Raw genomic sequence first — 60,948 nt, 5'->3', positions numbered from 1 at the left:
ATCGATTTAATGGACAAATAAGGTGAGGGAATCACGCCTCATCTGTCATAGTCTTTACAATGCGTAACGCCACCTTTGAAAAACTGTTAAAACACTACAAGTCCAATACTTCGATCAAGCTAAGCTAGGGCTAAATTACACTCCGTTAGTCAGTATGTAAACAGTGAGTCTCGCTCACAGAAATACTTCAACCGTAACCTTATGTGTATTACACCCATACTGATTTTTTTATAGCTCTGCCTAAATGATGTCGCTTCTGTTAGCGCGTAAGCTTTGCATTAGGAATGTTCTGGGCCCTGTTGTTAAATTGATTGCAAACATCACAAGACTAATCTTCAATACGTTTCCAACGTCCATAACATAATTGAGCTGATTTGTGTATATATTTGCCTCATAGAAACTCGCGTTTCTATTTTGCTGCATTGTCACATTTCAACATTTCACTCTCCAAAGCAACCAGTTACCCCACATTAGTACAAGTTGTATTATAACTTAACTAACGTTACGCTAAATAGGTCTTAAAAAGAACTCAACGTGTTTTCATTTGTAAATGAACATGCGTCACATTCTAATAGTCAGTGAATTAATTTGTGATGTTTACTATGGGGGTGTGTGTGTGTACATATTTGCCAGTCATGCTGCTTTCAAGCTTGTTTGCATAGAGTTCAGACTGCTTTATGTATAGATAATATATACATATGTATATATTTTAAGACAACTCTACATTTGGCACATAGTTCAGATTGCACTTGCATGCCCAAAGCAGGTGTTTGAAATCATGTTGGCATGTTTTGAATTTGTTTTTAATCTTTTATATAGTTTCCATTTAGCAGATACTTCCATCCAAATTGACTTCTCACAGTCAAGTCATCTTTATTTATATAGCATTTAGTACAATGACAAAAACTGCTTCACAGTTATAAACAGGTAAATAACAGAATTAGTGTTGCAAACTTCAGTTATGAAACAAGTAAATTCCATCAAAGTCCATCAATAATGAAACAAGTTCAATTCAACTATAAGCACCACATAAACTATGACTTTTTTCCCCCTTAGGGGTACCAGTGCCCGCACAGATACCACAGGAATGGATATCACAAGTCGTTGCACCCTTGGCGACCCCAACAAGCTCCCAGAGGGAGTTCCTCAGCCTGCCAGGATGCCCTACATCTCAGACAAGCACCCTCGGCAGACCCTGGAGGTCATCAACCTGCTCCGCAAGCACCGAGAGCTGTGTGACGTGGTTTTGGTGGTGGGAGCCAAGAAGATCTATGCACACCGTGTGATCCTGTCTGCCTGCAGCCCCTACTTCAGAGCCATGTTCACAGGGGAACTGGCCGAGAGCCGACAGACAGAAGTTGTGATCCGGGATATCGATGAACGAGCCATGGAGCTGCTCATCGACTTTGCTTATACCTCGCAGGTATGCATTTTTATGCTTCGTATTGAAGCTCAACATTAAACTTTTTAAACCAGCTGACGTAAGTTGTGTGGTGGCCTTCAGGTGACTGTGGAGGAGGGAAATGTGCAGACTTTGCTGCCCGCTGCCTGCTTGTTGCAACTGGCAGAGATTCAGGAAGCCTGCTGTGAATTCCTGAAGCGGCAATTGGACCCCTCAAACTGCTTAGGCATCAGGGCCTTCGCCGACACTCACTCCTGCAGAGAGCTGCTGCGTATTGCTGATAAGTTCACCCAGCATAACTTTCAGGAGGTGATGGCTGACTTCCATACGCCCTCTATTGTGTATTGTGTCCCATGACTTTGAACTTGAACCTTTTTGTTTTCATTTCTTTTTTATGCTGTCTTTGTGTAGCACAGGTCTAAATTTATTCTCTTTACTAATCATAAGAGATATTCAGGGCTCGTCATTAATACTTTTCCGCTTGTCTGGGACAAGTGGATTTTGTGAAGGGGCAAGTGAAAGAGAATTGTACTTGCCCGACCGGACAAGTAACTTGATCAAAATTTTAGTAACAAACAATAGCTAGGGCAGCACCGAAACTTTGGCTAGAATGATTCTGATTTTATTATTTTCAGTGTAAACGGTGACTAATAACATATAATGTATTGACAGTATCAAGGTCGCGTCAGTTGGGGCTCTTGCAGCCGGTCTGACTCGCAGAGAAATCAACACTATAAGCATAACGGCACACACAAAGAAACAAACCTGAACAAACGGTAGAAAAAATATAAATATTCTATATGTATGCAACATCACATGACCAGAAGTTATGTTTTCCAGACTTTCAGCTCGATTGCAAATGTTGAAATGATATTGATTTTATAAATGTTAGTTAAATAAACTAGTATTAATTGACTTACATTTAGACATATTATGGATTGTTTTTGCTCGATTTCAAACAAAAATAGTTGTAAGCAAAGCCACAGCAGAACAGTCCTGCATCTGCGAGCAACACACAACAGTCTTTCGTTACTAAATGATTCATTTTTGAACAAGTCAATGATTCAGGGAGCCATTTATAAAAACACTTACTTGTGCCCTGTCCCAAATGGCGCACTTCATGTGGATTTTCTGTCTTGTGGACTTAAATTCCACATGCTCGCAGAGTCTACGAGTCTGTAGGCCGTCCCATTCAGCATTTTATCGCTCTGAAGTGTGCTCAGCAGCGCCCCCTTTGTACCCTTGAAGCGGTCTTCCGCAAGGCCTGCATAGATGCAGGCTCCGCACACTTTAAATACCCAAGAATCCTTGAGAAATGCCAATCAGACATTGGATGGGAGGAGATTTCGCTCGAGGAATTGATGACATGGCTGAGAAGAAAATATTTATCATTATGGTATCATTATGGTTTTTATGACCTAGGTGTACATTTTACCACTTGTAACCTACAGTTTATACAAACATTATGGTCATCGACCAGTGGTTGATATCTCAAACATAATAATAGCGCGTTGAATAATACGATCGCATTGTGATTCATTAAATAAATAGAACCGAATGTCAGGGCTTTACTGAGTCATATGTTAACCTAGTATTTATATTTAAACCTGTAAATTCATCTGAAACTCACGCACATGTTTTTTGTGTGTTAAAATTGTAATCTAGGTTCAAATTGAACTTTATGTATTATTACAACTGTATACATTATTTAAATAAGCATGTATATATTGTCTAATGCCCAGGTGGCATACGCAAAAGCAACCAGACCAGACCAGACCAGACCGTCATTTCCGACGTGACGATCGAGTCTGTCCCAAAAATACCTCTCAATGCGCCCTCATGGACTCTTGCCAAGGCCCTATAGTTCTGCACTACATGACGTCACCAAAATGTGGACTCTGAGGAAGTCCACAAGTCTGGAGTGTGCCATTTGGGACAGGGTATTGCTTCATTTATTGAATGAATCAGCTGTTTGAATGAATTGGTTGATTCAATGATTCACTCATTAAGACAGTGACTTGCCACCACCTACTGGTGGTTTAATTTCATATTTAAGAGTATCATCGCATTTTTCCAACATTTCATGTTTGTATGTCAAAAAAGTTAAACATTAATCTAATAACATTTATTTATGCATTTGGACAGATGAAGTATGTTGATACTGATTTCATTTGAATAGTAAAAATTATATAGTGTTCTTAATATTCTAACTTAATGTATTGATCACATGTAAGAATTTGACGTAAATGGAGACATGTACATTTAATCAGTTTAGGAAAATAGTATAATATAAATAAAAGTGTAACAGCAATCAATTTAAGGCAAATATACAAAATATGCTGATAAAAGTAATACTTGATAGAGCACCAATGAGACTGCTTCAGAATAAATTGCAATTGTGCATTTGTGAAACCCCCCTCACCACCCCCAAAAAAGGACAAGTAAATATTTTACTTGGACAAGTGAATGATTGATTTGCTTGTCCGAAGCTCATGTCAAAGCGTAATGTCGAGCCCTGGATATTACAAATTAGGTAACACTTTACAGTAGGTAGTTTGTTAATAGATTAGGCAACATGAACAACAGCATTTGAAAATTGCATTAACAAGCATTCAGTTTATCTAAAATGACAGTTAAGACATTTATAATTGTTAGTAAATATTTTATTTCAAAGAAATGCTTTTCTTTTAAACTTTCTAGTAAAACAAATCCTGAAAAAAAAAAAATTAAGCAACACAACGGTTTTCAGCTGTGATTTATATTCTGTAAATTATGCACAATTTATATATAGTCAATATAAATGTTTCTAGTTGTGTTAAATTAAATATTACTTGGGCTATAATTGACACTGGTCAGAAAGTGTTGGAAGTTGTGACTTCCCTGTATCTAATTTTAGCCGTGCACTCAACTTTTCCATCAGCTAGTTTTGGGTTTCCCTGATGACCGTGCAACCCTGTTATTTTTGACTCATGGGAGGAACCCCCACTGCTGGTATCATATTAACACCCCTGTATTTCTTTATTTAGTTTAAAAGGGTCATTTACACTACCATGGTTTTGACTCTGTTTTTACAAACAACTGTAATCTGTTTGGTGAAGTGAAAAATTTATACATGTCACATTAATGTTTTTTGATAATTTCTACTTTTAAGGTGATGGAGAGTGAAGAGTTCATGCTGCTGCCAGCCAATCAGCTGATAGACATCATCTCCAGTGATGAGCTCAATGTTCGGAGTGAGGAACAGGTGTTTAATGCTGTAATGGCTTGGGTTAAATACAGCATCCAGGAGCGCAGGCCTCAGCTGCCACAGGTCAGATATAAGCATATAAAACAATACAGACATACTGCTTATGGTAGATGCTCATAATGTGTAATAAAACAAAATGCAATAAATGCATGATTAAAACAGGTGTTCTGTTAAATATTATTCTGGAAATGGTGATGCATCATTTAATGAATAGCAAGTTCAAAAGAATAGCATTTATTTGAAATTGAAATCTTTTATAACATTATACATGTCTTTATTGCAACTTTTGATCAGTATATAGCATTCCTGCTGAATAAATGTAACAATTTCTAAATTAGATTTTTATAATATGTCTCTTTAATAATGACTAGCTCAAAAGCTTTTGAACTTGAGATGAATAATTCATAAGACTGCTCATCTGTTTTATAATGGCAACAGGTTCTGCAACATGTGCGTCTTCCCCTTTTGAGCCCGAAGTTTCTGGTTGGGACGGTGGGTTCAGATCCTCTAATCAAGAGTGATGAGGAGTGTAGGTGTGTTGTTTACAGTCACTTTTATTTTTTATTTTATAAAAACTTTTTAAAGTTTTTGTTAATGGGTGAATATCCTCTATGGCCTCTTTGCCAGAGTCCAATATTTCTGTAGCATATTTTCATAGACTCTAAAGAGTTTAACTAATGTAGATCTCTATACCTTTCAGATAATTCTTAGAATTTTTTTTTTTTTTTAAAGGTGCTGTATGTAAGATTTGGTCTCTATCAAGGCATAAAAATAGCATAATATGTTTGCAGATATTTAAGAAACATGCTAAGTTAACATACTTGTTTATCTGAAAAACAATGCTACAGTCAGTTATTCTCCGGAATTTTGGTCTCTGTTTTGGTTTGTGAATCCCGCCCACTGCCAGTTTACCCAATTGTATTTCAGCACCCAGGGTTGCCAATTGGTGGAAAACAGCATATTTCATTTCATTCACCTTTTTGGAGACCCTTGCAAAATTCATATGTAATAGGCCACCTTGATCTTTCATCTTGCCTTGCTTAGCTTACAGTAATAAATCATTCTGTATCATTAAAATATAAGTTTTAATTTCTCTATTAACATTTAAAAAAAAAAATGTTCCATTCCATCTCTAAACTGTTACACATGAATCAACATGTAGAGACTTGGTTGATGAAGCCAAGAACTACCTCCTGCTACCCCAAGAGCGCCCCCTAATGCAGGGACCTCGAACCCGGCCCAGAAAGCCTATCCGTTGTGGAGAAGTACTGTTTGCTGGTGGGTGTTTAAGCAGCTGTATCTTCGTTCTATTGGCTGATTTTTTGTTTGCTTTCCAAGATTTCCCCTATGTGCATCTGATTTCTGTTTGTGTGACTCAGTGGGAGGTTGGTGCAGCGGTGATGCTATCTCAAGCGTTGAGCGCTACGACCCTCAGACCAATGAGTGGAGGATGGTGGCGTCCATGAGCAAGCGGCGCTGTGGAGTTGGTGTCAGTGTTCTGGATGATCTGTTGTATGCAGTTGGCGGACACGACGGCTCATCTTATCTCAATAGTGTGGAGAGGTGCTGCTTGATTAACACCAATGAATCCGCTGTGTTTATCCCGCTTCTAGAATCTAATGAATGAATCCTCAGAGCGTGAAATTAAATGCAAGAAATGAATTATGGATAAAAAAAAAAAATGAAACTCAACATGTCTTTCCTCTGCTGGTTTTGTCAGGTATGATCCTAAGACGAACCAGTGGAGCAGTGACGTGGCCCCTACCAGCACCTGCAGGACCAGTGTGGGTGTTGCTGTATTAGGAGGGTATCTGTATGCCGTGGGAGGTCAGGATGGTGTTTCCTGTCTCAACATTGTAGAAAGGTTAGTATTAAGTTAATTACGCAATTATCATCTAAATATCTAAATGGATATGGCTTGAAGTTTCCTTTAGGAGGGGATTTAATGATATATTTGCTATTCTTTAGGTATGATCCGAAAGAGAATAAGTGGACTCGTGTTGCCTCGATGAGTACCAGGCGGTTGGGTGTAGCTGTAGCTGTATTAGGAGGTTTTCTTTACGCGGTAGGCGGTTCAGATGGCACATCCCCATTAAACACAGGTAAAGAAGAGGCAGAGCTCCGTAATATTGGAGACAGTTCAAAGTGATTCGATATTGCTATGTTTGTAGTTAATATTTTATGTGTCTTCTCTATTTCTAAGAATAAATGCAGTTGAGGAGTGTTTTGAAAGTTTTATGATTTAAGTATTTGATTATTATTCAATAAAAGAAGAACATTACTGTATTTGCGTTAAAGGCTTGAAATTGTCAGTTCGGTGAAATTTGTCATTGTTTAATGTTTCAGTAGTTGTAGACAATTAAACCACCAAATTTAATAAACGTTGGAACTTTTTGTGAAATTTCTCAGTACTACAGCAAAAAAAGGCTATTGATTTCACTTTCTTTTTAAGATAAATATGATTAGAAGTAATAAATCGAAACAGATTCATACTGTAACTGACTGTATTTACATTTAATATCTTGCCAAAACACCATATTTGACCACAAAGTGCATATGAACACTCAAGTGGAGCTCTATTGTTAATTCACTTCCTTTTGTCAAATAGATTTCAAAGTACTGGTATTTTTAACATCCCTAATGCTTTATTCAAAACTGTTCAAAAGTTTGTAATCAGTATTATTATATTTTAATAAATTCTTTTATTAAGCAAGTATGCATCAAATTGATCAAAAGTGACAGTAAAATCAGTTACAATGTTATAAATCTATTTCAGTTACAAATAAATGTATTTCTTTTGAACTTTCTTTTCATTAAAGAATCTTGTCAAATTGATTTTAGTTTCAACATAAGAATGATAATAAGAAATGTTTCTAGAGAGTCGGATCAGCATATTCGGATTTCTAATGGATCAAAATTCAGCTTTGCCACCACAAAAAATAAATTACAAAAATTTAATTTGATTAGAATAGTAATGGTGTTTCATTACTATTTATGTTAAGATTTTTATTATATTAAAATAGTAATGATATTTCACAATTTTATCATTTTTATTGTATCTTAAATCAAATGCAGCATTGTGAGCATACAAAACTTTTGTCAAAAGCATTTACAAAATCTTGCTGACTGCAAATGTTTGAGTGTAGTGCTGATTGCTGTCTTTCAGATATTATGCAGCCAATGCAGAATGTTTATTAACAGTGATTTTGTTGGCAGTGGAGCGGTATAACCCTCAAGAGAACCGCTGGCATACAGTGGCACCCATGGGCACCCGTCGGAAACACCTGGGCTGTGCTGTATACCAGGACATGATCTACTCTGTGGGCGGCAGAGATGATACCACAGAACTGAGCAGCGCAGAGCGATACAATCCCAGAACCAATCAGTGGTCACCTGTGGTCGCAATGACGTCCAGAAGAAGCGGGGTATGTGAATCTTTGAACTTGTTTCAGCCATTTTAAAAAAAGGAATTGCCCAGCAAATCAATTATCTCTGTTGTTCAAGGTCGGTTTAGCAGTAGTAAATGGCCAGTTGATGGCAGTTGGAGGATTTGACGGTACCACATACCTAAAAACTATAGAAGTCTATGATCCTGATGCCAACACATGGAGGTATGTACACTACTGTTTTTATTTATTTATTTTTGTCACTGTTTCCATAAAAACATTAAGGAGCACAATTGATTTCAATACTGATAATAAGAAATGTTTGAAAAAGACTGTAAAAATGGCTGTTGAAAATTTAGCTTTGCATTTGACATTTTAAAATGCATGACGATAGAAAACCGTTATTATAAGTTGTAATCATATTTCAAAATATTGCTGTTTTTACTGAATTGTTCATCAAATGAACATTAAAGAAATCATAATACCCCGAGCTTTTGACTTGAGTCGTATTCAAATCATTGGTGATTTTGCGGTCACCGACTGTTTTGTTGTTGTTTTGTCTTTCTCCAAGGCTCTATGGAGGAATGAACTACAGGAGGTTGGGAGGTGGCGTTGGTGTAATAAAAATGACTCACTGTGAATCACATATATGGTAACACATACAGTATCCATCTCTCAGATGCCTCACCATAGCTCGTGCCTCATAGAGACATTATACATCATGCAAGAGGAAACTGAGTATTGTCTCCAGTTACTGAGATGGCAAAGGTACCATCTCCTGAAGCTGCTCTGAGGAGACTCACCTGGCCATAGAGCATCACTCCATTTTTGTTTTTACATTTGGTTTCTCTTTCATACCTGAGAATAGCCAAAGGCAATGTTTTGAAAAGAGAAACGGCAGCCGGAAAAACATCAGCCAGAGCGTTTGTTTTTTTTTGGAAGGAATCGGGCTTCTACCGGTCTGTTTGACTGCATTGAAGAATAACTACAGTAACCAGAAACACACATCACTGGGGACTGGTGTGAATGATGCTCGTTCTTCCAAATGAGCAAATGTTTCCCCTGATAGATGCTCTAGTCGAATTGGATGCACTGTGATATCTTTACCATTTCTTTAAGTTTAGGTTTTTATAATGAGTTGTACACTGAGCATTAACTGTTCCTCTGCATTTTACCAGATGTAAGCAGATAAGTTGATTTTTTTCTCTCTCTCTCATTCTTTGGTGTACTGAAAATGCAGTCCCTCCTGAAACATTGCAATCTCATGAAGGCTGTAAAAGAAGAAAATGATTATCAATTTGTTTTCTTTTATACATCTGAATGCATCATTGAACCAGTCCATGCACTTTAATCCTCTAAGAGTTTTTCTATTAAAGTTTGTATTATTATAATTCTTTTAAATATTGTTGGATGTATTGTTTTATGCAAGTATGAGGACCCAAGGTAAAAATAGATTTTTCATAATCTGAAATTTTCGAACAAACAGGTTTGCAGTAGTAGCCTGCTCGTGTGCTCAGAAACTTAATGTAGAGCTTGTTACTGAATGTGATCTGAATCTCTTAGAATTGTTACAACTGCCCTTACTTTTTTTATTTTTTTAAAGAACACTTGTTTTCCCACAGGACAGTTATGTGTTCTAATATTGGTGTTGAAATACGGTTACATAAAGTCCATCATTCATGATCTTATTTAAATTTTAAAATGTACAACTATCTAAATATTTCAAAACTCTGAAAGTGGAAATAAAATATCCAAAAAATTAAAAAAATAATCCAAATGTTTGCGGTCATTGAAATTTTGTTCATTGGTGATCAACCTTTTCCATGAGGTTTAGATCAGTGGTTTTCAACCGTCTCTACTCTGAGACTCCTCTCTGTTAAATACAATATTTCCTCTGATACTTCTGCTGTAATGATGACGAAGCAGCTGGTTTTCAACCATTTTCTTTACCAGAACTAGGAGCATCAATAGATACAATAAAAATACAGTGATTTGTGTAATTACCTCAATTTCAAGCACTCTGGTCTTAACATTTAACACGTTTGTTTAGTAATTTTTTAGCATTTAATTTAAAAACCCAGTTTTGAGAACCACTGATTTAAGACTCCTTTGATTTAAATGTCTTTTTTTCTCTCTCATATAAATTCGAAAATTCAACTTAGATGTGTGCTTTATTGAGAGACAAAAGGTAACTCAATTCAAATACATTTTGTTATGCACATCTTAGGTCCTTTTCTGATGTAAATGCTTAAATGAAGGGTGTTTTTAATGCACACCACCAACAACAGTAATCTGCAATACAGTCAATTTAAATTGATTACAAATAAGAAACCAATCAAATCCAAACTAATTTCTGAACTACCATTAGAACACAAACTTCTGCTCACCTGTTCTACCTACATGCTTTGTAAAATGTTCTACATTTAGACTGTTAGATTCTGACATTGTTGGGACTGCTAGCAAAACGTAATCAAATAATTTCAGAGGCCCCGAGTCAAAACACACCTAAACAACCAAAATTAAGCCACTATTCGTTTAGTAAAGATGACAAATATACCCAAGTGATTTGCACACTTTAAAAGGTTCACAATTTTTGTATAAAACATAAACATGTTACAATATACTAATAGACATATCAATGCCTATTTGTGTGAACTATTTAGAAGAACCAATGTAATAGTGATACATTTACACATCATTGATAATCAGGTTTATTTGTGATAAAGGAGTTGTATCACATTAACATAAGCCTAAGACTGATATGTTATTTGTCTTGATAAAACTCTAGCAAGTTAAAGAAAAGAAAACAGGCATCCGAAAACAGAATAAAAAGTCAAATTTTAAAAGCTGGAAAACGAACATAGACAGCACACACACACAAAAAACAAATATGAAACAATAAGCTTTAAAATATATAAAAGTTTAGATGTCATAGCAAAAAAACAAAAAAAAAAAACAAAAAAAAAACCAACAACAACCAAAAAGTGTATTTACAAATCTATAAAAAACAGAGCAGATTTTAGGTTGGCATTTTCAAAAGAGCAGATTCTGTCAGCAGGGTAAGTAAGGTGGTGATGTAGTCACTGTTCCCAATCTGAAAGAGAGAAGAATCAAGTTGTAACAAATACTAATGTAACTTGCGCTGAATATACAATTAATAGGTATGACACATAACAGTTACCTTGATTTTCCCATCAAGATGTGCTGATCCCAGAGCGGTAGATACTTTTACGAGTGTACCAGCAGACAGGTAGATCTTGAAGTGTCTAAAAAAATGCGTTTCCAGCCCGCTGATGAAAGACTGGACCTCTTTAATATCAATCTTGTTGTCTGTACTCTCCTCTGGGTGAATGCTGTTCCAGAGTTCCCACGCATCCTGAGGGTTAACGGTATACGAGACATCCATTGGTGGCTGTGTTGGAAGGCTCCAGGCCAGTTTCAAATGCCTGATATTACAGGTGGGATGACAACCAGTCCACAGAGCAGCCAGCCAGTTGAGAGTGGTGGAGTTTAAAGCCAAAGAACCAAAGTTGCAATCAAACGCCCTCTCGAACCAGGTTTTTACCAGTGTTGTAAGAGACTCCGCTCCACTTGTGCAAAACAGAGGTAAGCTGACAAAATCGGGAGGCAGCGACCTCAGGTACTCCGGATCACCATTGACGCATGTGAGCCAACCGCGCCAGACCACTTTCGGTGCATCTGCAGCTGCAGCAAATGCCGGTTTGGACTGGATCTGAGGGAATAAGAGAGAAATGAACATGAATTATTTTAATATTTTTTCAAATGTCATTTTATCCTGCGATGGCAAAGCTGAATTCTCAGCAGCCATTACTCCAGTTTTTCTTTCAGAAATCATAGTAATATGCTGATTTCGTGCAAAAGAAACAGTTCTTATCATTATAAAAATTAAAAACTGTTGTGCTGCCTTACAGTATTGTAGAAACTGCTATTTTTTCAGGATTCTTTGATGAAAGACATTTTGTAGCAATGTCAATGTATATATTGAGACATCAATTTAATGCATTATACTGATTAAAAAACTTTTTTGAACCCAAACTTTTCACATAACCCTTTAGAAAAGAATTCTAAAATGCTGATTTGGTCCTAAAGAATTATTAAGGTTGAAAACCGGTTTGCTGCTTAATATTTTTATTTTTGTGAAAACCATGATGCATCAGGATTCATTGATGAATAGGAAGAAAAGCATTTGTTACATCATACATGTATTACTTTTGATAAATTTAACGCATCCTTGCTGAATAAAAGCATTTATTTCTTAAAACAAAAATTAACTAATTACCAGCCTGTTCAGGCTTACCTGAATGAAAACAGTCTCAGCATCCTCATCAGTTTCAGCCAGTCCAAGAACTGCAGTAAATGTGACCTTAAATCCCGCTTCTAACCCAACTTCAACTGCAACTCCTTGCTGTTTCTCTGCTGCGATGAAGGCTGCGAGGTGTCTGGAGTATGATTTCAGCTGTGTATGTCTGAAGTGATGCAAAGGGGTGACATATGACAGCTTCCACTCATTTTTCACCAGAAGAGCGATATGCTCGGGGTCAACCTTATCCTGTAGAAAAAAATAAAGATATCTGACACTTTATTCACTCCATATCATATTGAGATGCTGTAGTAGTCTTTTGAGTCTCTTACGGTGATGAGTTGTGATTTGGCAGCCCCTCTACTGGTTGGGATCTTCAGGACTGTTAAATGCCCTGGTGTTTGCCAGAAATATGAGGGTGCTTCCACACAGCTCCGACCATAACTTTTGCTTCTCCGAGTAACAGGTCTGCTGGCGGGAGTGTTGACGGCACTGTATGAGTAATACAAGCAACAGTTATTAATGACGACTCTACTACTAATGGAACCAACAATGAACAACTTCTGTTTTAATGACAAAATATGTTACATAGCGTAGGTGTAAGCTTACAATACACTAAATTTAGGGGGTTTAAAACATTTAACTAAACAACATGATCAGAAAACATAAGACAACAGTTCAGACAACCGCTAACTTATATTAGCATTTCGCTAAATCAGTACATGATCCATATTCGTTGTATTAAGTGAGACCCGCATACGTGTTATGATTCAAATAAAAATTCTGCGCGATAAAACATTTTAAAATAAGTCCACAATCTTAAATCTGCCATACCTGCCTCTCGCCTCCATGATGAACAAAACAAACCGAGCCAAAAAAAAAGCAGGAAGAAGATTTGAACATCCCGCTTTCCCATCGTGCAATGGGGCGGAGCAGGAATACTAATCGATTGCTGCTAGTGAGAGTAATATGTATCTTTTTTTTTTACATTAAGTCGACTCTATATCATATTCACCAGGATGAGTAAATGATGTGGATAGACTTAAAAAGACTGTACATAAATATAATAAAAGTTATTTATTGTCACGTTACAAAAGCATAAATCGATTAGTTCTAATTTGATTAGTTAAGTCACAGCATTCAGTGCGCCGGATACAGTTCACAACTGTCGTGATTCAGAATGTCAGTGAAAAGACACATGGATTAAGATTGTTAATTTAGTTTAGTTATTTTTATACGCCATGTGAGGCAATTTGTATATCTGTTTGTATTTTGTAGACCGACTTAGGTATACGATTAAGGAAAGGAGAGAAAAACAAAAGTGACCGTCATTGTTACATTCATTGCAATGAAGTAGGTTAACGTTAACTGCATTTATAGGAGGACATAAACAAAACATACACAATTATGTTAAGGGACAGCTCTGGGAAGGATCTTTTCATTTGTTAAAGACAAAACAGAATACATTTAGCCAGAGACACCACGACTTCGCATACAGGACGATGGCAAACAAATACAGATTGTTTTTTCTTAGATCAACCCAGCAGGTATTGAGATGTCTGTATAGCAGAAGATCAGCACCTTCCATCAATCATATTTATTTAGCAAAACCATCTCTACCTCCAAATTCATTTGCATGGGCTCATAACTTCTCCAGAAACTGCTCCACTTACTCATCAGGTACTGTAACCTTCATTAAACTAGACGATGTATTTGTAATAGCCTTTGCCCCCATATATTTAGTGTGATATTTCTAATCTGTTTTGTGTCTTGTAGGTCAAAGCAGCTTTTCATTGAGAAGCCACACATGTGGAGAATTGTGTTCCAGTAATATAGATGAAGAGGTCACTTTATGTGGCTGGGTTCAGTACTTGAGGTATGAGACACAATGCTTATTCTTTTAAAAATTCACTGAGCCATATCACTATATCAGACAGATATATCTGTACTTGACTCTTTAGGCAAGATCTTTTTGTGATCTTGAGAGACTTCAGTGGATTGGTGCAAATTCTTATCCCACAGGATGAGGTAGCAATACACTTTTATTGCTTATTTTTTGTCTGATCATTTAATTCTGGTGCTGCTACCAACATATGTTGGTTCATTTGTTGCAGGAACATGTTTTTACTATCACAGTATATTTTTCTTTGACACTTTATTTCTTTAGTCCAAATCTGAATTGAAGAATGCTTTTCTTGGTCTCACTGTGGAGTCTGTTATCATGGTTAAAGGAAGGGTCAGGCGTAGACCAGAGGGACAGGAGAATAAGGTCTGTTCATGTGGACAATAAAGAGAAAACTTTGACACTGTGTTCAGTGTGGCATGTGTAAAATTTAAATTTTCATTCAATATTAGAAAATGTCCACAGGAGAAATTGAGGTCTGTGCTGAGAGCATGGAAGTGTTGAATACCTGCCGAAAGCTGCCGTTTGAAATTAAAGAATTTGTCAAAGTAAGTAAAAAATAGTTTTTAGTATATAAAAAAAAGTTTTGCATGTATGAAATTTCAAAATGCATTATTAAGTAGTTCTAGTTTTGCCTACAGTAGTTCTAGAGTGAATCTCACAAAGAACATAACAAGGTCATATTTCCTTACAAAATCAAAAGGGGAAAAAAATGAATACCATTCAAATGTTTGGGCTCTTTCAAAATCATTTTTAATTTATTTTAAAATCTCACCGAATGCTATGTTTTTTTTTTTTTTTTTTTACCAATAATAGTAATACTGTTACATATTATTATATGTCTTCTATTTTAATATATTTTAAAATGTGATTTATTCTTGTGATGAAAGCTGGTAAATAGATAAAAAGTAACAGCAAATCGTTAAACAGTTTTACATAAAAAAATAAAATATATATATATATATATAATATATATATATACACTATTTGCTGTTATTTTTTAACAGGGACAAGGACAAGACCTTCAGTGTCATGGAAATTGTCACAATGAAAAAAATTGTCCTAAAAATGTGAAATTTGACCTGTGTTAAAATGTGAAATATGAAGTGTTTCTTGCCAGTGTTTGTGAAGTTCAACCGTTGTCATTTACCGTGGAATAGCCAATGAATTTCATTCCAGATGGATGTTCTTTTCATAATTTATTTGAGATTATGAATTTCATAGAGTAACACTTGTTGTCCAAGTAGGATAAAACATCCCTGATATGTTTATTCTTATGTTCACTTTGAAGAAATCCGAAGTCCTCCGGATGCAGTATCGTTATCTTGATCTCCGGTCGCCCAGGATGCAGTACAATTTAAGACTGAGATCACAAATGGTGATGAAAATGAGGGAGTACCTTTGCAATTTGCATGGTGAGGATTTACAGTGGCATATTCGTACTTGTACATACATCTGTTAATGTACTGGAATACTCACTGAACATTACCTGTCTTTTCCCAAGGATTTGTGGATGTGGAAACACCAACATTGTTTAAGAGAACTCCAGGGGTAAATATTTTTTTTCTGTATAAGCCATTCTTTTAACCAAAATATAAGGCAAGGTGCTAATTCAGATACACACTATTTTTGTTTCATAGAAATCTTTGCATATTTAATCAATATGGAATCGTTCAGATTACATACATAATATGTGCTTGCAATTCAAATGCACTCCAGATGACTTCAGGAATTCAGAAATGTGACCATGAGTGTTTATTTTTTTGTTAGCTTTATTAAACTACCAAAATTGTAAATTGCACTCATAAAAATGCAATACAAAGATAATACCTACTGAGCCAAATCCAAAGAATGAGAGAAAGTATGAATGCAGAATTGTTTCGTAATTATAGAAACGTTGCATTTATGAGAGATTGTTATGAGAGAGAAACATGCTTCTGTTTCTTGTCTCCTGCAAGACACCCCGTAAGGCTTGCCCAAACATCAACAAAATAGAGCTGGTGCAGAATATTGCCAGATCATTAACCACAAATTTGTGATCAATCACATCACTCTGGTTTCTTCCCTCTGGCTTTGTTGTTCTAAGAACTTTTACATCTGTTTTCAGCGAATGGACTTTTAAAGCTTTGATACATATGTATGAGCATCTGAATGCTACTCCTGGTTACCTCGCTCTTTCTGGACACTCCAGTTTGCAGAATAAACTAGCAAACTGAAGCTGGTCATGCTTTTCATGTGACACAGCAGCCACAATAGCACTGTATAACTGATATAGGCTTATGTTTTATTTATTTTTTCCATTTTATTTCGAAATGTTTAAACATTTTACTATATCAGGAAATATCCCAATTCTCTTATATGTGAGTAAATGCATTTTGCAATAGATTGTTATTTGATCTATAATGGGTGATGGGCAAAGTAGAGTAATAGTGTAATCTGTTAACTTCACATAAAAACCAGTACTTTTACTTAAGTGCCAGATATGTGTGTCATGCCATACAATATTTTTAATATGACTGACTTTGTATTTAATGTGAATTTAATAACAATATTGTAAGTTACTATATTATAACATTTTCATTTTACAGAGAGCAAAAAAACATTTACATCATCAAAGAACATTTTAACTTCAGTCTAGGAGGGATGTGTGGATAGCTAGCTAGCTAGATAGATAGCTAGCTAGATAAATAGATAGATAGATAGCTAGCTAGCTAGATAGCTAGATAGATATATAGATAGATATGAAGTATCACTGATATATAGATAGATCATTAGAATTCAGTGAGGGGTTTTTAATGTTTTTTTTATATTTTGCATGTTACTTTCATTTATCAGATTGGCTTGAGCTATGCTGGTTGATTCGGTTCTCAGTGAGAGGCAGGAATACACAGAGTTTATTCAAGTGTAACTGTGTTTTTCAGGGTGCCAAAGAGTTTGTGGTGCCATCTGGAGACCCTGGGAAGTTCTACTCTCTTCCACAGAGCCCACAGCAGTTCAAACAGCTTCTTATGGTGGCTGGCATAGACCGGTAAAAGTCATATTTTCTTGCCTTTTTCTGTTTCCTTCATATTCACAGATTGCTGTCAGATGCTTGGCACTTTCACTAAACTCTGCCTTCACTGACTGACAGCACCTTAAAAATAAAAAAAACTACATCCTGCTGGCCAATATACTCTTGGAATCAGATGTATTCTTAGCTGCTAGCAGCTCTGAATTATGCAGAACTGCAATATTCAAATGCTGTGTGAAATGCCAGAACAGTGACATGCATGTTGAGTGTACTGCCTGATACGGAATAGAATGCTTCTTTGAATTCTAACCGCGTGTTGAAGATTTTTTTTTTTTATAATTTGGATTTGAAAGCAACTCATTTTGAGGTGGTATTAGCACATCAGTGTCTGTGTGGGGGTGCTGCTGACATGTTTAGCTTCGTGTCCAATGTTTGTGTATTAAAGGGGCCTTGGACCCATGTGAGTAGTTAACATTAATAGATATAATAGTAATAGCAGTGCACATTAAATAAATGTCAGATTTCACAGGACCTAATATATGTTCATTAAAATTTCAAATGATCAAAGACACTGTGGTTGCAGAAGATTGACACTATAAAAAAAATATTGGAGCTTAAAAAAACAATTAAGGATGAAGGATTGAGCATCTACAGCATATTTTGCATATGCAGTGATTCTGTCCAATACGATAAGCAGTATTTTTCGTTTAAGATAAAATGCAAAAAACAAAAAAATCATTCATTTTAAATTTGACAGTACATCTGATATGTTAAAGAGTATATAATAAGAGTAAATAATAACTTTTTAAGTGAGTTTGAGATTATGGCATATTTAATACGATGGGAGCTGTAATATGAATGTACAAGTAAACAGATTAAATGAACATGCACAATTAAATATCAATTGATAAACAACAAAAAACATCTGATATTGACTAATAAACATTATGGGTCCCCCTGTTATGATTTCCCCTTTTATTTATAATGCAAGTATTTTTTAATGATTATACATATTCACTACTGTTCAGAGGTTTGCTTAAGTAAGTTTTTTTTTTTTTGAAAGAAATGTAATACTTTTATCAAGCACCGAATCAGCATATTAGAATGCAATAAATTACCTTTTAAAATGCTGAAATAGAAAGTTATTTTCAGTTGTAATAACATCTACATTCACAATATTTTTCTTTTAAAGGTTTTTTTTTAATAATATATGTAGCCGAGGTGAGCTTGAGGAATCTTACTGACCCCAAATATTTAAATGGTATAGTGTATATTATTTATTTATTATAAATATTATAGTATTTTCCTGAGTGCACCTTTAAATACTTAAAATTAGATTTGTTTAGTTGAAGCAAAACCAGCTGAACAGAAGTGTGGGCAGCCACCCAGAACACACTAGTATTGTGTTGACGTTTTTGCACAGGCAGCACCTCTCTCATTTTGTTCAAAAAGCGCGAAAGTCTAGTTTCTATTAGATTTTGAAAAATGATAATGACCACAATAGTCTCATTTTCATTTCAATTTTGGCAGCAAGTCTCTTTGAATTAGTAGTTGCGCTAAGCCAGGACTGCAGGCTTGTTTCATGAAAAGTCTGTCAAAGGAAAATGATATGCTATGCATGATTTAAAAATGTCAGTCAGTATTGGCCCGCAGTCACTTACGTTCTGGTTATCTCCCACAATCTCAGGTACTTTCAGCTCGCTCGCTGCTACAGAGACGAGGGCTCCAAGCCTGACAGACAGCCTGAATTCACACAGGTAATGATGTGCTAATGGTTGAGGGGAAACATGCCGCAACACGTCTGACAATATCTGCAAAACTGGGGCTTGGTTCTGATGCAGATGAATATTGAGTGTTTCAATGAAGTAGCTCGCTCTAACTTCCACTCAAAAGGGTGAGAGTTGCTAATAGGCGTTGCAGGATTCTCACTCAGACTAAAAATCATGAACCCCAAAAGACCATTATGCTTTTGTTCAGACAGGCAGCAAAAAACTGATTTTTTGTGTGCATTTGAGTCAAATCCAATTAGTCGGTAATGTTCTGAATTGCAAAAAAACACTTGATATCTGAAACCTGATCCGAACCGCATTCAGGTGATTTGAAATCTGACTAAAATGACATTTTATACACTGTCTGAGCAAAAGGATCAGATTGTAAAAACAAATCGGATTCATGTGCAATGTGAACAAAGCATTTTCCCTGATTTCTTTCTTTTTTTTTCTCTCCTAGGTGGATATTGAAATATCCTTTGTAGACCAGGCGGGAGTCATGAGTTTGATTGAAGGCTTGGTGCATTACTCCTGGCCAGAGGACAAAGGACAGATTAATGTTCCTTTTCCCTCCATGACTTATGAAGAAGCCATGAGAGACTACGGAGTTGACAAACCAGACACTAGATTTGGAATGAAGGTGACCCCACGTTCTTTCTTTGTACACATCATCCTAGATTGGACGTAAGACATCAGTGAGGTTGTTTGCATGCTGGCCGTCCTTGGCGTTACGCTGTGCTGGCATCCTGTTTCCCCACACATCATAGATTTTCATGCGGTGCTCAACAATTAAAAAGGAATCTCTTGTCATACGTCTTCTCAATGCATTCAATTCTGCTCATAGAATTACAGTCTTTTGCTGAATCTGGGATGTTTTGGCATTTAGATGAGTAATAGAATAAATGTTAAATACACAACTTTTCAAAAGTTTGGGATCAGTAAGGTTTTGTTTTTAAAGAAATTTATAATTTATTAAAATATGTCTATTAATTAAATTATTATAAAATGGACAGTATATTTGCATATATCATAAATTTGTATATTTCAAATAAATGCTGTTCTTTTGAATTTTCTATTCATCAAAAAAATCCTGAAAAAGTATTACAAGTTTAAAAAAAAAGTAGCACAACTGATTTTAGCATTGCTAATAATAAAAAGTGTCTTGAGCACCAAATCAGCTTATTAGAATGATTTCTTAAGTATCATGTGACACTGGAGACTGGAGCAATGACCGCTGAAAATTCAAATTTGATATCATAGGAATAATTTACATTTTAAAAATATATGGAAATAGAAATAGTTATTTAAAATTGTTATAATATTTTATAATATTGCTGTTTTTACCGTAGTATTTTAATAAGCATTTATAAGTAAATGCAGCCTTGTGAGCATTAGAGCTTTTTTCTTCCTCAAACCTTTGAATGGTAGTGTATGTATTTATTTTAATTACTTTTTATTTTCGTCTTAATTTAAAAAAAGAAATATATTCATGTATATTCCATAAGACACATTAATAACTAAATATACACAAATTGTCTTGTTAATAAGTTTATATTCCCTTCATTTATTGATGTGTTTTCTGAAGGTTTTTTTTTTTTCCTTTTCAGCTTGTGGATATCACCACAGCCTTCCAGGGAACACAAATTGAGTTCATCAAAGATGCACTTCTTAATCCAGGTGGCTGCATTCAGGCCATCTGCGTCCCAGAAGGAACGGTAAGGACAGAATCTGTAGGTTCGGATTCTAATGTCCCAACACCGCAGCTGAATCTACAGTGCAAACAGTGTAGTCAGATTTCCAAATTTAGTCAGTTCTTTTTAGTGATTTAAAACTGACAACACACTCAATGTAGCCTGGTTTTCAAACAAGTAATTATTATGTTCTGAATGAATGTATCAATCAACGAAATAATTTGCCACAAAAGTTAATTCAGTATTAAATTAATTTCATTTGCACCTCAAAATAACGAAATGAATGAATAGCTGAATGTGTTGAGCATTACAATTCCTCCCATTCATATATCTCATCCCCCTTATGCTAACTCTGAAGCAGTTGAAGATAACTGTATGTGGCATTTCTTCCACAGAAACACCTGAAGGGCAAAGACTTCGAGTTCCTGAAACAAACAGCCAAGACACAGTATGGTCAGGTGAGTTGTGTTCCTTTCTCCTGTGTTTGCTGATGGAACGCCACCCGCATTCAGTGTGTGCACATCACTGGAAGACTTCTGAAATATTTATCTGAAAAGTAATCAATAAGTCAAGATGATTTGGTGGTAAAACAGTCATCAGTAATACACAGAACACTGTACTTACCCTGAGGCAAGATGGACCTCACTAAAGGGGAACAGCTTCCAATTTGCATTGTAGGCCATCCATAGAATCTTATAAAGGAAATGTTATATGGGTTTTTTCTCCACACCATATGTGACCCTGGACCACAAAACCAGTCATAAGGGTCAATATTTCGAAATCATCTGAAAGCTGAATAAATCATCTTTCCACTAGGATAGGACAATATTTGTTCGAGATACAACCTTTTGTAAATCTGGAATCTGAGGTTGCAAAAAAGTTTTGATATATTTACGGAAGGAATATATAAAATATCTTCATGGTACATGATCTTTACTTAATATCCTAATGATATTTGGCATAAAATATATATATATTTTTTAATTTTGACTAGGGCTGTGCAAAAAATCGAATGTGATTTTCATGCACATCTCATCAGTAAAGACGCTCCTGTAGTTAGTAGTATATCTTCAGCATGTGCGTTCGGATCAGGGTTGCCAGGTTTTCACAACAAATCCTGCCCAGTTGCTTCTCAAAACTAGTCCAAATATAGCCCAATCGTGTTTCCAGGAGGTTCCCCGATAAAAATTACCTCCCCGGGTTAAAATATTAAGTTTTTTAGCAGGGTTGCCTTTTTAAAATTAGCATTGTAGGTGCTAAATATCACGTTATTTGCATTGGGGTCGCTTCGACCCGCAGACATGAAAAACAACCACAGACTTGGCAACACTGGTTGGCATTTACTACACCGAGCCGTAATTCACTGACAATCTACACAAAATCGATGTTAAAATCGCAGGCAATTCTTTGTCGATTTTGAAAACGATTTTGTGTTAGTTGTCGGTAGACTACGGCTCTGTGTAGTAACTGCCACTCCACCTGAACCAGTGTTGCCAAGTCTGCGATTGTTTTTCATGTCCGTGGTTTGAAGCAACCCCAATACAAATAACGTGATATTTAGCCCCTAAAATGCAAATTTTACTAAGGCAACCCTTCCAAAAAATGTATATTTTAACCCCGGGAAGCAATTTTTATCGGGGAACCTCCTGGAAGCGCGATTGGACTAGTTTTAAGAAGCAACTGGGCAGGATTTGTTGTGAAGACCTGGCAACCCTGATCTGAACGCACGTGCTGGAGATATACTTCTAATTACTGGAGCATCTTTACTGATGAGATGCGCATGAAAATCGCATTCGATTTTTTGCACAGCCCTAATTTTGACCCATCCAATGAATTTCTAATTTATAGCTTGTAATGATTTATGTCATATAAAATTTTTCATGTTAATTCCTGTCAGATGCTTGGTCCTGAGATAAAAACGAATACTAATTTGCATCTTGTCTAATTCTGCTCTTGTAAGTGGTGTTGCTAAGGCAAAGATCTCTGTATTACTATTGCTCATTATGAGGGAACTATCACTAAAAATGAAAATTGTTGTAAAATTTTTCACCCTCGTGTCATTCAAAACTTGTATGACTTGCTTTCTGTTATGAAACATCAAGGAAGATATTTTGAAAAAGTCCCAACTTTCATTGTTCAAACACTGGAAGTCAAAGGGTCTGTTTATTAGATTTATTATATAGACTTTCCTTGTATGGACAAAAAACAGAAAATCAAAATACCTTTCTTTGTGTTTTACTGAATACAGTAAGTCATAAAGGTTTGGAACAACGTGAAGGTGAGGAAATGATGACACAGTTTTCATTTTTGAAACTTAGAGCAAGATCAGTGGTAGTTCAATTCCCAAAATGAATGGCTCTTTTAAGTCATTTGTTAACCATCCACCATAACCAGTTTGGCCCAACCGATTCCTGAAAAAATTATTTTTAAGTCTTTATTTTTGGTCAGTTGGTACCATAAAGCACAACCAGTATAGTCCATCTGATTTCCAAACAAATAATTCTTATGAGTCATTTCTTTGTCGTGAATAAAAACATGTAACACAATCAGCGTGATCTGACTCCTGTACAACTGATTCTTATGAGTTGTTTATTTTTGGTAAAAAAAACCCGGCATGACCAGTGTAGTCGAACCTCATAATGAATGACCCTAATGAGCTGGGTCTTTTTAGTGAATCAAACACAGCTTACTGTGTTATTTTGTACTTGAGGCTTGTGAAATGGAAATCCGAGAGTTTTGCCAGTAGTACTTAACAGAAAAATCAATCAATGAAATATTACCAAATTTTTTTAAGCATTATTTATCCTAACTTAACACTAACCATAAAGTGTTTATTTCACTTAACATTTTAAAAGATACATTTTGTTCACTTTTATTTTTTTTACTGCAAAAATAAAATAAAATCTCATTCCTGTCAAAAAGAGAATGTTTTTTTAATAATGGTCTCTTATAAATGTCAAGAACATAATTGTTTAATGTTTTTCAATACTTCTGTCGGTGCCAGTAGCCTTGTGGTTGTGTTTTGGGCGATCCAAATTCATGTTCTGGCATCCCCCTCTTACATTCCATTCCGTCAAGTCTTTACCATCCAATAAAATAAAAAATGCCTAAAAATAATACAGATGTTCTTCAACACCTCTGAGAGCTGACTGTTCAGCTTAGTTTTCTCACTCTAAACACTTCTTCACAATTGTCTTCTGTCTGCATTTATAAATAGAAAGTGAACTTTGAGCTAGTGTTTTTGGCTTGAACTAAATGGCACCGTCAAAGGTGATTCTCCATTGCTATCCGTTTTAGTTCAGGTCTTGGCTTGGTTTGTGTCTGGGAAACCAGCCCGCTGTGTTCTCGAGACTGATGATTGCTCAAGAGTTTGTGCCCTATGCTGTCAATGGAAATTGAATATGGGCCGGTGGAGGAAACGGATGATCATTGCTGTGTTTGCACCGTGTGTCGTACAGGAGGTGAGTGTGGCTTCAGTAAGGGCAGATGGTTCACTGAAATCCCCTCTCAGCCGGCTGCTTTCGGACACAGCCAAACAGCAGCTGCTCCAGATGGCCCAGGCAAGTGCTGGAGACCTGATCTTCATCACAGCCGGACCCCGGGAGAACGTGGTGCGTATCTGCCTGAATTTTGTTCCGCATCCTCACAGATTCATATATTTATGCTGATTCAGTCTCACGATCAATCACGAAAGCTCAGTAAACAAACGTCTACATAAAACTGCAGTTAGAACCCACGGGTACATGAAGATATTTTGGGTTGGAGTAAATAATTTTACTCCAACATCCCTATTTAATGTCCTCAAGTACCTTCCCATCAGTTTTTATGCCCTACAGTGATTGATAACTAAGGGGTTTTGGAAAATATGGCTTCAGAAGAATACTGACATGATCTAATCACTTTTAAAAGAATATTCATCTTTTTTTCCGTGCCTCGGCTCTCGCTTTGGGCTGGTGCAGATGGTGAGCTTGGCACAAAGGGAGACGGTTGTTTAGTAACAGAGCAGAGATGTGGGAGATGGCTTGGGATAACTGGCGAGCTTTGTGAGCTGAGGTTGTGGGATGAATGGTGATGTCGCTAGTGCAGAAAGCGGGAGAAATGAGAGCTGGGGGAGATCTTTCCCCTCAAATATAGTTTTAGAGAGTTAGGAATTCATTTGCATGTTCCTGCCCTCAAATACATGGATTGTAAAAGTCTCTTGTGGTGTCATTTTCAGATGTTTCATGAATTAACAAAAATTTGAGTTGTAGTTCAGCTTTTTCTCATTTTTAAAATGAGTTAGAAGTTATTCTCCAGTGATCTAGATTCTCAGAATGTGTAATCATGAATGTCCTGAAACATTCAGAATCTTTTATGTTATGTTAAAGGGATAGTTCAAACAAAAATGAAAATTCTTTCATCATTTCCTCATGTTGTTCCAAACCTATTTGACTTTCTTATGTGGAACAAAAAAAGACAGTATTTGAAAAAAAAAAGTGTCTACTGTTTTTGAACTTAAAATGAAATATAGTCCAAAATGTGTAGGTGTTTTGAGTCTGAAATCATTCACTCTTTCGGTCTTAACGATTTTGTGTAGTGCTTCACTATTTCACTATATAATAGAATGTTTCATATTTTAGCGCCCTCTGTTGGGGAAGCTGAGACTGCAGTGCGCGGAGCTGCTTGAGCGCTGTGGCGTGTCTGTTCGTGACCCATTTGTCTTTCATTTCTTGTGGGTGGTGGACTTTCCACTCTTCTTACCCAAAGAGGACGATCCAGAGATGCTTGAGTCTGCCCACCATCCCTTCACTGCTCCAGTCCCCGAAGACGCCCATCTGCTCTACACTCAACCCCAAAAGGTATGTCCCATCACATCACAGGCAGTACATCAACACAGATGATCTTGTTTAACCTTATGGAATCATAGCTTTGCATTTTGATGGAAAATCATCTTCTTTCTTCTTTTTTTTGTCTGTGTGTGTGTTTTTGACACTCAACAAGGCTGCATTTATTCTATAACAAAGTAAAAACTTTAATATTGTGAAATATCATTTCAGTTTAAAATAACTATTTTCTATTATAATATATTTTAAAATGTAATTTATTCTTGTGATAGCAAAGCTTAATTTTTAGCAGCTATTACTCCAGACTTCAGTGTCCCTTGATCCTTTATGAATTAGTCTAATATTTATTATTATTATTAATGTTGAAAACAGTTGTGATTCTTAATTCCTGTATAGAAAAAAGTACTGCATTTATATGCATTATTATAAATTTTTTTTGCTATGAAATTTATTTGAATTTGTTTGTGACAATGTAAAAAGTCAATTAATTTAATGCATCCATGCTTAAAAAAGTCTGACCCCAGAACTGTGGAACAGCAATGTATATTTTTCTATGTAGTTCTGTGTAATTTTTGCTCACTAGTCATAATGATTTATGAGTAAATTATTCTTTAGAGTAAGAGTCAAATTGGTTCGCAAATTGGTCTGAATGTTTATTTAGCGAGTTGGCAAAAATAAAAACCACTTTAAAAAATGCTTATCCAGTCATAACAATCGACTGGAAATGTAATGCAAAAAAATTATTGGTTTCATACCTACTAAAACAAATCTACTTCTGACATCCAATAATCCATGTCAAGAACTAAAGTATCATTTCAGATTATTATATCATGGTTCATCGAAACGTATTGGATCATGTCATTCAGTATAGTGGGGTTCAAAAGTGGCATCCTTTAAATTTTAGACCTAAATATACAGTATACATAACTAGATAGATTAATAAATAGTAGAATTTGTGATAGGAATACATTTTCACTGGTGGTCTCAAGCATTTTGACCCCACTATGAATTTAAATGTGCACATGCCTTGAGATAGTTGGCGATACACAGAAATAGTCTGGTTTTATCACTTTATAAGTCAACAGTCATAAGCAGAGTATTTCATAGAGGAAATTTATGATCTCGCTTTGAATTCCACACATTTCGCCCACCTGTTTATCTGCTCTCTCAGGTGCGTGGCCAGCATTACGACTTGGTGCTGAATGGCTGTGAGATCGGAGGAGGTTCGATTCGCATCCACAATGCCTCTCAGCAGCTGTACATCCTGGACACCATTCTCAAGGTAATGCAACAAGAGTTAAAAATTACACCGTGAACACAGTGCATCATTTAATGCTACTCTGACAGCGAGTTAAAGCACTTGTAATGGACGTGTCCAGATACCCGACTGCAGCATTTTCTTATTTGTGTCTCTTACTTAACACCCCCGCACCACCGACTACCCGTTCGGTCGCTGTGGCAACCCATTAAGCTATATTGAACTGCCTTTAAAGAAAACAAATGCTTTGGATCTTAAGAGCCAGGGAGAAGAAACACACATTTGGGTCGATCTTAAGATTTGTGTCTATAAAGGAAATCTTTTTTTAAGGTCTGTTTACTCTGTTGACACTAAAGATCTGTACGATTTATACATGCCGAGACTATGAACAATTCCCTTTCAAGCTGAAAAGGCTGTGAATTATAAGGTCCACTTAGTCTTTTTTTTTTTCTCTTTGTCTTGTTTGTGGTATAGGAGGACCCATCACTTCTTGCTCATTTATTGGAGGCTCTGGACTCCGGGGCCCCTCCTCATGGTGGAATCGCATTAGGTGAGTGAGCATTCAACACATGCTACCTTGGACTTTTGCAAGGTTGTTGGGGTACCACTGTGACGAAAGTACTTGTTGATTACATTCTCCTGTTGGTTAAAGTGGAACGGTCATGCTCAAAACTTACATTGCTTACTAGCCAAGAATTTTTGGCAGCTTTGTTTCAGTTTGAGGCTGTAAACTGAAGCATGAAGTGCCCTTGATCATTCGAGAACCTCTGTTTGGGTTTATTTCTGTGTGTGGCAGCACTAGAGCTGTTTTTACAGCTTGATTGAACTGTGATATTTAAATTTGCCATGTTCTTGTTTACATTATAACATCTTTAAAAAAAAAAAAAAACTCAACTTAAATTTGTGGGATGCACTGATATTATTAAAATTTAAAAAAATAATTACATGTTGCCCGATAAAATAAAGAAAATAGTTGTTTTAAATACTATAACTGAATTCAGGCATCACAACATTATAATGTATAGTGTGAAAAACTTATTTTCATTTTGAGATTTTCTTAAGATTACATTTACAATGTTATTAAATTATTCATGTTTTTAAAGATTAACTTTAACTTTTAATTTCATTTCAATGTAAAAATGTAAAATAAATACACAACAGTTCAAAAGTTTGATGGTTTTTTAATCTGAAGAAATTAATACTATTATAGAGTAAGTATGCATTAAATTGATCAAAAGAGACAATGATAATTGATTTTACATAATTACATTGATAATGTTACAAAAGACTTCTGTTTAAAAACAATTTGGTAAAAGTTGCTGAAAACTCAGATATGCTATTTTAGGAATAAATTACATTAAAATATATATTAAAATATAAATATATTTATAATAAATAAATTATTTCTTTTTTTACAGTATTCCTGTTCTTACTGATTTTTTTTTTATTAAATAATTGTCTCTTTTGTGAGCAACAGAGACTTCTTTCAAAAATATTACGGTATACAATTTTACTGACCCAAAACCTTCGACCAGTAGCGTTTATTAATTACAGATAAAAAGAAATTACATATAATAAATATGGAAACAGTATATTGTGAATTCCTAATAATGCTAAAATTTATGTTTTTCTCCTGAACAGGGCTAGATCGACTGGTGTCCATTATTGTAGGCGCTCCCAGTATCAGAGACGTGATAGCTTTTCCAAAATCCTTCAGAGGTCACGACCTCATGAGTCATGCTCCAGACTTCGTCTCTGAAGAAGACCTGAAGCCGTACCATATTTCTGTAGTCTGGCCTAGCGCAGACACAGAGGGTCAGCAGGACAACTCAGTGTAAACTCTAAATCTATGTTAATATGCGTATGATGTTCCGTTTGCGTGAGGATGCAAAACAGTTTGTGATTTCCATCAGCACCGTACGGTCGCCATCTGTGTCCTCGTCTTGTGACGGACTTCAGAGCAGAAGCAGCAGGATCACTTACTGTCCTGAGAGAATTGAGCACCATCTTCTGAGTGAAAGTGGCATCTGCGTCCCCCACAACAACAAACACTTTCTTCTGCCAGTTGTGGACTTTCTTACCATATACATGATCTGTAATTAGTGTCTTCTTCGGCAAATTGTTTTATTGCATTAGTTCCATTGAAAAACAGGTGGATTGTGAGCGTAGCTGAATTGTCCATTAGGGGGCAGCATTGATCCATTGCAACTGTTTACACCGCCCCCCCCCCCCCCCCCCCCCCACATGCCCTGCAGTGAAGTCAGCATGCACCATATCCTAATTTTTTTCCCACCAGCAGACATACCTAATAAAGCTACATTTCAGTTTCTCTCAGCGATGCCTTATCTGCAAAAGCAGATGCTCATTTTTCATGCCCAGGTACAACTACTCATTACAGCCAGTGTTGTTTTAAAGCAGACCTGCGAGTTGGCTGCCAGGCTGTGAACACCGTTCTGTGTAAGACATGCAGTTTTTGCTGTTCTTCCAATGACATGTCTTTAAGTCTTTAAATTGCCTATTTACATGACTATGTTTACGTGGAAGTACCTGCCTATGTTCTGTAGATGTTTCCATTAGTGCTTTAGAGACAATTGCTATACTGAACATTGGCTGACTGATATAGATCTCTTTATTAATATTTTATAAATGCGACAAATTGACAAAGTCAGTTTTAAAATTCTGGTTTGGGCTTTGATCCTTTTTCCTCTTAAAAAGGGATGATTCACCAAACATGAAAATCCTGTTGCAGACTGGCTTGATTTTCCTTATGTAGAGCACAAAAGAAGATATTTTCAAATACATCTTTTTTTTTTTTTTTTGTCCATAGTTTTTTTTCACTTTTCAGAATGATCTTCTTTTGTGTTCTACAGAAAAATGAAATGTGTACCATCAGCAGCAAAAACACGCACCTGGAAAAGCACAGAAAATTATTTTTCAGTTTCAGACGGCTGAAATCATGGACCAAAACCATAATGTTTATTTAGCGCTTCTCTGATGACAAGTTTTGACCACGTCAGCGTCTGTCTCGTACGCACTGTGCATTACCTGAAACAGGTATATACCTCAGAAGTGTGCACTAACTGTGTCTAAACTGTGCCACTTTTATTTAAAGTTTAATTTGATATATATTCATTTTATATCTTATATAATAAAAAACATATGTAAATAAGCAGCTGTAGTCTTTTTTCGCTGGTCAGACTGCCAGACTATTTCTGGCACAACCCTGCAGCTACTCCAGCCGTTTTATTTTTGCTGACTGAAATAAAATGATTTCCAAAATCATTTGGGAATTGTTTGCTGTGTATTTTAATCCTTTTATGTTTAAATAACTCCTGACCGTTGCGTCAAAACAAGCGTGATGTTTCTGATCTCTTAATGGAGATGCTACCTGCATGATCGGCAAGAAGAAAATTGCAGTTATCAGGGAATACAATCTTAGGCGTCATTACTCCTCTCAGCATGGAGTGCAGTCTGTTAGGTATGAGGTTGAGATGAGCTGCTCAACTCCAAAAAGGTCTACCCATGCATCATTAACTGTATATAGTTTAAATCCACAGTCATAAAAACCCATTTTTATTGCAACTTAATTTAATGCCTCATAACTATCAACAGAATTGGCAAGGTACCTCTGGTCACCTCCATTCTCATCATTCTTTCTGCTGTGTAACACATCCACTTGTCTGGTTTGCCTCTAATTGGCCTACATAACCAAAATGGCCCATGTTTTTCACTGCAAACATAAAAGTCACATAAAGGACGATGAAAATTTCCTCTGGATAAACCACATTGTTTTGCAGTACATGACTTTCAGTGATGGAAAGGTAATTATAATGTATTCCACTATGAGACACTTTTAGGCCTCCCTAATTTGTTTCTTTTTAACTCTCCCTATTGTAATCTCGAGGGACCACACTCTGTGGAGAATAAACAAAGATATTTGACTTGGAACTAACTTGGAAACATAGTAAAGGACAATGAGCTCATTGGCTGTATACTTTTTGTTTCAGAGGTTTTTTTTGTGTGCTCAGACTAAGGAAATAATTGGCTAGTTCTTGTTTCTCTTCATCAATACAAGAATAGGGTTGCGTTGCCAGTGAGATTTACATTGGTTATATCTTGAAAGGTGTGACTCACAGATCTCATTGGTTTTAAGCCGTTTTTTGTTTTTAATAAATTATTGTTTTATAGCGATTTTGAAAAGGGTATTGGGGGGGGGTAAATAGGCTAGATGTTTTTTGGCGGAGTTCCCCTGGTCGCATTCCAAGGGCTCCATTGTTGGGGTCGCCTCAACCTGCAGACATGTTTATATACAGTCTATGGAAACAACGCGGACTTGGCAACACTGTCCATGTATAAGCAGACTATGACCAGTCAACCGAGACAAGAGCAGTGTTGCCAGATTGGAAATGTCCAAGTATCGTACCAGAAGTTCAAAATTATCGTATTTGGAAGAAAATGATCGTACATGAGTCAAAATAGTTATTTATCTATTCTAAACCAACAACATTTTGACACGAGCTGCAAATTACCACAATAGATAACAAGGCGTATTGTTGGACGGAAGCAATAAGACAAAATACTATCCCTTTATTTTCAGTTACTGTCTGCGACACGGCGCATAATGAAACATATTAAAATTATTTTTAACACTTGCTTTCTCGTGTCCCATGAAGAAGGAATTTAGCTGTTGCTGCGTGGTGCAGTTAACTCCACATCTGAGCCGCTGTCATCGGAATCCTGCGTGTTGCCACATGTTGAAGGGGTTCTTGCTGTCATGTACCGCAACTAGTGCTCGTTGGCTTTAAAGCAGGGCACTCTCCTACATTCTTAACACACCCTCAGGTGCACACGAACGCATTTAGAGTGTCTGTAATGAGCCGATTTCGTGTATGAGTAAAGCCCTCTGACTCCAACTACCATCATTTAAATTTTCATTACATTCTGAAATTATCGTACATTACGGGATTTTTTTCATTATTGATCGTACATCGTACAGAGGTAAAAATTATCGTACAAATACGATAATTATCGTACGTCTGGACACTGGACAAGAGGCTTGTTCGACTTCATGGAGCTCTGTGCAAACCGATCGTCGGCTGACTTGAAGCAGTGCATGCCGGTTAGTAATTTTGTCCGACTTGATACAGCGCTGACGCCACGTGACTGTGACGTGTGCCATCAAAGTACCGCGAGAGTGATTCGAGAGTAGCCGGAGAACTCAGCCAGCGCAGCTTCTGAAGAGCGGCTGCACAGGTTCTGATGAGGACACAACTGATCCACGATTGGCTGGATTCACTGATGACACCGATGACGTGCGTTTCAAGTTTATTGCTAGTCGACTTCAGTTTCAGAAATTCTCATATGGACTTTTAAAACAGTTCAATACGTTTTTATGTTGTCTTCATCTTATAAATCATATTTATTAAATATTGTTTTACTGTATTTACTTTATTGTCAATATCAAGTTTGTGTATGTTTATTTTGCATGACTTTCTTTTTATACAGACCTTTTACAGTATTCAGCAGCATAACCTATTCGAATGAGCATTTTTAATAACTAAAATGTTAATCTTAAAAACATACAATCTAATGTGGTCATAAATGTATGCTCCTATACAAATGATACATAATACATTATGTTCCTCCATTTGTTTGGTTTCTTCATATTGTCTAGTTTATTTTGCTGTGTTTATACTTCACCTGCATGTGGTTAGCAAACTGCTAACATCCTGCTGTAACTTCAACTTAACAACTTGACAACATTCTGTTCACTTTCAAATAGTTGGTCTAAATCGCGATCAAGTAAGCAAACGCCACGTGATCTGCCATGACTGACGTAATTGCAGCAAACTACGGGAGCCACAACGTGTCCGGCTTCATATCTCCGTTTGCAGCTCCTCCCCACCTGCACGCGGCTACTCTTGCCGATCGGTTGCATCCAGCCGCAGCCGATGTCGAACACACCTAATGTACAGCGTTTTGCCAGGTAGCTCCGCCCACAACGGAATCTGATTGGTCCAAAGTATTTACATTAATAATAAAACATGTAAGACTCGAGATTATTTGTGAAACTCTAGAGCAGTAGATCACATTTTCCACACATTTCAAAAGCATAAAGTTACATTTAACAATTAAAGCCATCCGGAGAAGCATCACAGAAGATGCAAAGAAATGCAAGGTATGTGATTATTTTCTGCGTTCTGATTGGATGTGTTTGTTTGGTAATTGATTGTGTCTCCTTGAGTCAGCATTTGTGTGTTTCAGTCAGCCCACTTGTTTGTTAGTCAGTGAACTGGCTAGGGAGTCGACCATTTTAGGCCTGTGTTTATTTTCTAGTGCACTGTCCTGTTCACGACCTAAATATTCACACTATGCTTTTGAAACTTTCTGAGTGGTGTCTGAAACCAAAGTGAACATTATCAAGTCAAGTGCACTTGTTAGATCTCATAATGCACTACAGAAACAAGTAGGCTATAGGCTACAACCAATGTAACGTTACACCCAGCAGCTGAATTGATGGTGTCCGCAACACTTCCAGCACACTATATGTACAAATTCGCTAGCTCATTTTCAAGGTTTGGATGTAAATTCTAGGTATTTACCTATTACATTTAATTGTAAGTCTTGCACATTCCAGCAAAAAAAAATTGTTATGACTGATGTCGCTGATACATAGGACTAAAATAATATTAGATTTTGCAACATGTCATCAACATATATCTTTCATATTAGAGATGCAACAATCGACAGGCCAGGTACCGGAATTAGCCGGTTTCCGTCATGACCAGCTCAGACTGGTGACCAGCTGGTCAGTCTTCCGATTCCGATCCAGTCTGTGAATTCACACTTACAGCGACTGATAATGTATTTATGTCGTACAAAGTGAGGATTTTGCAGCCTGAGTGAGTGTGTGAGAGACACTCGTGCAGAAATCTAAACAAATGAGTGTGGTAGTAAAAAAAAAAAAGGACATAAATTTATAGTAGCTATATGATTTGGGTACGCAACAATGCACGACCATGTTGTTCAATTAAAAAGAAGTTAAAGTTAAGTGACTTAGATTTTAGAGATAATTTTGGCTGTTTTTGCTCAATTTCCCTGATGAAAATAGTTCCAATCAAAGCCACAGCACAACTTTTGTGTCTCTGAGCAGTGTTACATCACTGAATGAATTTTTTTTAAACGAATCAAGTGAGTCAGGGATTCAGTAACCCATTCATAAAGTAACTTGCCTTGTTTTCTGAATGAATTAGCGGTTTAAACAAATCTGTTGGATGAAGGACTAAATGACTTACTGGTTCAAACAGTCATTTGCCATCACCTACTGGTTGTGTTTAATATTTAAAAGGGTCATATGACCAGTGTTGGGAAGGTTACTTTGGAAATGTAATAGGTTACAGATTACAGGTTACCCTGTTTAAAATGTAATAGTAGTGTAACTTTTTTAATTACTTTAATAAAGTAATGTAACTAATTACTTTTGAGTACATTTTGATTACTTTTATAAATTTCTAATGAATGTTAATTTGCAACTGTTAATCATCTTCAACCATTTTACACCATGCAGGTTTAACCTTAAAGTAGTGCTCAATACTGTCAGACTTTCACCATCCTTCATCACCTGAATAAAGAAATAGTTTATAGATACTGTTTTTGAATCCAAATCTTTGCATAACTACAGGCATCTAACTGCATCTAACAATGGTTTGGGGAAAAATAGTTAATAAAAAAATAAAAGCATATACATCAACTCAAATACGGTTATCTAATAAGCATGTGTCCTATTTTGTGTACTAAACTCCTGAAACATTGGTGTCTTTTTGAAACACTGCTGTCTCTTTGTATATGATATGATGATAGTTTCTCAAAATAAGTAAAAAATGCTCATGAAGTGACTGTTCTAGAGATTAATTTCCATGAGGGGCGGACTGGGAAAAAAATAGGCTGGGAAATCTCACACTCATACACCCACAACCCATTCTGAAACATGGAGAACCCTATTTTTTTTTTGGACCTGACATGAAAAAGATTTGAATCCTTAGGTTGGGGGACTTGCAACGTAATTAAGAGTTCTCTCCTGAACTGCACATTCACTTCCATTATCCATCCATCTCTCTCATGACTTTAATACTGAAGATTTTTATTTGACTTTTACCATGTTTTGTAAGTGCAATTTTGTTTTTTTGGCAAATGAATTACCACTTGTATTTATTTTTACTACAAATTCCATAGTTAAACCATTTTAGTGTCATACCATAGGCTACATTAATTTTCCTAAGGGTTGTGTTTTTGTATGCACTAGCTCCCCCTAAACCTATGATAAAATATGATGATTTGTCTGCTAAATTACTACTGTAACATTACAATAGATAATAATGACGTCGTTTATACAGTATTTTGAGTGATTGCGAGCAATGTGCTGCTGCTTGACTAAGTAAACAAAGACAAAACTACATTAGCATATTTACAGATGAAACTGACCTGCACCTGAAACCCTGAACAGAAGTGTCGCTTCTCTGCTCCAGCTGTGCGCTTACACAGTTCACTCCGGTCTCTCTCTCTCGCATTGATTACTCGGAGTCTGATCCAAACCGTTCGGCGGAGGCGCAGAGAGCGCGCGAGCCCAACCATTGCCAGCAGGGCCGGATTAACCATAAGGGCAACTGGGCAATTGCCCAGGGGCACAAGACCTCTAAAGGGCCCAGGGCAGCAAGGGCACGAGCAAAATACTGTATCTGGTAATCTCCTGCTTTATATTAAACAAACTGTCAACACGGGCTTTTGCGCTGCACAGAGAGACGCTGCGCTGCCTATGACTTTGAACGTGAGTTGAGAGCGGTTGAGAGTCAGTCTCATGCGGAATGACCAATGAAGAGAGGGCCTCAAGTTAAGACCCTCTCCTCATTGGTCAGTCCGCATGAGGTGTGTCAAATGTTACGCCGAGCGGGTTACGTCAGGCGTTGCTACAACAGATAAAAATCTGACATGGAGAAGCTAAGTGGGAGGGCAAAGCGGAAATTAAAAAAGGAAAAGGACATCAGAAACGCAGAAAATTTTAAGTATATACCTAAAATAGGTCATTTCTTCACTCCTGTTAATGTTGCCGAGAGTTCTGTTAAGTCAGCTTCCGTCAACGACGAGGACAACTCAGCTAGCCAGGACTTTTCTTCAAGATGCCAAATGAAAGCAAACATGCACTCCCTAATTATTTAGGATTAAAATTGTGTGTTTTGCCAGGTTTTGAAGTATTTATTTTTATCTTTCTATTTTAGCTATTGGACATGAACTTGTTAGTGGCCTTGATTTGGAAGATGTTATACACCAGTTTGCACAGTCAAAGTCCAGAAAAAAGCCATTGTAAGATGTGTTTGCCAAATGAAGGCATTTCAAATTCAAACATGCACTTCCTCATTATTTAGGACTAAAATTGTGTGTTTTGCCAGATTATGTAGCATTTATTTCTGTCTTGTCTTCTTCAGAGAAATTGACAGATTTCTAAATGTTTATGTAGCACTAAAATGTTTAACTGGTTAATTGTGCTGTGATATGTTGTTGTTCTATTTTAAAACAAGTTAAAATGAGCTTAGGATAAAAATGTTTATGAGCAGATAATAGTGATACTGCATTTTATTTATTTATTTTTTTCCTTGAGGTGTCAGCTTTATTAAAATGCTGTATATTGTTGTGGAGGGAAAACTGGCAGATTTCAAATTGTTTGTGTTGGACTAATAACTTGATTGCCTTGTTGAATTCTGAGGAAACAGGGTCACCCTGTCAGGGTGATTTCTGCTTAAAGTGAGCTGAGGACCAAAATGTTTCTTGATGTGTTGTCTGTGGTCTTCTGTTATAGCTCTATCAATTCAATACATTTATATTGGGAATAAATGTTGTTAAATAAACAATGGTTTGAAAGTGGTTGCTTATTTATTCATTTTTGTGAAAATGGAGGATATTTCCCTCCCTCTCAATGTAGTGGGTCAATTTTACCAGATTATACAGATGCTGATGTGTTTTGTTTTCATAGCATTATATGTGAGTGAATGTCTTTGATAGGGGACATAGTAGTTCATTTGTAGTTCTATGAGCATTTAAATATTTGTAAATCAAAATACACCTGATGACAGTTAGAACTTGAAGTATTGAGTATATTTACTGTATATTACAGTAATATATTCTGTATATGACCATATTATGGTGATCCCGGGGTCGTGATGATGGGGCCCTTGAATATTGTTGCCCAGGGTACAACAAAGTGTTAATCTGGCCCTGATTGCCAGTCACGACTAACCGATTCATGATTTATTAGAGATTTAATCATCGAATGGCGGATTCAGAAATAATCGCTTTAGTATATTCGGCCTGCAATTATACAATAACAATATTAAAGTAGAAGGCCAAATCGTCTGCCAGGCCACCGGGAATAGTCCCGGTTCTCCCGATGTCCAGTCAGCGCCTGACTTCCACAGACACGCAGAACGTGCAAGATTCATATTCAGTCTTTTTGCGGCTTAATATTCACAGACATCAGTCCATATCGGGTTTTGATTCAAGTGTACTGACCTACTTTTTGATTTATTGGTCCATTATTCGTCCAATATGTGGCATATTGCGTCCGCGTTATAGGCTGAATTCCATTTTTATGACTGGATTCTACGAATGTGTTTTCCGCGTCTCGGATATTATGGGCCATATGTCTTAGTGCAATTTGGGAAAGAAATAAGCTGTATGTGGATGTGTGTAAATATTCAAATGTAATCCTCTTTGTAATCGTTACAATTTTAATATGTAACTGTAATTTAATTACTCATTTTTTCTTAGTAACTGTAACTGATTACTGTTACATTTATTTTGTAATTAAATTACGTAACGCCGTTACATGTAACTAGTTACTCCCCAACACTGCATATGACATTGCTATAAATAACATTATTTGTATATTTTGTGTAATGCAATGTGTTTATGTGGTTTAAGGTAAAAAAAAAAAAACACATTATTTCCAACATAATGTACATTAATTTTGCTCCTCTATGTCCCGTTTTTCTGAAACACAGATTTTTACAAAGCTCATTGTTCTGAAAAGTGAGGTGTGCTCTGATTGGCCAGCTATCCAGTGAGTTGTGATTGGCCGAATGCCTCAAGCATGTGACAGAAATGTTACGCCCCTCACCATACTGTGATGCCATGTGTCACGGCAAAACAAGACAAAAACAATAAATCCCATTATAAACAAGGCATTTGTTGATCGGAGAAATGACAAGCAACAAGTGCTACTCTTCACTGCTCAAAAATCGCGTTTAAATCATCAGTGGCAAATCTTTACAAATGTAAACATACTTACAGACTGTGACTCAGATGCGCCAGACTATCCTTGCAAAGTTGGAATTGCCCCACTTTATAGTAACAACCTTTGTGCACAGACGGCATTAGGCTACTCTCCCAGGTTCAGGAACCAGTCCTCATCCTCCGTAAAATGCTCTGCACACATCTGAATATTTGGGTTGAACTGCTTTGGACCAGTGCTGTAAATACAACTTAACCACTGATTTCTAGTTTTGGAAGGCCAAACAAAGTAGTTTCGCTTTCACAATTAAACACACAGCGACTCCACAACATGGCGCCGGCTGGAACAGCAAGAGTAGAAGTTGTGCCTTATTTCTTTGCATTATGCTAATCTTCCCACATCGTGACGTGGACATTTGGGGGCATGTTAGAACAAGCCATTATAGGTAGGCATGGTTGACTCTTAACTTTAATAGAGAATATATCTTTGCATTTGAGACATTAGTCTTTGCAACTTTACAGATCTTCTTTATGCATCAAGAGCTTTGTAACACTCCAAAGAGAAAGGAATTTTTTTTTAATTGCATCATATTAAAGCTATCATTGTATTTTCTCAACATTTCTTATTTGTATGTTTAAAAGTATTTTAAACATTAATCTTATAAAATTCTTCATGCATTCAAAATTTTGCAGTGTAAATGAATTTATGGCACCCCAGCTACCTCAAACAGTCTGTGCAAATACATCTAATGCCAATTCAGATGCAGCTTCTGTGTTTCCTGCAGTGGAAAGATGGAGTTTGTTGATACTGATTTTATTTGAATGGTAACAGCTCTACAGTTTTTTATTTGTATTATTATTATTCTAACTGAATTATTTGAAACAATGTAAGAATATGATGTGATAGATGACATATTTAATAAGGTCACTGTAAAATGACAATTTAAGAAACGTAATGGGAAATTACATCTTTTTTGTTATATACACCAGATCCTTTTCAGTTAATTGTTATTTCTAACACCTTTCTTGTCACAGTTCACTTTATTTTAAGAGTAAAGTGAGAGAACATCTGTAACTTTGTCAGGATTGGGGGAATTGTAATGTTTAATAATTTTTTTTTTGCATTAATAAATAAGTATAGATTTTTGTTTGTATATGTTATCAATTATAGATTTTAGAATCTGCAAAAATCTGTATCGGCGGGTCACACTTACAAATCGGTGCATCTCTAGTTCATATCCTTCGGGAGAGAAACAGAATCAGTGGCGTTCAAAAAGGCAATGGAGAATTTTTTTTTTTAATTATTATTTAAAGGTACATCTCAGTGTCAAGCCATCCAGTATTTATTAAAACTCATTAAGAAAGGCTTGCTGCTAAATTCCCTAAGGTTTGAAGAAGATTGCTGTAATGATGTCTCACGAAGCAAACGGTAGTCTGTACACTCTTGCACAACCAAATTAGCTTTAGTCCACTGGTATTTTGGGGTGAACCATACAGCTGGTTGATTAAGATGCAAATATTGAAATATACCCCTAGAAATACAGCCATAAATGATTGCAGTTATAATTGTGTTTCACAAGCGATACTTGACACTGGAAAAAGTCTAGCCGCCCAGTTGTTGACATGGAGTCAGGGATGTCAGCTGTGTTTCTTTCTGGCAAAAGAGATGGAGTATTTGTCCTCTGTCCTTAAATCCATCAAATTGCATTGTGACTTGAATAATAAATTGTCTGTCAAGCATCCTGATGTCATGTTTTGTCAATATTGAAGTAGCTTGTGTGTCATGGTACGCTATGGGACTCGCTTCTCAGTACATGCCTGCTGAATTATTCTGAGCACAAAGATAAACACATCCAAAATGTCTAATATGGAGGCATGCTGACTGCTTTGGTAAGGAAGCATGTATGTTGATCAATGGGAGCTGTATTACAGAAATAGAAAAAAGATCAATAAAGCAAGCAATGTTTGTTTACAGTTTTCCAGTACAGTTTGAATATATCAAAAAGAGACAAATGGATATTTTTCTTCCATTCCTTGATGATTTCATTTGATTGATGTGAATTGTGAAGGTCACAAAACCGTAAATGCTTGTAAAGAAGTACTCTAGCTTGAGAGCTTGTTCTCTAGCCAGACCAGACAGAAACCAGCCACTTTCCATTTGTACAAAAGAAAAAAAAAGAAAAGAAAAAAATGAGAGACTGAAAACCTAACCTCATGGGCAACATCCATTTTAAGTGCATGTTAAGTTTATTCCCTCCTGCTCTATGTGAAATTTTCCTTGTAAATTTAAACTGATAACACCTACAGCTGTTTTGACTTTTTCTCAGTCTTAGTCCCAAAAGTCTAGTGCTCTGAAACTAGCAAGGAGGAACATTTTTAGAGTTCTACCGTGTACAGTTCTACTCTTAAGCTTACATACCCATGGTAAAATCTTCAAGATGTTTTTTACAATCTCATATTGCTAAAATAGAATTTAAGAAAGGTTTAATAAAATGAAAAATTTAGTTTAGTATTTATCTTAACTTTCATTAAAAATGTTTAGATTATTTTAGAGATGTTTAGAAAAACTGTTGGAAACGCTTGATAATAACCAAAATCTGAAGGTTGTTTCAAATTTAGTATGTCTTCTATTCTGGGCCAAATATAACTCCGATATAAAGGAACTATGAAAGATCTCAGAAAGCAAGTGAAATATGAAACAGAGTAAAGGCCACGCTGAACTTAGAAAAATGAGAGTTCAGAACATTTTATAGTCCTCCGGTGTGTCATTAATTTCAGTGCAAGACCTGGTGACAAAAGACATTTTAGTTATTTGTTAAAAGCTTTAGGGACTGCAGTGTCCCCACCCACCCGCAATAGTTCCCAAGCATCTGAGAACAAGCTGCTATCAGCTACTCCATGCACAGCTAGTGGTCTAATCACGCTAATTGTTTTTTTTTTTTGGATTGAGTTAGCATCCTAAGGCATTCATCTTAAAGCAAAGTCAAACTTTGTGATGAGATGGAGCTGTAACTACTAGATGTTGTCTCTTAGGTGAGGAACTGCTGCTGTTGTTATTTTCAAGCCATATACAAGCTCAAGTTTTAATGGTGTAGCTGGTGTAAAGCTGAAGTGTGTAATTTTAATGATATTAAATATGTTCTCCTGTCCTAGGCTGGTTATTACCATCTGGACAAAACAACGTCTTAAAATAAAAGTTCACCCCAAAATAAAAATATTTTGAAAACTACCGTCTTGTAAATGGTGATTTCTCTTCTAATTCAGAAAAATATCTCTTTCAATGGAGAAATCAAAAGTATGGACTCTGAAGCAACCGGAAGTAACTATTTGAAGTTAACTTTTTTTAAAGATGGATTCGTTTCTTAAAAAAAAACAATTTTTCATCTCTCACAAAATTAATTGACCAGCTGGAGTCATGTCCAAACACACATACTTCTTGGATGGCCTGAGGTTGAGTAAATGTTTAGTGAATTGTTCTCTTAAGGAATGATGTGTGTTTGGGACGAAACTATCCAGTCATCAGAACCGATGGACAATGAAGGGAGTGCTTGGGATAGATGTTTGAAAAAGTAATTTTCTTTTCATTTTTGTTTTTGAAGTTCATTTTGGTAACAACACCACTAACAGGTTTCTTTCTTTCTTTCTTTCTTTTAGTTTACTGTTTGACATTTATTAACATCATGCACTGAATGAAATATACACTTTTAATGTGTAAAATATACAGGAACCAATATGTTATTCCATACTACAAACATTGTCAATATCTGACAACCACAGCACAGCTGCTGTACTTTATCCTAAAATTAGCAACAGGATTTGTTTATAGATCCCAATTGTTCTTTCTCAATGGTGGTTAAATGGTAACAATGTGATTTGAACAAGCTCAGTAAGGCTACGTTCACACTGCAGGCTGAAACGACCCAATTCCGATTTTTTTGCCCCTATGCGACCTCTATCTGATCTTTTCATGACAGTCTGAACGACACAGATCCAATCTTTTCAAATGTGACCCAGGCCACTTGGGTATGTGGTCCTGAATCCGATACGTATCCGATCTTTTGAAACACGACCTCCGTCTGAATGGCCAGGCCACATGTATCTGACCCGTACGTCATTGATATGCTACAAACATCATAATTCTGCATTGAAGTAGGCGGGAACGAGAAGATAAACAACAAGCATGGCAGACGATGCAGACAAGTTAGCTATCGTACGATAGCACGCACCTGTTGCTAGCAATACACTCCAGTGCGTTTCTGCACTGTTATGGGCCGCCGCAGACATGTCTCTTCCCGTGACAGAGTTAATCGAAGGCGCTCACAAACATAATCGAAGGTGGATCTGGTCATTCGAAAGTTACTGATGAATTCTGTATTAGTGAAGCCTCTCACATCAGTATCACACCACTCCTGGCTGCGACTCCCACACGTTTCTCTGTACCGACATTGCTAACACTGCTCCACAAAACGCCATGGCCAAAAACCTTGCTCTCCTCCTCCTTTTTAAATTTCTTCTTAAAATGAGAAGATTGTAATTGTGCTGGCTCCGTTGGGAAAATAACTTGATAATATTGCAAAAAGAGCTCCGCTGTTGACTACACTGTTGTTGACATCCATGTTTAATGTTAGCTTTGACTATCCGTGCACACCCCTAATATATATATATATATATATATATATAGTATTCATTCTGGTTTAAGTGAATGTGCTCTAGTGACGTCGTTGACCGTTGAGTACTCTTCTGCGCATGCGGGTCACTTCTGGGTCATTTCACGTTCACACAGGAGATCACAAAAGGTCGCATTAAATTGGAAATGTGAACGGCCTTGCAAAAAAATCAAATTTTAAAAAAAAATCAGAATTGATCATTAAGCCCTGCAGTGTGAACGTAGCCTAAGACATGGGCAGTAAAAGGAGAGCTTTAATCATGATAACCTGTGAATATGTCCTTGGTGTTTTGAAGGTCAAACTATTTTTAAAGCTAGCTGTGTTTCTCCCTTTGTAACTGAATAGAAGTTCAATCATTCATTTTGAATGTCACTCGAGTATTGTAGTATAGAATAGTAGTGAAGTACATGTACTCACTGCATATTATATATTGACATTCTTTACATATGGTCTTTTGAAACTGTGTGGCTAACCCTCATACAGTGATGAAATGAATCCACGATCCACTGCTTTTATGTTACCATAACTGACATATCAAATGCATCTTCAGACACTTTAGTCATCTACTAGCTCTATATGAACCCCTGAGAGAATCAGGCAATGTCAATCACGCTCCACACCAAATCAACATGCATGTCTTATAATGCAGCACATGACAAAATTATCAAACACGATTTAGAGTAGATTCAGGTCAGTTGGGTTATCCAGCATTAAATATGTGAGAGTGTTTCCAGCCTAAGGTAACACAAGCTTATCATGGACATCTACTGGATATTTGATTAGAGACTATAAGCTCTGGCTGGTATGGTTTTGCATGCACAATTATTCCTAGTGTAAAACCACTTTAATTTGTGCCAAGAGTCCGACCGGGTGACTAAATCACAAAAGGTGACTGTTCTGAAAGTCATGTAAAATCAGATACACCATCATTTGTTGATAGAGAAAGCTTGCTTGAAACATTTAAAGCTTTTTTTGTGTGTGCTCCCATGTACCGAACTTTAAAGGGATAATTCACCCAAATATTAAAATTATGTCATTAATAACTTACCCTCATGTTGTTCCAAACCCGTAAGACAGTTTATCTTTGGAACACAGTTTAAGATATTTTAGATTTAGTCCGAGAGCTCTCAGTCCCTCCATTGAAGCTGTGTGAACGGTATACTGTCCATGTCCAGAAAGGTAAGAAAAATATCATCAAAGTAGTCCATGTAACATCAGGGACAGTTAGAATTTTTTGAAGCATCGAAAATACATTTTGGTCCAAAAATAGCAAAAACTACAACTTTATTCAGCATTGTCTTCTCTTCTGTGTCTGTTGTGAGAGAGAGTTCAAAATAAAGCAGTTTGTGATATCCGGTTCGCGAACTAATCATTCGATGTAACCGGATCTTTTTGAACCAGTTCACCAAATCGAACTGAATCGTTTTAAACGGTTCGCGTATCCAATACGCATTAATCCACAAATGACTTAAGCTGTTAACTTTTTTAATGTGGCTGACACTCCCTCTGACCTCAAACAAACCAATATCCCGGAGTAATTCATTTACTCAAACAGTACACTGACTGAACTGCTGTGAAGAGAGAACTGAAGATGAACACAAAGCCGAGCAAGATAACGAACAAAAGACTGACTCATTCTCGAGTCAAGAACCGTTTCTGTCAGACCTGTCCGATTCGAGAACCAAGGGGCTGATGATACTGCGCATGTGTGATTCAGCGTGAAGCAGAATGACACACAGAGTGTCTGAAACAAAATGATTCTTTTGGTGATTGATTCTGAACTGATTCTGTGCTAGTGTTATGAGCACAGGCAGAGGTGGGTAGAGTACCCAAAAACTGTACTCAAGTAAAAGTAAAAGTACTTCTAGAAATATTTACTCAAGTAAAAGTAAAAGTACTAGTCTTGAATAGTTACTTGAGTAAGAGTAAAAGAGTATCGGATAAAAAATCTACTCAAGTAGTTAGTTACTAGTTACTTTGGGTCATATATACTGTACTGAGCCTATTTTTATTTAGATATATAGATAAAATGTATGTAATGTATGTGTGCGTGTATAAATGTATATATTTCATCAGCCTTTACTCCAATTTATGTAATTTATTATAAAACCCTGTCTGTTTACTTAAGTAACAGATATAGGTGTCATGCCATAACATATTTTTAATAAGACTGACTTTATATTAAATGTGAATTTAACATTGAAAGTTAATGTGATATAAATATTGCTACTAATCTTTCATTGTTCAGAAAGAGAGCAAATAACATTTACATTATTAAATATAATTTTCACTGACAGTCTAGATTTCAATCACTCTCAGAAACTCCCATTAAAATCACTGAAACTGTTAACACTGTGAAATCAATATCTTAATTAAAGATTCGTACACACATCTGCACTTTGTTGTTCCTGCGAGAGAATTCGCCAGAAAGAGGTCTCCAGTCAGTGAGCGAGTGAAGGAAGCACCGGCATTTTAGCGATGACTCATCTGAACGCCTCTGATTGGCCAATGCTTTAATAAGCTCAAAAGAATCATGTGTGATTTGTTATAATGCGCAGCGCTGTATAAACGCATCTATCTCTGGCTAAGCGCCAGCAAGCAATCACAGATCTGAATTTAGCAGCTGATAATATGACTCGCTGAACGTACTTGCACCAGTGTGATTGTATTAAAATTAATAAAATCTTAATCGGCTATTTTTTGTCTTTTGGAAGCTGCATTCAACTTGACTCCCCTCTGTTATAAGCCACACACGTACTGTAACAGTATTAGCATTTAATGTCCCATTGAGCTGTGTCCAGGCGTGCTCTTTTTGCGCCATCTACTGGTAGATTATAGCGTGTACAATTGTTTATGTTTGGGTTTCTGCCGAGCGCCAACCTCCCGCTCTCTCTCGTGAGGCCAATAAGGAAGTGACTAAAACTGCAATTCATCGACTGGCCGCTTGAGGCTGGCTGCAAAAGGGAGTCAGTACATAGACTCCCCATGTTTACAGCCTGGTTCAAAAAATGATTTTGGTCTAAATAGATAATCTTGCCCTTCATGACAACTGTGAGGGGGGTGAATTTTTTTATAACTCATCCGTTTAAATTATATTAAGACTTAAAGTTCTGCATAATTAAGGGCGTGACCACTTGAGTGACAGGGAGATTGCCGCTGCTGACACTGCCGTCGCGCTAGGTGGGCGTGGCTACAGCAACTAGCTCCCGCCTTTTTGCCCATTTTTGATTGTCCGGGAGAGTCGCGCGGTGACGCGCTGCCAAGATGGCGACGGCCCGCTCTACACACTTTAGGCTTCAAAAACTCTCTTCAGTAGTCTACGGGTGACGTCACGGACACTACGTCCATATTTTTATACAGTCTATGGTTTCTGCCCGAGACCATTTTGCTGAGACGCATGCTATCTGCAGGCTGTAGCTGCCGGTTAGCTCCACTAAGAATGAAAGAAACGTGAAAATTTGAGATAAAATTAAGAAATAAGAGAGAAAGAAGATAGAGAAGAAGATAGAGAAGAAGCTAAAGGATTATTTAGCCCCTCTGGGATGTCAGCTCACGAGGTTTGTGTTCTTTAAATGTTTTTTCTGTGATTAATGTCTTATCAACGAAGCTGTAACATTGGATAAGAACAAGCTCTGATATCTTGTTTTTTCTTTATGTTGTTTTCTTTTGTGAGCAGTTCTCACGGGTTGTCAAGACCAGAATAAACCCTGTTTTATGACTACATCGTGCGTTGATCCTTGAGGGTGCTACAGTGAGAACTCCCGTCTGCTGAGCGCGGGTAGATAATTGACGTTGCCGACAACGAGCAACAGGTGCCACCATCAGCCACGGCGATGCACAGCAAGGAAGGAGCCACTGCTGGAAGGTTCAGGTGCCCCGAAAAATAAGTGTTGCCCCGGTTAAAGGACTAACTTGAATTCTTCTACAAGAGAGAGAGAAAAATGGACTGTTAAAGGAATTAAGACTAATCTCTCTCTATTGATGAACAAAGCAAAAGACTGGAATATTTTCTATTGTTTAGATTTCTACTGCTTAAGTGACTGATATTCCTACAGTGTTAAATTTGATGTTGTGATAAGTAACCTGCACATTCAGTGGATTTCAGTAAGTACCAGAAGATAAATATTCTGGCTTGGTAAAAATATTTAATAGTGTTTCTTAGTTACAGTTATTTAAATCTTGACTTTAAGTTATATCTAAAGAGTTATAACTGTGCTTCAAGGTTACAACAGTAAGCTAAAATAAGATCAACATTCATTCACTCATTACCAAATCGAATTTAAGCTGCTTCATTAAATTCTGCACTTAAGACTAAGTTACAAATAAAAATGGCATCCAACAATGGCAGAGCATGAGGTTAATCCAGAAGTAAATGAAGATGGTGATGTGGAACAACCTCATACAGACAAGGAATTACAAGCAGCAGAAGGCACAGCTGATGATGTCTCTACTACCTCACGAAGAGCACGGAGAAGCCAAAGAGTCCGTACACTGACGGAAAAGGGCCAAGAACTCCACAAGGAGCTCGTAGAGAAGGCTGCATGTCGTTTCAGAGGACACTATGAGAAGTGGAAAGCTGCTGTTAAGGACGCTAAAGGAGCCATAGAAGATAAGTACTCAGAGGATCTGCTACAGGACCATGTCTCCAAGGTTTCAAATGCTTCTGAGGGTGTGAATGCTGCCTATGTTGAGTTGAGACGCATTGAATCTCCAGATAATGAGACAAGACGGAGAATGGATACATGTGAAGCCATAAAAAAGACAATTATCGGAGCAGTAGCAAAGTGCTCTAACCCAAGTAAATCTGAAGTTCAATGAGATGAAAACTGGAAAGAGACTGAGCCTATATCTAAGTTAGTAGCCTCAGACAAGATGAGTGTAAAGTCACACCACACTAAGCTCTCTTCTCGCTCAAGGGTCTCCTCTAGAAGCTTCAGCAGGCTTTCAGCCAAAAGACAAGAGGCAGCTGCTGATGTTGCAGCAAATGAAGCTGCTCTGCAAGTTCTGCTTGAACAAGAAACTCATATGAAGGAAATCGAAAGACAAGAAGCGGAAATAGCACAAAGACAGAGAGCTCTAGAAGCTATGCGCAGAGAAGTAGAGTGACTTGAGACAATAAAAAAGCTAAATGCAGCAAAGGCTCGACAGCAGGTGTATGAACAAAGTGAATGTTCAGATGAAGAGATATACAGCCTACATCACCACAGTCCTGCCAAAAACAATGAAGTCAAGTCTGAAAACAATGACTCACATTGCAAACAGTGTTCTTCACAGCAAATTATGACACCTCAACAAGAAGTGAACATGACAGATCTGGTCAAAGCATTTGCAGAGTCTCTTAGTGTAAGCCGTCTTCCGGTACCAGAGCCTACAATATTCAGTGGCGATCCTATTAGATATAATGATTGGAAGATTTCCTTTCAAACTCCGATCGACAGGAAAAATTTACCAGTTGAAGAGAAGACTTATTACCTGAGAAAGTATGTAAGTGGGCCTGCAAAGAAGGCGATAGAAGGCTACTTTCCGCTTGGCACAGAATCAGCATACTATGCAGCATGGTCAGTTCTTGAAGAGAGGTATGGCAATCCCTTCCTCGTAGCCAAAGCCTATCGAGACAAACTCGATGCATGGCCAAAGATAAACTCTAAAGACAGTATGGAACTTCAGGCATTTGCTGACTTCCTCTGCTGCTGCAAGACAGCCATGTTACAAATGAAGGGGCTTGAAGTGTTCAATGACTGCAATGAAAACCAAAAAATGCTTGCAAAACTCCCAGATTGGCTCACTTCAAGATGGAATAGAAAGGTTATGGAAGTGCAAGAGGAAAACCACACCTTCCCGAGCTTCAGCCAGTTTGTGGACTTCATCTCACGGGAAGCCAAAATTGCCTGTAACCCCATAACATCTCTTTTCGCTCGGAAACCAATTGAAATTGAAAGTACAAAAACACAAAAGAACAAAGGCTATGGAGCAAAGGTACTGGCAACTAACTTAAATGAAAGATCTGTCAGTACTAGTTGTGTGTACTGTGAGAAGTTGGGTCACAGCCTACTTAATTGCTGGAAGTTTATGAGTGAGAGTATTCATGAGAGACTAAATTTTGTTCAAGACAAGAAGTTATGCTTTGGCTGTCTAAAGTCTGGTCACCACTCCAAGGTTTGTGAAAGCAGAGCCACCTGTGATGCATGTGATAAAAAACATCCAACATGTCTTCATGATAACCGTACCAGAGAAGAAAGAACAAGAAAAAGTCAAACCAGCAGTGACAGGACAAGACAAAGAAACCCAGACACTTTACAAGACGATACCGTCACACCAACAACAAGCGAAGCAACATCTAACAGAGTCGCACAGAATGTTGATGACACTCACACATCCTCCATTGTTCCAGTATGGGTGTCAGCTGAAGGCAAGCCAGAGCATGAAGTTCTTGTGTACGCGCTCCTTGATACGCAGAGCGACACAACCTTTATTCTCGAAGAAACAGCACAAGCTCTGCATATTAAAGGTAAATCAGCTCAGCTAAGGCTTACCACCATGTCATCAAGAAACACAGTTGTGTCGTGTCGCAAGCTCTCAGGTCTACAAGTAAGAGGATTTTATTCAAATAAGACAATTTCCCTACCAGTAACATATGCAAGGGACTTCATACCTGCAAACCGAGATCACATTCCAACCCCTGGAACAGCCAAGGCATGGCCTCATCTTGAATGCATTGCGGAGGAGATCGCTCCACTACAAAGCTGTGATATTGGCCTACTGATTGGCTACAACTGCCCCCAAGCACTTGTTCCTCGTCAAGTTGTGTCAGGAAACGAAAATCAGCCATTCGCACAAAGGACTGATCTGGGATGGAGTATTGTGGGTTATAGCAATCCATGTCTTGATTATGGAGATCCTTTCAGAGTAAGTCATCAAGTCATTGTGAAGGAAGTGGTGCCGGATATTCAAACCTCCTCAAACTTCACCAACAAGGTTCACTATGTTTTCAGAACTCAAATAAAGGAAATGATCTCCCCTACAGAGGTCCTGAAAATGTTGGAATCTGACTTTGTTGAGAAGTTTACAGAAGATGTAAACATCTCTCAAGAAGATCTCAAATTCCTAGCAAAGATAAGGAAAGGCATTAGACACAAGGAGGATGGCCATTTTGAGATGCCACTCCCATTCAAGAGTGAAAGGCCTAACCTGCCAGATAACAAGGCATGTGCTATTCATCGCCTAAAATGTTTAGGAAAAAAGCTCAAGAGGAACAAGCAGTACTACATGGACTACAAGAAGTTCATGGATGAGATAATAGCCCTTGGGGATGCTGAAAGAGTACCAGAGCAAGACATTGACAAGAGACCAGCTTGGTACATCCCACACCATGGGGTGTATCATCCCCAAAAACCCGGAAAGATTCACGTTGTCTTTGATGCCTCCGCCAAGTTCAGAGGCACCTCACTAAATGACCATCTCCTGACTGGTCCGGAGCTAACAAACACCCTGCTTGGAGTCTTGTGTCGCTTCCGAAGAGGCCCAGTGGCTTTCATGTGTGATATTGAACGCATGTTCCACCAGTTTCATGTGAATGCTTGCGATCAAGATTACCTACGGTTCTTGTGGTGGGAGAACGGAGACCTCGAAACTCCATTCACTGTTTACCGAATGAAAGTACACTTATTCGGCGCAGCGTCCTCTCCATGTTGCGCAAACTATGGCCTCAAACACCTTGCAGCTGAAGGAGAAGGAAGTTTTGATGAAGAAACCATCGAGTTCATCAAAACTAACTTCTATGTCGATGATGGACTAGGAAGTGTCGACACTGAAGAGCAAGCAATACAGCTTGTCAATGAAGCACGCAAGCTCTGCAGGATGGGCAACCTTCGGCTGCATAAGTTCATCTCAAACAGCACCCAAGTTCTAGCTTCGCTTCCAAAGGAAGAATGTGCTGTAGTTGCCAAAGATCTAGATATGGCACTTGGTGAAGTGCATATGGAGAGAGCACTTGGCGTATAATGGTGTGTGGAATCAGACCAATTCCAGTTCCGAGTGGTTGTTAAGGAAAATCCACTCACCCGAAGAGGAGTATTATCCACAGTCACCTCTGTGTTCGATCCATTTGGGTTTGTGTCGCCTTTCATTTTGCTAGGAAAGCAAATCTTGCAACAAATGTGCCGAGATAAGCTCAGCTGGGATGATAGCTTACCTGACAGTCTTCGACCTCAGTGGGAGTCTTGGCTCCGGGACCTGGGAAACCTGGCAGATATAAAGATTTGCAGATGCTACATTCCTTCAAACTTCAAGGCACAACACTACGAACTGCATCATTTTTCTGATGCAAGTGCATCTGGATATGGCATGTGCACCTACCTGAGAGCAGTAAGCACATCTGGTGAAGTTTACTGCACCTTGGTGATGGGAAGATCGAGAGTTCCACCATCCAAAGTCACAACTATACCACGTCTAGAGTTGTCAGCGGCCGTTGTTGCTGTTCGCACCGGTGACATGCTAAAAAAGGAATTGGAAATAGAAATCTCAGAAGAAAGGTACTGGACTGACTCTAAAGTGGTGCTCGGCTATATCAGTAATGAGGCCAGAAGGTTTCATGTGTTTGTTGCAAACCGTGTCGAACGCATCAAACAAAGTGCAGAGTCAACACAATGGTGTTATGTAACTTCCAAAGACAATCCGGCAGACCACGCCTCAAGAGGCCTTACAGCAGAACAACTTGTAGCTTTAAACTGGTTCAAGGGCCCAGATCTTCTCTGGCAGAAGGTCATAACCAGTAGTGTACTCAAGGTGGGAGAGTTATCGAACAGTGACCCAGAGGTCAGGAAAGTTCAAGTCTACACGATACAAGTAGAAGAACAAAGGTCACTGTTAGATCGGCTTCAGAAGTTTTCCGACTGGTTGAGAATGATTAAAGCTGTGGCCAGACTCAAGCGCTATGTTAAAGAAGCAAAGGATCACAAGAAGTCATGTAACATTGTTAACTTACAAGAGAGAAAAGAAGCAGAGGTAAGCATAATAAAGATGGTCCAAGCAGCAGCGTTTACTCAGGAGATAAAAACCTTACAACATCATGAGGTGATGCAGACCAAAAACAGGGTCAGCAAGTTATGTCCATTTCTCGACAACCAAGGCCTTCTTCGGGTAGGCAGACGCTTAACACATGCTGCTTTGCATCCTAATGTCAGACATCTTGTGATCCTGCCAAGAAACAGTCATGTGTCTACATTACTCGTCAAACATTATCACGAGAAGACATACCATCAAGGAAGAGGGATCACGATGAACGAGCTGCGAGCTAATGGATACTGGATACTTGGATGCAGTAAGATTGTTTCATCTTACATCTATAAATGTCTAAAATGCAGAAGATTCAGAAGGTGCACGGAGCAGCAGAAGATGGCAGACCCCCCGCAGGATAGAATGGAAACTACACCACCATTCACCTACTGTGGGATGGACTGCTTTGGTCCTTTTTACGTCAAGGATGGCCGCAAGGAGTTAAAGCGTTATGGATTGTTAATCACCTGCATGTGCTCCAGAGCAGTACATCTTGAGATGCTTGATGATCTATCGACGGATTCCCTCATAAACTCTTTACGTGCATTCATAGCCATCAGAGGTACAGTTCGGCAGATAAGATGTGATCAAGGCACGAACTTTGTCGGCACCAGAAATGAGTTTGCTGAAGCATTCAAGGAAATGGATCAAGCAAAGCTGGAAAAACTGGACTGCGAGTTTCTCATGAACACCCCAGCGTCAAGTCACATGGGTGGTGTCTGGGAAAGACAAATCCGCACCATAAGAAGTGTACTCACGTCAATCCTGGATCAATCCAGCAAACAACTCGACAGCTCTTCTCTGAGGACATTCCTATATGAGGTAATGGCAGTCATCAATAGCAGGCCATTGACTACTGACCAACTGTGTGATCCATCAAACCCAGAACCTTTAACGCCAAACCACATACTGACCATGAAGTCAACAATCATCTCCCCACCTCCAGGAAGGTTTGTAAAGGAAGATCTTTATCTCCGTAAGAGGTGGCGTCGTGTTCAACTCCTCGCCAACACCTTCTGGACAAGGTGGAAAAAAGAGTATTTGTTAAACCTTCAAGGTAGACAGAAGTGGACCCAGGAGCATAGAAATGCTAAGATTGATGATATTGTTCTCCTGAAAGACGAGATAACTCCACGCAGCCAGTGGAAATTGGCGAAGATCGCTGAAGTCTACCCTGGAAAGGATGGAATAGTGAGGAAGGTGAAATTGTTAATGAGTGATCAAAACCTGGATGAAGAAGGAAAACGTACCTCCAAACCCGTTCATCTGGAAAGGCCCATTCAGAAGACAGTCGTTCTGATGGAGGCAGAAGAAGATTCTCGACCTTGCTCTGCCTAAAATATAGTTCATATTCTTTAATTCATAAGCTATTCATTAGTCATAGTTGATAATTTGTTCTTTAAAAATCACAAGTGATTGGTGGGAGTGTAACAGTATTAGCATTTAATGTCCCATTGAGCTGTGTCCAGGCGTGCTCTTTTTGCGCCATCTACTGGTAGATTATAGCGTGTCCAATTGTTTATGTTTGGGTTTCTGCCCGAGCCCATTTTGCTGAGACGCATGCTATCTGCAGGCTGTAGCTGCCGGTTAGCTCCACTAAGAATGAAAGAAACATGAAAATTTGAGATAAAATTAAGAAATAAGAGAGAAAGAAGATAGAGAAGAAGCTAAAGGATTATTTAGCCCCTCTGGGATGTCAGCTCACGAGGTTTGTGTTCTTTAAATGTTTTTTCTGTGATTAATGTCTTATCAACGAAGCTGTAACATTGGATAAGAACAAGCTCTGATATCTTGTTTTTTCTTTATGTTGTTTTCTTTTGTGAGCAGTTCTCACTGGTTGTCAAGACCAGAATAAACCCTGTTTTATGACTCTACATCGTGCGTTCGTTGATCCTTGAGGGTGCTACACGTACAACAAACTAATGTCACAGTGGTATCATGTACTGTAATCGAATGTAGCCCAAGTTATTACCTGTTAAACAGTAGACAGCACACGCGGTGTTTATCTAATAAGGATCTCCATCGCTAGCAAATAATAACCTTTGCAGATTTCAATTCAGTGCAGGTCCAGCCACGTTTTCAACGCTCTTTCTGTTCTTAAACGTTACAACTCCGAGTGAACCACTTCAGACGCTCAGCGCGTGCGGCAGGGAACTGAACGACTCATTCAAACTGATTCATGAACCAATTCACTTGTTTGCCAATTGGTTTGATCAAGCCTTTGAACAGAATTGACTCAAAAGAATGAATCATTCGCGAATGGGCATCGCTAATTGCCCAGAGAAAAGTAGACGGCGCGTTTGGAATAAACTGAAGCATTATAACATTTATTGCATTAAGATAAAGTAACGAGAGGAGCGTCGCCCACAGTAACGAAGTAAAAGTACATATTTTTCCCAAAAAATTTACTCAAGTAAGAGTATAAAGTACCCATCTTTAAATATACTCCGAAAAGTATTCATTACCCCAAAAAATTATTCAAGTAAATGTAACGAAGTAAATGTAACTCGTTACTACCCACCTCTGAGCATGGGTAAACTGAAGGCTTGAATCAAGGGCAATCATCGCCAATGACGCCATTACGTCGAGCGCAAAACAACCAGTGAACCGTTTTCTTCAACCGGTTTATTGAATCGAACTGTCCGAAAGAAGTACTGGTGATCTGAAAACCGATGCAACCGGTTCTTGACTCGAGAACGAGTCAATGTTTTGTTCATTATCTAGCTCGGTGTTCATCTTCAGTTCTCTCTTCACAGCAGTTCAGTCAGTGTACTGTTTGAGTAAATGATTTACTCCCGGATATTGGTTTGCTTTAACTAGGAGGGAGTGTCAGCCACGTTAAAAAAGTTAACAGCTTAAGTCATTTGTGGATTAATGCATATTGGAGACGCGAACCGTTTAAAACGATTCAGTTCGATTTGGTGAACTGGTTCAAAAAGATCCGGTTACATCGAATGATTCATTCGCGAACCGGATATCACAAACTGCTGTGTTTCTCTCACAAAAGACACGAAAGAGAAGACAATGATGAATAAAGTTGTAGTTTTTGCTATTTTTTTACCAAAATGTATTTTCGATGCTTCAAAAAATTCCAATTGACCCTCTGATGTTTTTCTTACCTTTCTGGACATGGACAACAGTTTCAATGGAGGTACTGAGAGCTCTCGGACTAAATCTAAAATATCTTAAACTGTGTTCCAAAGATAAACGGAGGTCTTACGGGTTTGGAACAACATGAGAGTAAGTTATTAATGACATATAATCTTGCTATTTGGGTGAACTGTCCCTTTAATGGGCAACATTGCTGGTATAAAGAGAAGAGCCAGGTATGCTTAGGCATTCTGTCCTTTATAGGGTCACATCTGTGACATCACATCGTGTTTTTGGTTTGTTTAGATTTCTTTGCATTAATATTTTAGTCAAATCACACTAGAGATTGTTTGGTAGTGGACTGAGACTCCTCTGAAAAAGTTGTTCTCAGTTCGCTTATTGGTGCACACCAAGGTTCAGATACATTCAAATAAACCACTCTAACACAGCAACCACACCAGAGTTTGCTTTAATTGAACCAAACATCCCAAGTGTAAACACAGACATAAAGCTACCATGTAAAGTTTTTTGAAAGTTGCTTTAATGTTGAGGAGAGTTTCCATATGTAGTGCATTGAAGATCAATCTGCGAAGAGAATTCAAGATCAATGAAGTTTCTGAAAAATGGTGAATAGTTCCATGATCCTTGGTATTGTCCCTTACAAACACATTGTAAATATGATGTACTTCATAGAAGTAAACTTAAACTTATTAAATATAAGTCTTTTGCATGATTGCTTGCTCATGAGAATGAGCAAGTGACGTGCTCCAGGGACGAGACGGAGATTGCGAAGGGTGCCGGCACTGAAGTGGGCCCCGCTTCAGAATCCCAATGACTATTCATCGATAGCGGTCCCTGAGCAGTGAAGGGTAAGAGCAGTGCACTCTGGGAAGGAAAACCATCCACACCAGAATTGGAATATTATTCCGCTGCATGCCTCCAATAGACTGCAGTTTCCTTTCTGAAGTGCGTTAAGCCTCACAACCTCTCTGGATTCAATCAGTCATCAGGGCTGGTGGCAGGTTAGTGCTTCTCTCTATTGATTTCAACCTAGGGAAGCCAGAAGCTGACAACATGCATTTTCAATCTCGACGGCTCTTGTGCTACTGTGCGAAGTTGCATAAATAATACATCCAATGCATTTTCATCAGCCGCTGTATTTCTTTGTGTGAGTCGCGCGGCGTGACGAGGCCAAAAGATGTGCATCTAGAAGCATTGAAGAGAGCTCTACTGCTCTGCCACCATCAAGATCATGTCCTGCAGCAATGTTTTTGTTTTAAGATACATTGATACTTCACTTCTGAGGTGTGAAGAGGAGTAATGAATAGTTAATATTTCTGCCATTCACTGACAGTGATTAACTAGAATTATTACTAGAATCCTTTTACCACCATACGCAACACTCTCCATCTCCAGATGATGGATGACGGATTCATCCAGAGACTTGAAAACACCCCAGACATCCGTTATACAGAGTTCAATGAGATTCCATCTGCCAAAAGCATCCTCTTCTATTACTCTGTAATAAGTGGACATTTTTCATATTGGTCTGATTTGTCTGTGCAAGACGCATTCATTCATTGAGATTTACAATGGAATGACAATCTATATAAAAAAAAAATAAAAACAGTAAGAGCGATGGCCCCAGGGACATGCTGGATTTCTATTCGGACTATAAATCTGGTGGAGGGAACGGCGTGGCAGATGATATTAAAACACTGCTGTAGCCGTCACACCTTATCTAGGTTAACCTTGAGCTTGTGTCATCTTCTTTACCGTTCCGGTTGCCGTTAATGAAAACTAGTAAGCTAAATTGTGAACGTGCCACACTGTCACATTTTACACATTCTTTGTGTATGTAATTTACATGTGCTTCTATCACTCATCTTCTTATATGCTGATTTGGAGCTCAAGAAACATTTCTTCTTATTATTATCAATTTATCATATTATCAAAACAGTTTTGTTGCTTAATATTTTGTTACACATTTTTTCACGATTCTCTGATAAATACGAAGTTAGAAAAATGCATTTTTATGAAATATAATATATTTCATATATAAATTAGGGATATATTTATGTATTTATGTATTTTACACTATTTGGAAGGCTTTATTTACAAATGCTTCTTTATCACCTTTTATTTATTTCTTTATTCACTTATTTATTTCTTTATATATTTATTTTGTATAGAAAGTATTAAAAATTCCTTGATTTCTTTATATAAGTAGCATAATGACTTATTCCTTAGAGCTCTAAATTGTGGTCATTTCTATTTTAAAATTAACATAGACCAGTTTTTTGCAATATCATGCAGCCCACAGTTGATTATTTGCACCTCATATATCATTTACTAGGGAATTTGCATATACTTTTTTTTTTTCCCGAATAACTGCAATTATAGACAACCTAATCCCCATATCTAATCCTTCTGCCATTTTCTCTGGTAGGTTTGACCTCTATCACAGATAAAGGGACCACCTGCTTTTCCTTTCCTCATTAATAGTCCTGAGCCCAGCCTGATAAACTCTCTCTTTTAACTGCATTTTGTCAGACAGTGAACCCTGACCTGTGGAACACAATATTCAAGTGTTCACATTTTCCAGATGTGCCAGAGATGGAGGTCTCAGGGGAGTGATGCGTTATCTATACAGGGCAGTATTGACCATGGTGACAGCCACTGAAACAAAGTTTGTAAGTGGCAAAATTTTTACTCTGCATTGTCAGCAATGAAAGGACTGAAATTATTGAGACAGTGCCATAGTAAAATAACAGAATTTGATGGAAATGGAAACAGGATTGACGCCACATATAATGACGTTCAATCAGTTGTACGGTCTTACAATAAGACACAATGCAATAGGTTTTCAGCCATTCACTGTAGGTTCCCTTAGTGGCTTTTTTTCTTTAACATTAAGCTTTAAGATCTTAAGGGAGAATCTGCTACTTAATGGGCTTTCAGTAATGCATGGGCTTGCATCATAAAGCAGAACCACCACAACTCCCAGTGACAATGTCCGAAGTGCTAATTGAGCTAATCAATCACTGACACATTGCGCAGTAGTTGAGACAGCGAGACAGCTTTTGTCATTAAGCATGCAGTCTGTTGGTGTTATTTTGTAAGGTCACATATAATGAATTTTCACAAGCTGTTGTAGCCTATATCTTACTACATGATTTGATGTTGGCATGGAAACTTAAAGGTGCAGGAAGTTACTTTGTATTTGTAATTGTACATTAAATGTTTGTTGTAATGCAGTTTGGTTAATGATACTTAAATTAAATACAGGTACAAGTACAAGAACAAAAGGTTACACTTTATTTTAAGGTATCATTGTTACATTGTAATTATGCACCAATCTAAAAATTTTGAATGATACCAATAACCGATATTTTTTTATTTTTGAAAGCCGATAACTGAAATGTTGGCCGATAAATCTAAATCTAAATTTGTATATATTTTTTGAGAGCCTGATTGCAAAAAATGTCTCATCATTAAAAGCACATCCCAGACACTTCAACATAAGCAGCCTTGTTTGAACTCTCCCATTACCAAATTTCGTCAAAAAAGTCTTACAAATAAATAAAAATAATGCATAAATAATGCAAACAAGTCACTGGACATCATTATAGGCTATGTGAAAAAAAAAATCTAATTGCATGTGGCATGGATCAATAAAACGGAATAGCCTCTGCAAGGACAATAATTTAATGATTTTAATTACTAAACCATATTGTTGATGAAAATAATAATTGAAAAATAAAAAGTGGTGGTTAATGTTAATAATGCATCAAACATTTTAGAATAGTAACAAACCACTGTTTTAAATAGCACCCTTCTGCTACGCTGCAGCTGCACTGGTAAAATGAAGCACTTGTTATAGTGGGTTAATTATGCTTTCTGAGAATCAGATATTTATAGAACATAAACATAATATTACAAATTATATATGCACAATAAGATGGAAATGCACAATTCATCTTAAACTAAGTTGTGCAGTGTGTAACTCGTGGATGCACTCTTGGCTCTTCCCTTAACAACGCGCTGAAATACTGCAAACCTTTTATTACGGTAGTTTTCTCTTTATAATGTTTTGTATATTAATGTTAATTAGCTATTAAAGCTGAAGTGCTTTGCAGGCAGATTAACTCAAGGAAATACATCGGGCTCAAAAAAAAAAAATATATATAATAAAAAATGTTTTAGTAAGGAGCCATTGGCTCCAATAAGAATTATTCCAATTTATTATTATTTTTACATTTTAACATTTCAATCATACTGTCATGTGTTTATGTCTCATCTTTTCTTGAATTTATCAGCATTTTAATTCATTTTGTAGAAGACCTGTGTACTAAGGTTCACTTAAAGTGGGAATTAAATGTCTTTTCCAACTTGAAATATACAGGTGCATCTCAAACGGAAGCACTTAGCACTGTATTAACTTAACCAAACGCATTCTATACGAGAAAAATCAGACATAAAAATAAAAAACACAATATTACAACGTACAATTGCACAAAAGGCTGAAAATGCACAAGCATTGCACATGTTGCACTTAAGTGTATTGTCCTTTTCGAAGTGATTCCAATCATATTTCAAGCATTTCAAAACCATCATGGTGGACAGCACGCATCTGAAGTGTCTCTGAAGGAGACCAAATTTTCTTATCAGGCCGATACCAATAACAGAAATAATTCAGCATTTATTGGCCAATACGATATATCGTGCATTCCTAATTGTAATTAAACATTAAGGTTCTGAGTAATATTAATTAATGACATGTACTTACTGTATGGTTAGGGTTAGGATTAGGGTTTGGCTTAGGGTTACTTGCATGTAATTATGTAACTTTAAAGTAAAGTGTAAAAACAAAACAAAAACAAAAAAAACAGTAAATAAACCTATAATAAATAACACACTTCAGTGGTTTGGGGTCACATAATATTTTTATAGAAAAATAATACATTCTATACAATTCAATTCAACATTCAATACAATATAGTCCTTTCTCACAAATATTAAGCAGCATAACTGTCTTCAACATTGATCAGAATAAGAATTTTTTTTTTTTTTTTTTTTTTTTTTTTGAGCACCAAAGCAGAAAATTTTAATGATTTATGAAAGATCATGTAAAACTAAATATTGTTAGTGAAGAGTAGTGGCTTTTCCATCAAATTAATAAATTACATTTTAGAATATATTAAAAATACAAAACAGTTATTTTATATTTTAATAATAATAACAAACATATTACTGTTCTGTTACTGTATTTTTGATCAAATAATTACAGCCTTGATAAGAGGTTTCTTATCAAAAAAAAAAATCTTACTGATCCAAACGTTTTGAATGGTAATGTGTATATTTATAAATATAAATATACATTAGTCTCAAAACAAGTCTCTTCTTTGACGCATTTTTTTTTTCTTCCATTGTGCACAGACTCAACAGTGCTGTGGATAACAATGCAGAGGAGTGCTTTTCTTGTTTGTGATGACAGGTGCTTGGACTGCTAATAGAGAGCTTGGGTACTGTCAGACAGATTTCAAGGCCATGTGGTCCACTGATGGGTATCTTGGGAGCTTTCAGTGACTTCCAACAAATCCTTCCCTACACCATCTAGAGCACCACACATCCACATCTGTTAGTGGTCATTGACAGCTAAAAATCACTGGTTTCCTGTTGTAAACAACCCATTAGTTATAGTTTTTGTTTATTATTATTCCACTCATTTTTATGTTAATATTTATGTTGTTAGCAAAGGCTTTCTCACCAAAACAGCTTGCATAAGTGACAAATCCAGGACAGGTAGATAAGAAAACAAGTCATATCCTAAGCTTAAAGCTAAAGAGAGAGAGAGAGAGAGAGAGAGAGAGAGAGAGAGCTCAAATGAAATGATACAAGCATTTGCATATACATTGAAATACTGTTTTCACAGACGAGCCTTACACAACAGGCACAATAATTTAGATTTTTAAATTAGCATTATTTGTACTTTTTTCTGAACCTTTGTTATTATTTTGTTTGTTTGCAGAAAGTGAGTTTCATAA

At 37.2% G+C, this 60,948-nt stretch overlaps 3 protein-coding genes across 3 annotated transcripts; 2 read left to right on the top strand and 1 right to left on the bottom strand.

Moving 5' to 3' along the window:
• Nucleotides 1-1,036: 1,036 nt before the first annotated feature.
• Nucleotides 1,037-9,632, top strand: LOC132096349 (kelch-like protein 20). The gene is made up of 11 exons (XM_059501642.1): nucleotides 1,037-1,423; nucleotides 1,505-1,711; nucleotides 4,554-4,712; nucleotides 5,088-5,182; nucleotides 5,812-5,927; nucleotides 6,029-6,212; nucleotides 6,370-6,513; nucleotides 6,618-6,751; nucleotides 7,866-8,074; nucleotides 8,154-8,260; nucleotides 8,607-9,632. Exons 1-11 carry the CDS (start codon nucleotides 1,037-1,039, stop codon nucleotides 8,689-8,691), a joined length of 1,827 nt encoding a protein of 608 aa, XP_059357625.1. The 3' UTR covers nucleotides 8,692-9,632.
• A 555-nt stretch (nucleotides 9,633-10,187) lies between these two features.
• On the bottom strand, nucleotides 10,188-13,325 carry LOC132096350 (centromere protein L). The gene is made up of 5 exons (XM_059501643.1): nucleotides 13,191-13,325; nucleotides 12,689-12,848; nucleotides 12,354-12,605; nucleotides 11,217-11,768; nucleotides 10,188-11,129 (listed from the first exon to the last, which is right to left on the bottom strand). The coding sequence occupies exons 1-5, from the start codon at nucleotides 13,205-13,207 to the stop codon at nucleotides 11,055-11,057; spliced, it is 1,056 nt and encodes a 351-aa protein (XP_059357626.1). The 5' UTR covers nucleotides 13,208-13,325; the 3' UTR covers nucleotides 10,188-11,054.
• A 175-nt stretch (nucleotides 13,326-13,500) lies between these two features.
• On the top strand, nucleotides 13,501-28,914 carry LOC132096348 (aspartate--tRNA ligase, mitochondrial-like). The gene is made up of 17 exons (XM_059501641.1): nucleotides 13,501-14,036; nucleotides 14,133-14,232; nucleotides 14,318-14,384; nucleotides 14,524-14,625; nucleotides 14,712-14,807; nucleotides 15,551-15,674; nucleotides 15,764-15,810; nucleotides 17,181-17,287; nucleotides 18,957-19,026; nucleotides 19,499-19,678; nucleotides 20,646-20,753; nucleotides 21,125-21,187; nucleotides 24,188-24,340; nucleotides 25,349-25,567; nucleotides 26,724-26,834; nucleotides 27,285-27,360; nucleotides 28,452-28,914. The coding sequence occupies exons 1-17, from the start codon at nucleotides 13,859-13,861 to the stop codon at nucleotides 28,646-28,648; spliced, it is 1,998 nt and encodes a 665-aa protein (XP_059357624.1). The 5' UTR covers nucleotides 13,501-13,858; the 3' UTR covers nucleotides 28,649-28,914.
• The last annotated feature ends 32,034 nt before the right edge of the window (nucleotides 28,915-60,948 follow it).

This window comes from Carassius carassius, chromosome 20 (assembly GCF_963082965.1).
Source record: "Carassius carassius chromosome 20, fCarCar2.1, whole genome shotgun sequence".
Taxonomy (NCBI): domain Eukaryota; kingdom Metazoa; phylum Chordata; class Actinopteri; order Cypriniformes; family Cyprinidae; genus Carassius; species Carassius carassius.
Note: the sequence above shows the minus strand (reverse complement) of the source record. Positions and strands in the feature narration are given on the sequence as shown.

Coding starts and splice junctions, on each gene's coding strand:
- LOC132096349 (XM_059501642.1), top strand. CDS start 1,037: ATGACTTTTTTCCCCCTTAGGGGTACCAGTGCCCGCACAGATACCACA. Junction 5,928..6,028: donor TGGAGAAGTACTGTTTGCTG/GTGGGTGTTTAA, acceptor TGTGTGACTCAG/TGGGAGGTTGGTGCAGCGGT. Junction 6,514..6,617: donor TGTCTCAACATTGTAGAAAG/GTTAGTATTAAG, acceptor GCTATTCTTTAG/GTATGATCCGAAAGAGAATA.
- LOC132096350 (XM_059501643.1), bottom strand. Junction 11,769..12,353: donor CTGAGACTGTTTTCATTCAG/GTAAGCCTGAAC, acceptor TTATTCCCTCAG/ATCCAGTCCAAACCGGCATT. Junction 11,130..11,216: donor ATCTTGATGGGAAAATCAAG/GTAACTGTTATG, acceptor TCTCTCTTTCAG/ATTGGGAACAGTGACTACAT.
- LOC132096348 (XM_059501641.1), top strand. CDS start 13,859: ATGGCAAACAAATACAGATTGTTTTTTCTTAGATCAACCCAGCAGGTA. Junction 14,808..15,550: donor AAATTAAAGAATTTGTCAAA/GTAAGTAAAAAA, acceptor TTCACTTTGAAG/AAATCCGAAGTCCTCCGGAT. Junction 19,679..20,645: donor ACACTAGATTTGGAATGAAG/GTGACCCCACGT, acceptor TTTCCTTTTCAG/CTTGTGGATATCACCACAGC.